Source organism: Leopardus geoffroyi (assembly GCF_018350155.1).
Source record: "Leopardus geoffroyi isolate Oge1 chromosome D3 unlocalized genomic scaffold, O.geoffroyi_Oge1_pat1.0 chrD3_random_Un_scaffold_48, whole genome shotgun sequence".
In the NCBI taxonomy this organism is placed as follows: Eukaryota; Metazoa; Chordata; class Mammalia; order Carnivora; family Felidae; genus Leopardus; species Leopardus geoffroyi.
In genome coordinates this window covers 1-58,198 of record NW_025543560.1, presented here as the reverse complement: position 1 = coordinate 58,198, position 58,198 = coordinate 1, and the positions used below count along the sequence as shown (strand labels likewise).

The following is a 58,198-nucleotide window of genomic DNA, read 5'->3' as shown; positions in this document are numbered from 1 at the left end:
GGCCTGCCCGTCTGTCGCGAGGCGGTGGACTTGGGCCTGGAGTGCGCATCCCCTGCCTGCTACCCGTGCCCCTCTGCCCGCCGTGCACCCTGCCGATCAGGGCCTTCTCTTGGATCTTCTTCAGTGCCGTTCAGACTCTCTCCCCGACGTGGCATGGAGGAGTAGAAACCGCCTGTGTAAAATACACCACACTATTTCACTGCATTGTTTCTGACAATGAGTGGAAGCTGGGCTTGCTGCCTCGGTTGGCTCTACTGTTCTGTAGCAGACAGTCATCCGAAAGACACGGCAATAGCAGCATCAAAGGTCTGTAGGGCAGGAACCACACAAGCTGCCTGAACCTCTTGGGCACAGACGGCACACTGGGCTGGAGTCAAAATGAGGCTCATAAGAGAGCCCCAGTCCAGGCCACATGGAGTAAGTGGCACAAGTATGTTTTAAAGTGCCCGTGGGAAAAGGGCTGTGATGGACATGCAGCTGAACCGATTGTTGCAATTCTTCTCCTATTGGAAAGAGCAGGCCTTCGTGGACCTATTGCCCATGTTGCTTGACGACGGAAACAGCTGGAATCGACCAGCCTTATGGGGTTCCTTCATGTATTCTCTTTTGCATGGGGGCGAGGACTTTGTCAGAACTGGTCGGTGAGGTTTTTAGAGGCTCCACATCCTCCCACCCTTTGGAGGGAGGGAGAGTATCTGTTGTCTGCAAAGTCACCAAAGGCACAGGCTGACTGTCAAAAAGCTCAGGTCTTTCCTCTATTTGGGGTAATTTGACATCTGTATAGACATCCTCTGAACTCAAGGGGAGAGGGTCAGTGTCAACAGTGGACCTAGCGAGGATGACCTCAAGGGGAACGTGACCCCCTCAGAACGCTCAGCTTTAAATGTTTTCCCTGCTTGTTCCCGATTGTTAAGACCACAATTTCCTTGTGTGGGGAACCAAAGGCAGTAGTGCTGGGGAATCATTCATGATTTCAGGATTGCTTTCTGATTGGGGATAGCGTTGGCCACATTTTCCAATGTCTGTAAACTACGAATGAGTGGTTTCTGTCGTGGGGAGAGACAGTTTCCATAATGAATTTCTCAAAAGTCCGTGGCAGCGAATCCTAAGAGAGTTTCGCTTTATCCCTTACCTTTTCCCTGTGCTTCTTTGTTTCTTCAATTCCACATATGAGTGAAAGTATCGCATGGGATTTTCTTTTTCTCACAGACTTATTTCGCTTAGCAGAATACTAACTACTTCAAACATGTCCCTGCAAATGGCAAGTATTCATTCCTTGTTTTTGCTGATATATATACACACATATATATATCACTGATATCTATGTATACATATACATGGATATGGATATATGGACATATATATATGGATATATATGATTGATATATATATTCATATATATGTCTGTATATATCCATATACATGTACTTATGTATATATATCAAAATATATATCCATATGTGTATTCATTTATATCCAAACATATGTGTATACATATATTTATATATCCACATATACCCATATGTGTCTATACATATTTATATACATAAATACATACCTATACATATATATCCATGAATATATCCATGAATGTATCTACATCTCTATATGTTTATATGAATCTATAGATATATAGATATATGTAAACATATATATTTATTCATATATCAATATATATCTATTATATAGATATAAATATAGATATAGGTATAGATATAGATATAGATATAGGTATACATCCATCTATAGGACACAGATGGAGGTAGAGAATATGATGGTATGTGAAATAAGTCAATCAGAAAAAGGCAAGTACCATCCAGTAATTTTACTCATATGTTTAATTGAAGTAACAGACAAGCAAATGGAAACACTGAGAGACAGAGTGAGACAGAGAGAGAGAGAACAGACAATCAAGAAACAGACTCTTCAGATTAGAGAACAATCTGATAGTTCCATAGGGGTGGTGGGATGCACTGGGGGGTGGTGAAATCGGTGATGGTGTTTGAACGGTGTCCTTGTCATGATGAACACAGAGTGATCTATGGAATAGTAGACCCGAAAGTCATGTAACTCTTCACATTAACTACCTGGCATTAAAGGAACAAAAACAGAAAAGACACTGTGAAAAAGCAAGACAATTAAATGAGGACCTATCCACTCATTGACTCGGTGAATTACATGAGAACTCAGTTATGGCACTCTTGCCATGCCTGCCGTGGGCTAAGACTAACTTGGAGGAAGTGACAATATCTTCTAAGGCACATAGGGCTTTGACACTGCTATTGTGGTGTCTTTGGAATGACCGTCGGCTACAGGGCAGTATTCCCAACCAAGGCAGCAAGGCCAGCTTCCAGTCATTGTCAATAAATCCATGCACTGAAATTGGACGGGTGTATTTTCCACAGGCCATCCACAATATAGGCACTCTGACTCTCTCTCTCTCACTGTTTCTCCCTATACACTCTGCTTACTCTACCTGTATGTGTGGGCTTCTCTCTCATTCATTCCCTGGATTAAGAACTAGGATGATGAGAGCAAACGGTCTCTGGCTAGTCTACCTCCGGATGAAGATTTGAAGGAAACTTCCCGAGCAGCTGCCGAAACCCCTTTTGTTTCAGGGATCTTCCCTGTCTTCTCTTGCCTGACATGGACTGCCTGATTTCCCTTTTGGAAAACCAAACCAAGCCAAACAAAAAAACAAAACATGGTGTCTGCTCATCTAACTGAGCTGACACGCTTTAGAACCACGTGAAGCCTTTTCTCTGCCCTCTGTGCCTCTGTTGGCCTTCAGGCAGACACCTCACCTTTTCTGCCTTCTCTTTCCCCCTCCTCCTGTTTCTGCACCACCTGGGGGGCAGCCTGTCCTGCAAACCAGCCTGCAAACCAGCCCTGGCCACTGCCCAGTGTCCTTGGGAATGGTGACGGGGGTAGAACCGGCTCCAACACCTGGAACGGCCACAGGGTGCCCACAACTGTCCCAGGGGTTCTCCCAACATCCAGCATGTTTCAAAGCCACGGGAACAGAAACGACGATGAGAGCGATGGTGACTTCACCGGCTCGGGAGTCGGCTCCCAGGGCCTCGACATCCTCACGTGGCTTCTGTGGAAGGTGTGGGCTCAGCAAGTCACGGAGGAACCTACACTTGTGTCTAAAATACCCACACTACAGACTTCACCCTCTTTTGGGGATGATTTCCTGGCACTGCCTCAGCCGAGAACAGCTTCATTTCCCTGAAAGATATTGGGGCCGAGGAAGTCAAGCACCGCAGGTGACCCAAACAGGTCAGAGGGATAGTCCTTCACAGTAGGGACGGGAGGGTAAAAACGGGAGCTGGTGCGGCCTAAATAAAATTCTGAGCACACTTTCAGGGTTCCTTTTACCTACACTTCCTGACTAGGAAACACCACCGGGAGAGGTGGCAGCGTAAGGCCATGCCGAGTCAGGAGCAGGGCCCGCCCTCCCAGGGGACAATCCCTCGGCTCTCCTATTTGGGGCTTTTCATGAGAACACAGTACGTAGAACCCAGTTCTCCAGTATACCCCATGCTCAGTGACAAAGCAGGAAACTTAGAGTCGTGGAGGGGAGTTTCACTTTGAAGATATTCAGAGACATCGTGTGTGGCAGGAGCCCCCATTGCAGAGAGCGTAGGTGACCACGTCCCTCGGCGCAATCTCCACCATTAAAGGCAAGATGCTAGAATCATCAATACAGGAACTGTTTGTGATGGGAGATTCTAAGCCTGCACGTACCTATGCAAACACACGGATAGAAGCACGGAGTCGCGTGTTGTGGGAACATGAGCTCACAAGACAGACCAAGTCGTGCCTGTGTGGGTTCACAGGAAAGCTGTGTCCCCCCTGGTCTGTGTCTCCACCCTTCAAAAGACCAATTTCACACCAGCATTAAGATAGTCTCTTCCTTGATGTGCTCATGGTGCCCAGAAACTTTCACGGTCTTGGCCCCCATCTCTGCTCTTTTCCGCTGACATCATTCTGAAAAGTGTAGCCAATGAGGGATGAAGCCCACACAGGGGACTGTAAGAAACACAGACAACCCAAATGAAAACAAAAGGAAAATCATCTTTGGGAAAAGGGAGACAGAAGGACACTGCTGACTCATACCACAAAATCAGGTCGGTCTCCGAGAGGTCTCATCAGCATATCCATCATCCTGGGGTTTGGACACGGTTTGGCCTGCCAAAGCTTTCCACATCTAAAAGAGCAGGGCCCAGGGTCAGGGATGCCTGGGAGAACGGCTCTCAGAGGCCACCCAGCAAGCTCTCTGGCCACAGCTTGTCAGCTCTAAGCTCGGGGGGCTGGGCAGCCGGGCCAGCAAATGCCCACCCACAACCCCGTGCGGGAACGACTACATCAGACACAAAAGCAACATCATGTGGGATTTCTAATACTGCTCTCAAAGGGCATCTTAGACCATCAGAAACATTCCGGCTTCAATTCGAGTGGGAAAATGTTCTGGAAAACAAAGAGTCACCCATGCATTTAAGTCACCCATTAAGAATACGTCCCTCCGGAGGAACCTGTGAGGCTTCGTCTGTTAAGCGTCCAACTTGGGCTCAGGTCATTATCTCGCCATTCGTGAGTCCTAGGCCCCCATCGGGCTCTGTGCTATCAGTGCAGAACCCACTTCAGAGCCTCTGTCTCCCTCTCTCTCTGCCCCTCCACTGTGTGGTGCTCGCTCTCTCTCTCTCTTTCTCTGTCTCTCTTTCAAAAATAAATATTCAAAAAGAAAGGAAAGCAAGAAATCAGCAAGGAAGAAAGCAAGCAAGAAAGCAAGCAAGCAAGAAAGCAAGCTAGCAAGAAAGAATTCACGCCTTCGCTATGTCCTAACAACAGTGCTACCCAAACAGGAAGGAGCCCAACAACGTGAGGGAATGAATGTCAAATTACATGGCCTTTCTCACTTCAGAGAAACAACGGGACCCATTTTGATTTCAAGTACTTCCTGGAAGGGTAATAGTGACGTCCATAACTCGGGCTCTGACACCTCCATTGTTTCAAGTGATTTATTGGAGGGCTGCTTCAACAGCTCTCCGGGGAACTATCTGGCTCGCACAATGAATGCGGACTTTTCTCCTACTGGGTAGCTCAGAGGATGGTCTGTCCGCTCTTCCTCCAGCACATCAGAGCTGGAAGGGTCCATCTGGCACAGAGACGAGGGACAGCCGCCTCACACCCAAACAGGACAAGACTTTTCCCACGCGCAAATGCAATATCGAACTTCTAAGTGTTTCAAGAGAAGACTATGTATGAGAACCGACTCGTCTTCCACACCAGTGCTGGTAAAATTTCACCGGGGCCAGGAAGCAACTGAAAGTCTACGTGAAGTCGATCAAGCTGAAGCTCCACCCACGTGTCTGAACCGGGGACACCAGTAGGTGCTTTCTGGGGTGCCACACCTGTGCCCTTGTAGTTTGAATTCAGCCAGAACAATAGCCCGTCTGCACCCACCCCCTCCAGCTCCACTGGCTTTCAAGTCCAAATCTGGGATGGCAGCGAGGGGCAAATCAGGGCTCAGCTCTCAAGTGTCCAGGTGGGACCTCTGTCACTGTCCCCTGAACGGGCAACAGTTTGCCAGCAGGTAAGGCAGGATCCACACTGTCCCTTCTAAGCCACCACTTCAAAGCTCCACTCTGTCTAGGTGCCCCAAGACCAGCAAGAATTTCCCAGATGTAATCTGCTCTTGCCACCTTTTAGACAGCAAACAGACTCAACTCTCAGCCCTGGGAGGGGAACCCAGATAGTGTCGTCCCAGGGAGCCCGTTCACAAATGAAAGAACTTCTAACCGAAAGTTGTGTGATTTGCCCACAGTCTCTGCCTCTCCAGTCAAGTGGGTCCCACGGCCCTGAGCTGGACAGAGGCCACCCAACTGCAGGAATTCAGCCACCTGTAGTTCGGGCCAGAGGAAACGGTCACACGAATGGACAGGGGGAGCGCCTGTGCCTCCTTCCTCACATCCTGCCTGGCAGCCCTGCCCACCGTCCACAGGCTTCCTGCTCCTCAGCTCCAGAGTTCTCTTTGGAAACTACAGGCATCACTGGAAACCGGGCTGGATTTTTTCAATGTTATTTAATTAATCAATTACGTGTTTTATTTATTTATTTATTTATTTATTTATTTATTTATTTAATGTATACGTAATCTCTACACCTAACGTGGGGCGCAAACTCACGACCGTATGACCCCGAGGTCAAGAGTCAAGGCTATTCCAGCAGAGCCAGCCAGGCGCCCTCTTGATTATACCTTTCAAACAACAAAATATCCTCCCAGAGAATTTCTGTCCTGATCTGATCTTCGCACACCCAAAGGGAGAATCCCCTCCCTTTCCTTGCTCAGGGACTCACTCCTGTGTTCTCAGTGGAGGGAACACAATGGTGACAAGGGACATACCTTTCTTTTTTCTTTTTTGTTACAATTTTATTATTTTTTTTATTTTTGAAAATTTACCTCCAAATTGGTTAGCATATACTGCAACAATGATTTCAGGAGTACATTCCTTAGTGCCCTTTACCCATTTAGCCCATCCCGCCCCCTCACAACCCCTCCAGTATCCCTCAGTTTGTTCTCCATATTTATGAGTCTCTTCTGTTTTGTCCCCCTCCCTGTTTTTATATGATTTTTGTTTCCCTTCCCTTATGTTCATCCCTTTTGTCTCTTGAAGTCCTCATATGAGTGAAATCATATGATTTTTGTCTTTCTCTGACTAATTTCACTTAGCATAATATCCTCCAGTTCCATGCACCTAGCTGCAAATGGCAAGATTTCATTCATTTTAATAAGGCACAGACCTTTCTTCCTGGCGGAAGGTGAGAGGCTGCTCACAGGTCTCTCTCTGAAACCCAGCGATCCGCTGAGGAAATCCCAGGCATCTGGAGGGATCCGTGGGTAACACGATGAAGAGTAAAAACGTCAGGAGGACGTCTGCCGCCAGGGCAAGTCGTCAGGCGTGCAGACCTTTTCAGGACTCCAGGACATCCTCCCACACGTCACACGGCTTTGTGAAGAAATCCGAAGGAGGGAAGGCGGAAGTGTATTTGACTAACCAAATAGCTCAGCCGGTTTTCAGACACATTGAGAAAATAACACGTTTCCAAAGATTTGTAGCTGCATAAAGTTTTCTCTTCCTGCAAACAGAAGTCATTGCTGCAACCTGCCAGCATACATCTCCTCATGGCCTCCAGTCTTTGTTCCTTGTAAATGAGGACTTTGCTACAAGTGATAAAATTATATTACTGTGAGTTAAACACATACTCACACACGCACACACACACACACACACACACACACACGCACACACACACACAAAAGGGCCACCAGGGTGGCGCAGTAGGTTAAGCGTCTGACTTCGACTCAGGTCATGATCTCGAGGTGTGTGGATTCGAGCCCTTCGTCCAGCTCTGTGCTGTAAGCTAGGAGCCTGGAGCCTGCTTCTGATTCTGTGTCTCCCTGTCTCTCTGCTCCTCCCCTGCTCACCCTGTCTTCCTCTCTCAAAAAGGAACAAACATTAATCAATCAATCAATCAATCAATAATTACATAACCCAAGGAAACCTCTCTGAAGGGACCGTGTTGCAGCTGGGAGACAAACACAGCACAGGGAATGCTGTCTGCATGAAAAGCAGGGAGCTTCTGGGAGCAAAGGGAGAAGGCGGCTGCAATTCTAATGAACAGTAATGGTTACTGCCCAGAGATCAAGACACCAATCCGTCAAGCCACCGACTCCCCGCCAACTCCCAGAAATGATACAGCAGCCTCGACAGGCACCCCACGGTTAGACGTTACAGAGCAGAGAAACAAAGTGCCCTCTTTCCCTAGAAACAAGCCAGTCTCAAGCATATGCCACTTATATCCATGAGCCACTCTGTCACACACAAGAACCACAGGGTCCCCGGCATCCCATCTACACATCCATTTCGACAAACACATCACTGACGCTGACCCAGGCTCAAGGGGAGGCCTTAGACTCCACCTCTCAAAGGGAGTAGTAGCGAAGCACCTACCTCCCATCGCGATGAGGATGTCATCCTAGGCCACCTTTCAGCAAGTCTACGATGTCACCGCTTGTAGGACGCATCCTGATGTCACAGGAATCAAAAGGTGAAAGCAGGGTCAAGATGCAATCGGCACTTGCACGCTGGTTTGTGATGGGAGAAGGGTCTCCGCTGCCGGTGCAGCTCAAAGTTTGAACCCGGGCTACTTTACGTTCCAAAGGGAGGGCCAGGGAGCAGTCGTTCCAGGCTGAGACCATCTATCGCACGGAGGGGATCCCTAAACAACCACTAACGTTTTCTATTCTAGAAACTTCTGCACAAATGCCAAAGGAAGATGTACAGTAAACCCTCATGAATGCATCACCCACCTTCCACCAGTATCAAACCCCATGGTCACTTAATCATTGATGCATGCCCTGACCTAACCCAGGGCGTCGAATTCCCAGAGGGTGGGTGAGTGCACGTGTAAATACCGGGACATACGGTAGCACCGTGAGCCCTTTGTGTTGTCCTCCTTGCAATCCACGTGGCTGAGCAATACATATCACTTTCTTACCTGGATGCCACTGGGTAAATCTGAAATGGATTTGCCAGGGCTCACACTGGCCACAAATGACTTTCTAGGGAAGCAAGGGGAGGAAATGGTTAGAATAGTATCACATGGGGTAGGGAGGGGAGTAAAAACCAAGGTGGGGGCAACCACAGTTTCTCTTGAAATAATGAGTGTGGTGGCACTTTGGGCAAAACGTTAAAAACAGGGGCCCCTGGGTGGCTCAGCTAGTTGAGTGTCCAACTTCCGTTCAGGTCATAATCTTACCATTGGTGAGTTCAAGCCCTGCGTCAGGCTCTGTACTGAAAGCCAAGAGCATGGAGCCTTTTTTTGGATTCTGTATCTCCCTCTATCTCTGCCCCTCACCCAGTCACATTCTGTGTGTGTGTGTCTCTCTCTCCCTCTCAAAAATAAACAAACATTAAAACATTTGAAAAAGTAAAAAAAACAGGGTCACTCAGCTGCCACTCAGGGGAGTATAGAACTCTTGTAGGAGGGTCATGGATCTGTGCAGACGTTGCTTAAAATCTTAAAAAATAAATCGAAATTAGGGGCACCGGGGTGGCTCAGTCTGTGTAGCTTCTGACTCTTGATTTCAGCTCACATCATGACCTTTCTGTTGGTGAGAGTTGTGTCCCATGTCGGGTTTGTGCTGACAGTGAGGAACCTGCTTGGGATTCTCTCTCCCTCTGTCTCTGCCCCTCCTCCTCTCTCTCTCTCTGTCCCTGTCAAAATGAACACAACTGTTACAAAATTTAAAAGGTAACATAAAAAAGAAAATAAGGTGTTGGAGATGAGGACATCCTCAACCCTCTATTTGTGCAATGTGACAATCCCTTAGTCACTGCTTTAATTACAAGTTGAATTTTTTTATTTTTTATTTTCTTTTACGTTCATTTTGAGAGCAGGCACTTGCGTGAGCGGGGGAGGGAGAGAGAGAATGCCAAGCAGGGTCCGTGCTGTCAGCGCAGAGACCGATGCCATGCTCAAACCGCACAAACCGTGAGATTATGACCTGAGCCGAGGTCAAGAGGCAGACGCTCAACCAACTGAGCCACACCGGCACCCCTAGTTAATGATTTTTAAAGCAATTTCCATTATTTTGTTCTCATTATAAGTTTAAAAATAGCTTTCACTTAATTTTCCGAGAGCATCCTGGCCTGGAAACCAGAGCCATGGCGCTGAGGCCTGGAGGCTAGGCTGCGGGCCGCCCCTCAGCGCCAGGGGAGAAAGGTTCTGTTCGCCTCCTCTGAGGATGGCTGGCCGGACACACCAAAGACACTCCAAGCCAGTGGGACGGTGGCCACCGGTTGCACAGGAGAGGCCAACGTACCCTCTAACCGCTGGATGTGCCCCGGTGCGTGTCCCCGAAACCCTGTGTGCAGCCTCTCCGTGGCGGGGAGGGAAGGGACCGTCCCAGAGTCGCCTGAGCGACAGGGATCTTGTGCCAGAGCCTCACGAGTTGGCCTGGTGGTGGCTGCCAGCCCCCGGTGCGGGCAGACCCTCCCGCCTGCCACACTGGCTGGTGTAAGACTCAGCACTGGGTCTGAGCTTCGGGAGAAGCAGCCTAGTGGGTCCCAGGGGCTGAGACGATGGGGAAGGATGCAGCCCTGGGCACTTCTTGGGACCTTGAGAGGACAGCAGCAGGACAGGAAAGCCCACACAGAGGATGGAAGCGGAGCGGAGACTGGGTGGAAAGCACGCGCCTGCACACACATGCGCACACGCACACACTCCAGTCTCCTGGGGTCCTGGAGGAAGAGCAGCCCCAGCCGGCCCTGACCGTGGAAGAGTCGCCCTGCCCTGTTGGCCTATCGCCTGGGCCCCCGGCTGCACTGATTCCGGGGCCGCTACCCTAGGGTCTGGGCACTTGGCCCTCCTGTGGAGGACACCCCTGTCCTGAACTTCCACTTCCAGCTGTGGTATTCTATCAGCTGGTTTCCACACTACTACTTCCACGGGGCAGAAGTGCCTTCATGGCCCCGAGCACCAGAGAAAACCACGGCAGCCACTTCTCAAGTCAATGGCAGCTTATGCTCACGAGTCTTTATTGGCAGTGGGAAACGCTCCACTACTGCCTTGAAAGCCAGCAATAAATAATACCGTGATAAAAATAGTTCAAAGTAGACGGTGCCTACTCTGTCATACAATCAGGAAGTTCACAAAAGATTAATAGAAAAACACAGGGAAACTGTCAAACGTCCAATGAGAAGCAGAAACGACATGTAAAGAGACATGTCGTTTCTATCTCTGTCCCAGCTGCATAAGAAATAAGGCACCATGATCTGAGCACATTCCTTGGTGGCTTTTCTATATGCCACCTCAAAATGATAAGTTACGTTGGCTACTGGTATAACCTGAAATGGCTGTCTCCTCAAAATCTACACGTGGAGATGGGGCGCCTGGGTGGCTCAGTCACTGAAGCGTCCGACTTCAGCTCAGGTCATGATCTCACAGTTCGTGAGTTCGAGCCCCACGTCGGGCCCCGTGCTGACAGACAGCTCAGAGCCTGGAGCCTGCTTCGGATTCTGTGTCTTCTCCTGTCTCTGCAGCATCCATGCTCATGCTCTGTCTCTCTCTCTGTCTTTCAATAATAAAGAAACGTAAAAAAATTAAATAAAATCTACAAATGGAGAATGAGGTCCACTCCTTAAACTTGTTTACAAACAAATCTGAACAGCTGGTTTCCGTAAGAACAATAAGGCCTTTATTAGAGTTGCACTACATTGTTTCCAGGACCTTGCATCTTGCTCTGTGCCGAGCACCCAGCGCCCTGGCCCGAGGTGGGAGACCAGCGCACCCTGATCGGTCCTCTGAGAGTTCTGCTGCCAGGGGTCTGAGTTTCGGGTTGGGGGTGAGAAGGGGGCGGGCAGGGTTTCGGGGAAGAGGTGGCCAGGTTGCCCCACCCCGGCTCTCTGGGGCCTCAGCTCCCAGGTTGTGCGGGTCACTCCAGGCAAACTGCCCAGGCGCCCAGGGACCAGGCTCAGAAACAGCATACCGGCCCTGGGAGATTTTCACAGTGTTTCAATCAGCTTTCCACTCCAAGTTTCTTTAGCTGATGGCTAACACCAGATATTTTTAATGTGTCCACACTGCAAAGAAAGCATTTCTTGCTAGAAAAAGTGTAGTTAAGGTCAGTCATTAAAATACAACGACAATTGCTGCAAATTAAGTCTGATTATATCAAAACCATGGTTGTAGAGCTAAGGGACATTCGTAAAGGATAATGCAGGCTGTGTCGCGGTGATTTTACAAACGTGGTAAAATCCTTTTCTCTGTCAGGGTTTCTTAACAAACAATTACACAATGATAATTACAATACACGCACAGGTTATAAAAGCCCTGTATTTGTCGTAGGATTTATACCTACAACCGTGATAGTACATACACTTGAAAGACTAAACTGAGATATAAGAACATCAATTGATTCCAAAGGGTATTTATAGCCCGGATATACATGAAAGTAAGGAACTCTCTATAGGGAGTGACAAATTTACAGAAATGTACGAAACATTAAATGCTAAATGAGTTTCTCTATCTCATTCACGAATTTTGCAGTAATTAAATACTGTAATACAATATCTCAGGGTCCATATAACAAGGATTAACAGATGAAAGATCTGGTTGAATTTTCAAATGTAGTCACCGCTGGGCTCTGCGTGCTGCAAGACCATCGGTAGAAGCAGTGTGGGTAAACTGCAAGATAAAGGAAAGAATCAGTCTTAAGACATCAGCCCGAGAAGCACCTTCCAGGGCCCCAGGTGGGGCCTAGCGCGTGCCCCCCCTCCCCAAAGACCTTCCTGGCTGAAGAGATTTGAGAATCTAGAGAAAATATGAAGCATTCTGCATTACCAATGAGAATTATTCGACTGAGTTCATACTGGCTTAAGACTGAAAGTTACCAAATTAAAAAAAAAAACAAGATGAAGGAATCAATCAACTATTCTTTTTTTTTTTTCAGGATTTTAAGTAATCTCCACTCCAAAATGGGGCTCAAACTCACTACCCTAAGTTCAAGGGTCATAGGCTCCACCTGGCCTCCAGCCAGGAGCTCCCAACAATCAAACACTGTGGCTGAGACAGGAAAACAGGATGAGAGCAGAACAAAGCCCACCCCTCGAGGCCCTCAGAGCAGGGAGAAGAGGGCTGGGCTCCGGGGCCCACACCCGAAATCTCCATGTTCAAACTCAGCCCCTCAGAGGGCAATGTGCTTCCGCTTTTAAAAGCTAATCTCTCAACTGAGAGGCCACCAGCGTCACTCACGTGAGGACTAGAATCCTCTTGGGCCTGGTTCATTCAAGAAGGTGTGCGTAAAACAAGCCAGCCAGGGCCTGCTGACCTAGGAGCTCCACCAGACCAGGCAGAGGCCAGTGCCACTTGCTCCCGAACGACCGGGAAGGTCAGCTCAGACCTGGAAAATCTCCTACTGCTCCGACAGCAATCCTGCCTGCCTCCCACAAAAGACATTAGCAGACACTGAAGCCAAATTTCTTTTTTTACGAAAAGAGTGGAAATACAGTTTTCTCCGGAAAAACTGAGAACACACCAACACACAAACACCAGAATCGTCTTAGCAGGTGTAGAGAAGCTCGTGTGTGTGTGTGTGTGTGTGTGTGTGTGTGTGTATGTGTATGTGTGTGTGAGTCTGTCTATGTGCATCTGCGTGTCTGTGTATTTCTGAAAGTCCCTAAGTGAGCCTGGTGCGGCCGTCCTGGCTCACGTGGACATTGCGCAGACAGGACACAGGGTGTCCGACTGTGGCCTGCATGGACGGTGCCCTCTACTCACCAACAGGAGGCGTCGGCAGGATTAAGACATGACTGGCTGAATCCAGCCTCTGTGGTGCAGATACCATGCCTGCTCCAAGCAACACAAGGGGCAGCGTGCAAATGCAGCATGCGGTTAGTCTTCAAATAGCACATGAGGGCACAAATACAGCCACACACATTCTAAACCACAGCAGCAACCACTGAGGGCTCCCGGGGCACTTCTGAGTGGGGTTCTCTCCACCCGCAAGCAGCCGGGGGAGTCCCCGGGAGTTCACTCTCAAATAGCAACGGGGCAGTAGAGGCCATGAAAACACTTTCGCCGTGTCCATCTGCCATCTTGTGAAAGAGGGGCCAGGGCTGCCCATCACATACGTAGCTCTGCAAGTGTCTCTCTGAGGCTGGTCCAACGCTCTGAGGACACCCACGATGCCTAGTTGTAGTAGTTGAGAGAATACGCTCATATTCCATCAGATAGAAAAGTTAAAAAAAATCTCTTTCACTGTGACACTTTGATAAGCAGAAGTGAGGAGTAACCTTAGATCATTTGAGCCTGAGCATGCCACAGCACCTGAACGCCTAGTTACATATTCAGTCGGCCATTCTCCATCAGTGTTCACATTCCAACCCAAGAGCCTCCCATACCTCCGCCAAGAGGCTGGGGCAGAGCAGCACGTCACATACAGACCGGCAGCATCTTCTTTGGCTGCATAGAGGACAGAGAGGAAGTGACCCAGAAGTCTGCAGGGAGAGTCTCTGCTGACCCAGCCGGTAAGTCAAGAGCGTCTGGATCTACACTGCTATCTCCAAGAAGGTGCCCTCCTAAAGCTTCTATCATCATCCTGGGAAATTACAGGACACATTGTGAAATAAAAACCAAAAATATATACCAAGGTTACCAGCCCTTTAAAATGACCTCACTCTGCAAGTGTGTTTACAGCTGTTTACCCCCATTCCGGACAGCCATTGGGGGCCCCCTGCCCAGACGGCTGCCCCAGGCGGCAAAGGGCGGCAGGGCCATATTTGTGCCAGGACCCTGACCGGGCACAAGTCAGGACAGTCCTGGGCTGACTGGACCTGCCGCACTGTCTTTGTGCAATCACCTTCCTGCTATAGAAGATACTACCTTTGGGTTTTCCAAACAGTCTTTAAGCTGCGGACAGTGCTACACGCTAGGACAGTCCCACCGCACCCTTTCACGTGTCCTATTCTCGTCACACTCGAGTGTTCTTATGGCAATGAAGACAGTCTTAAGTAGTGGTGTGGGACTAAATCAGTCCTGGTGTTGTAGAAGGAGAAATCAACACTTTGTGTCTTTTTAAATAAACGACTGTAACCTTCCCCCAGAGCACAGGGCCCTGGACTGCAGAGAGACCTCCGGCCGCCCCCAGACACAACTTACAGGCTCTATTGCCAGGCTGCCGTCAACGTGTTATGATGTGAAAAATATTTCTCAAGACTATCAAAAGTCAAATACCAAAAGGAAAGAAACCAAACTCCTCACCTCTGTTAAAATATTGGTTTCTCAATAGCTCATTGGTTTGGTTTTTTTTTTAAGTTTTTGCAGGTACATTTATTTATTTTTGAGAGAGACAGAAACAGTATGAGTTGTGGAAGGGCAGAGAGCTAGGGAGAGAGAGAATCCCAAGCAGAATCCCCATTGTCACCGCTGAGCCCAATGGGAGGCTCAAACTCACGAAGTGTGAGATCATGACCTGAGCTGAAAGCAAGACTCAGACACTGAAATGATTGAGCTACCAGGCGCCCCTGTTTGTTAGATTTTCAGAGAGAGAGGGAGAGAGAGAGAGAGAGAGAGAGAGAGAGAACGATTGTGTGTGAGTGAGAGAGGGGCAGATAGAAAGGGTGACAGAGGACCCAAAGCAGGCTCCACGCAGACAGCAGCCAGCCCAATGCTGGCCTCAGACTCACAAGCAGTGTGATCATGACCTGAGCCAAAGTCAGACACTTAACCAACTGAGCCACACAGGCGCCCCAAAGCTCATTTGTTAATAAATTAAGAGCTAAGCTTAACTTGTAAGGTAAAATTATCTCCACATTTGGGAGAGTAGTCTGGTACATGATTCCTACAAACATAATAATCTACGTTCCTTTTTTTTTTTTTTTTTTTTAAGATTTTACTTTTAAGAAATCTCTACCCCCAACACAGGGCTCAAAGTCACAACCCAGAGATTATGAGTCACGCTGTCCTCCGACTCAGCCAGCTAGGCACCCCCAAATATAATACTTAACAGTTAACGCAAATTTAGATATCATTAGGCTGAAAACTTATTTCACCGACCCTTTGGTCAGTCCCCATGACCAAAAGGTGCTTCAACTACCATTGCAAGATAGCACGAGCGTGAAATCACGAGCCAACACCCCAAAAGTTATGTCAATCTAAAGGATGACAACATATTGCAATTGCGTCGAAACCAAGACTTCAAACTCAAAACAATACCCATTGAATCCTAACTGTCTATTTTCTTTTTTTTTTAATTTTTTTTAACATTTATTTATTTTTGAGACAGAGAGAGACCGAGCATGAATGGGGGAGGGTCAGAGAGAGAGGGAGACACAGAATCCGAAACAGGCTCCAGGCTCTGAGCTGTCAGCACAGAGCCCGATGTGGGGCTTGAACTCACGGACCACGAGATCATGACCTGAGCTGAAGTCGGACTCTTAACCGACTGAACCACCCAGGCGCCCCCTAACAGTGTATTTTCAAGAAGAGATGTTAATGTGGAGTCCATTAATGGGCTTGATTTACTTATCTTTGAGAGGGAGAGAGACAGCATGAGCAGGGGAGGGGCAGAGAGAGATGGAGAGAGAGAATCCCAAGCAGACTCCACGTCGTCGGCACGGAGCCCGACTTGGGGCTCGACGCCACCAACTATGACATCATGACCTGAGCCCAAAGCAAGGGTCGAGCGCCGAATCATCTGAGCCCCCCAGGAAGCCCACAGGAACGGGCCTTTGGGGAGAGGGGTCCAGGCTCTCCGGGAAATTAGACAAGGGTGCCGTGGAGGGGGATTTGCAGTGGGGACACTGAGGGCATTCCCAAAGGCGTTCAGTGTTCTGTAGAAGGATCAAAAGATTCCTGATTCTCCACTGAGCCCATGAGTCAAACAGAATTCCACAGGGAAATCAGAAACAGAAGCCATGAAACTTCCACGTGGCACACGAAGGAAGAGTGTTTCTCTCTCCACATAAGAGCTAAATGCACGCCAGTCTCACGAGCCTGTGAGGGGAAGGGACAGGCAGAGCTCAGGCAGGAGGAGGCAGCACCAAGGACTCCGTGCCGCACAGCACAGACGGGGCTTGGGGACAGAGGACTAGCTGTGCGGTGAAGCTACGCGCTGCCTTGCTCCAATACGGGTTGCAGGGTCTCCAGCAGGAGAGCAGTGGGTTCTGGGTCGGGATCTGCACCAGAAGCGCCAGGGCGGTGACATCGAAGGTCCCATCTGAGGCCGTCAACGTGCCGTGAACTCCACTGTCTACGCGATTGTTGGCATCCTCTTTAAGGCCAATCGATAGGACCCAGCGAATCACTGGGTCCTTCCTCCAAACCAGCACCTCTGCCGACAGTAAACACCCATGGCCACGGTGGCTGCCGAAAGCTCTCTCCATCACATCCACACCCTGTAATGCTGGACAAGGATCTCCGCTGTGTGCCCCAAGCCTATGCTTCAGCTGCACACTCCGGGTGTTCCGGAAAACCTTCCTCCCGTCAGACAACACTGTTGGCCCCGTGCCTGCGCACCTTGTCACTTCAACACAAACGTCTCAGTTCTAATCGCAAAGCCCGCTTTGTGGACTCAGTTGAAAGTCAGAGAGACCTGAAAAGACTCCCCAGCATATTAAGAGACTGTGACGGGACACCTCACGTTCATGCAAAGTAACAAAGGATGCATTTGCTTTAGGAGACATCGAAAAATCACCAGATGATTCACTAGTTACTTCTGGTGAAAGACTGCTTCTGTCAACTGTGAAGAGATTGAAAAGGAAGTACACACTACAGGAAACACATTCACCCAGTTCATTTCCAAGGTCTTTCACTAGGTAAAATAACAGTTGTTCAAACACATGGACACGCTTCAAACACTTACAGATCGTTACCACGTTTCTCTGTTACATACCTTATAATTAAATTATGTATATACACAACGTGTATCACAAAGGTTGGCTTCTGGCTTTTCTTGTGATTCACAATAACTCAATCACAGCTAGGCTATCCTTCAACTGGGCCATCCCCGCTGCCCCTTTTTTTCAAGTTTTTTTTTATTTTTGAGAGAGACACAGACAGAGACAGAGACAGAGACAGAGACACAGCAAGAAAGTGGGGGAGTGGCAGACGAAGGGAGGGAGGGACAGAATCCCACCTAGGCTCCACACTGTCAGCGCAGAAGACGACAAAGGGCTCGAACCCACGGACCGTGACATCATGACCTGAGCTGAAGTCGGAGCCTTAACCGGACGAGCCCTCCAGACGCCCCTCGCTTCTGGATTTTCAATCGGCCCCCAGCACCGAACTCTGCGCTGAGGAACCAGAGTTACAAGCCCACATCCTGGAGGCATGGAAGACTCGTCTGCCTTTTGTGGTCAGTTACTTCCTTCCTCAGCTTTCAGACGCCCAATTCCTTGCTGTGGCTGCGCCCCTCCCGGTTCCAGAACTCTGCCTCCTCCGTGTGGAAAGATGGACGAGCACTGTGACCGCCAGGGACCAGGCCTACTGAGCAGGGTCCTGATTTCCCTCAAGGATTCAATTCTCGACACCACACAAGATTTTCCAATCACCTGCTCCAATGGAAACCTCAGGTGAGTGCTTCCCAGCCTTACAGTTAGAGCCCACTCAAAGGCATTGAGAAATCTGCTGAATTCTGCAGGGAGTAGGCACACGTATGAGGTCTCCTAACCTGTGCCTGACAACACGCATCTCACAGTTAGGACGTAAACAAAGCAGTAACAAGAATCGTGCCATCAAATACGACGTGACCACGGACGTGACTGAGACTCATTCTCCTGAGGCGGACATTGTCAACACTAGGCACCTTCCGTGGAGCCTTCTGGGGCTCTACCTCACCGCCACCTCCCTGAGAACTTCACTCCTCATAGCCCACTGTACCCAGAAGCCTTACCAGAAAGTGTCGGTTAACACATATTTTACAAGTGACGTGTATATGCTGTATTCCTTCATAAAACAAGGTAAATGTGATTAAGAAAACCATAAAGAAGAGAAAATACATTTACAATACTCTACTGGATGGCAACACATAACTTGCATATAAGTGGACCTGATCTTCAAACCCTGGCTGTTCAAGGGTCAACCGTATGTTTCTGGGACTGGCCATGCATGTCCACAGAGACCACAGTATGATCCACTCTCAGACACTGCGTTATACTTACGGTAACACAGAACCCAAGTCAGCGATTTGAACATCTCAGCCCCGGAGAAAGGCACCTACACACACTCTGTGAAACTGCATCAAATGCTGGGGCAAACAACTCACTAAACGCTGTCCTCATATGACCAAGTACTTAAACCATACCTCCTGAAGATGACAAAATAAACGTAGGAAACACAGTGAAATGTTTTGGCCAATTTTGTGACCTCTGGACTTACAAGACATACACATGTCTGAGAGCAGTGGGTGTGAGAGTCAGAGGGCACTACCACGAATCTTAACGTTTTCATTACAGAAAGTATAAGGATGTGGAAGAAAACACACTGGCGACATCTAAGGGACCGAATTTTCCCAGCATGGTTCCAGGAGCAAAAGGCCCTGGAGGCCTTTTTATGTCCGTGGAGGCCATAATACTGCTCTGCCGCTATAGAGTCTATTGAACAAACGAACAGCTACTGCTTTCAAAACAGGTACAGCTGAAAAGTGCTCAGCAAGGTGACAAGAAACACAACGCTTATTTTTTAAAGTTTTTGGTGTTTTTCAGCTTGTCCGCCCAATTTGCTGAGTCCCAGGGCACGCTGGGAAGGGTTTTCAATTCAGTGGCTGCAATTCAGTGGCTGTGGGGAAGCAGAGTGATGAAATGGGAGGTGGGGGGTGTCCACAGCCACGTGAGGTCTCCCGACACGGGGAGGGGTCTGCAGGCAGAGAGACCACGGATCTAGAGGAATGAGGCCAGTAAGACCACCCACACGCTGGAAACACGCAGGGGACACCAACCTGGTCATGCAGGCTCGTCGCTAGTGTGGCTGGGGTGGACCTTTTGTCTTCTGGCGAGCAACCAGCGGATGGATTTGGTGATGCCCTTCTTCTTGGGGGCGTTGTTCAGTGAGTCCTGGCAATTTTTAGTGTTGCTGTCGTTGCTCGAGGGGCCATCCTGAGAGCCCGAGGATCTGGGGGACGCACAGGAGAGCATCTTCCACGCGTGCTCGTCACACGACACACCGCCCCGCGTGATTAGAAGCACAATCCCCCAGCTTCTAGGGAGGGCTGCGCCCTGGGAGCTGACACTCTCTCCCTCCCAAGTATATCTGGAGTCCAAGCGCCCTGGGTTGAGAACGCTCAGCACCCCTCCCTGGCCGTGACCCGGGAGCACGGAGGACATGCACACCTGAGCCACCCCAGGACGTGGTGTGAGTAACAGAGAGGCTGCTGGAGCTGCCTGGTGGGGGTGGGGGGAAGAGAGCATGGCTCCTGACAGCCCCACAGGGCACAGTGCGGCCCAGGGGAGGAGCCCTAGGGAGCATGTCACCCAGGACCCACCGGGAGGAAAAGGGAGGTCTCAGGACGGCTGGTGCGTAGGATCTGAGCAAACGAGGCTGCCCTACAGCCACCAGCATCACAAGACTCTGGTCTTTCCCACCTGCCTTTTGCTCTGCCGGCCACACCCAGGGCACCCAGGCAGGTATCCCAAGAACGCCGTGCACGTAAACTCAGTTCATTGGCCTTTCCTTGGAATCGCTGTTCCGACCCTTTCTCCCCCATGTAGAGATCAAAGGTTTCTCAGAGCTGAAAACCAGCGCACAGGCATGTCTCCTACGATGCCTGTGCCCCTTACTTTGTGGCGTCCCTGATGTCCTCGTGGCTGGCCTTGTGCAGTGCCCCTTGCTGCAGCCTGTCCAAGCTCAGGGACCTCTGGGAAGAAGGAGCTGATGGTACACATCGTGTCCTTGCCACCCTGTCTTGTGACTCCTCCTCCAAAGGCAGCAACTGTGGGGTGCAGAGGAGAGTGACATGAGTTCACCGTGCACCCAGACAGAGGAGCACACAGCCCTGAAATCACAGCCAGCAACTCATTTGAAAAGCTATGAGCTGTGCTTTGTGCAGCGTCCAAAACGCCTTCCTAGGATCGGCCTAACGCCAGGCGAAAGGGTGGATTCGCGTCCGGGCAGTGGGCCCACTGAGACCCCCAGCCCATCTGCACCGAGGGGTGTACCCTCCCCAGGACCTCGCCCCACCAGGAGCCCGGCCACCGAAGGTAGAGGCGGAGACCCAAACCATGTCACCGTACACCACGGCCAGCTGAGAAGGAAGGTGTTTGTTTCCTGACGCCATTCAGGGCAAACCCTGGCGAGCACGGAGCCCTCCCACGCACGATGGTCCAAAGCTCTTTGTTTGGGGGAAGTGGAGGGAGCTTGTGGCCTAATCCACTGTCACTTCTGGTAGCGATGCAAGGCTGGAATCTACGGGGACGTGTGTAAAGTGACAAGGCACCCAACCCCCTGACCCCACACTCGGGTCTGACTTCTGCTTCTCGGGGACATTTCGGTTGATGTTACAAACTGACGGACTCATCTGCAGCTTACAGACAGTCTGCTCGACACGGTGGAGACACAGTGTCCCTTGGCTGCCGTCACGACAAATGAACCCCTTCAGACTCCATTTTTCCTTCTGTGACAGGCTGTGGGTCTGCGGCTATGTGGCTGTGGGCCCTGGAAAGGACCGTGGGGCCACGGACCCACCAGCGTCATGACCCTTGACAGGTCCTGGTGGTGAGGCAGGGCCGGATCTCATGAGACACACGTGTAGGACTGGCGAGACAGGCACAGCCAACTGGGTTCGTACCAGGACCTCCGAAGCTGCGTGGGGCTCGGGACACCCATGGCGGTCAGCACCAAGCCGAGCTGAGCTCAGGGAAGACACAAGCTTAACCAACAGCTCCAGAACACCTGCCTCCTCTCCTGATTTCCTGACAATCATCAGACAACAAAAGGCTACCTTAACAGGCTACAAATTATCCACATAAAACCAAACAGGGTCAGACTCAGTCAACACAAGTAGATTTCATACCCAGGTGGAAGCAAAGATATGGAGAAGACAAACACCAAAAGGGAACAGGACAGGGAGCCACACCAGCGACCAGGCTATGAGGTGAGCAGAGACGGAGGGTTCTGGGAGCACACCCTCCCCTGTGTCACAGCGCAGTCCACGCACAGGCCCCCGCCCAGCACTGGGTCCTGCCAGACTTGTGCCTATGGGCCATTTCAGTCTCAACCAAAACGGGAGGCTCCCGCGAGGCTGGGAAGTGCAACGCCCGTGCTGGCCCTGTCCGCATGGACCTGACACCCACTGCCCGTACACCTAGACTTCATCCCCCAAAACCTCCAAAGAGCCCTCCAAGTAGCCATCAGTGAGCTGCGGGAGCAGGCCGTCCTGCCTGGGTGTTCATCACACGACCCTCTGTTCCTTGAGAAAGTCTTGCTACAGAGGAAAAGGCAGCACGAGCCAGCAGAATGCAGGGCGTGCTCTGTGCCCCGGCGCCGGTGTGAGCTCCTGTTCTCTGAGGACCGTGCACCGATGGGCAGTGTGTGGACACCCCAAGGGCCATGAACCTTTCGCTGTCCTCACTTACCAGGAGAGCAAAGCAGGAAAAAAAGACGGTGATGAAGACACCCCGGTCACAAAACAACCAGTGACCGAACTGGCACTTGAACGCAAGAATTCAACTGAACGGACACACCGTCTGTGCAGCGGAGGGGCTCCCCCAGCTGTCGCCCAGCTCTGTATCAGAGGCACGGCCCTGTCGGCGCATGGCTGGGAAGGTCTGGGATGGGGGTACGGTCCAGGGAGCAAGGCATCCCAGTTAGGAGGCGGACTCTCTGGTCGAGGGTTCCGTCCCGAGGCACGGAGCTTCCCCTGAGAATGGGCACACCCACATCATTGTCCTCTGGACACAGGAGGTGTCCTGTCCCGGCGAGGGGCACTGTAAATGGGAGAAGGGCGCCCCAGCAAAGGTGGGGTATGTGGCAGAGTGGTGTCGCGGCCAGTGTTTGCCCTGCAAAGTGTCCTCATGCACAGGACCCGGGCTCTCAGGCTCTGCTTGCACATCTGGAAATGGGCTAACCACACAAGCTGTGGCTCGCGGGGATGTCTGTGAGGGCCAGGTCACAGGATCCTAAACCACTGCACACACCAGGTGGCGAACCCTAAGAGCTCTCTGAATGCTGCTGGCTACGGCTGTCAAAAGTGGTGATCCCGAAATCGAAACTCTACGGCACTGCTTCCGTAATTTCTCTTCCTAGAAACTTCTAGGTCTCACGGAACAACGTTCGCAGCGAGCAAGAGACAAACGAGAGACAACGGTGAGCTCTGGTGGCCGTCGCAGGTACCGTGGAAACCGGCCGCCACGCTCGAGCCCCCAGTGGCTCCTGGACTTCCCCGCACACGCCAGCCGCTCGTCCTTACCCAGCTGTGGTGCTCACTGTGAAGAGACGGGCACTCTCCCCCACACCACAGACAAACACAGCTAGGTTGCACTCCTAAGCACTTTCGCTTTCTCCGATGCTTCCTGACATCACTAGGCTGACAGAGGCATGCAAAGGAAGGAAGAGAAATCACATTTACTGCACACTTGGAAGTTACCATTTCCAAGACCAAACGAGCAAACATATTTTAAAGAGAACAGCAGGATGGATATCATTGAGAGAAGATTTAGAAACAACCACGACTGGAAGCAGAACTTTGTTCCACCACACATCTGAACGTAATAGGTTATTCGACATTTACCAGAGACACTACCAATGATCACTCAGGGACGTAAAACTCCATCACAACATACACAACTTATTAAAACACGGCATCTTGTAGAACAAAGACATCTAACAGGTGCCTATTCTAAACTTTCCTGTAACTGTTCTCCTTGTTGACAACCAAGTTACACTTTTACAGTATCACCCTAGGGGATGCCGAAGTTCCCGCAACACCTTGTGTAACACCAAACAAACCCACTCTGTTAACGCCCTGCTGGACGTGAATGTGAAATCCTGACCTAGAATTTGATTGACAACCTCTCACGAATTGCCGTGCTGGTTACAGGAGGGTGCCCTGGGCAGGTACGTGATAAAAACGGGCTGAGGGGCAGGTGACAGCTTCACGTTGCAGGAGTCCTGAGTTTCAGTGTAGAAGGCAGTACTTGTGCTCAGTAAGCCCATGAGATCTGGAGTCCTGAACACGAGTGTCGGCACCACAGAGCGTGCTGTCTGTATCGAGCTTCCGTTCATCTACGGTCAGTGCCTTATCTCTTTTGAAGAAACGCTTCGTTTACAAATTATTATCTAGATCATACCCGTATCCACCTGTACTATACAGTGATACGCTAACGACAATTGATCACTATTGGGGCAAAACCCCACTGTCTACTGACAAATGAAGGTACAGGAGAAACAACACGAGCCAGCCACAACTGACCACAGACCCTCCAGGGCAAAACAACAAAATAACAGAACACAAACCGCAGAACTTTTACCCTGTGTCTCCTTCCAGCTAGCACTGCGTCTCTGCTCCCAACCAGAGTTCGAGTCCTCCAGAAAGCTGCCCCTACTGTGTCTACACAGACTCTGGAACTCGGGCGAGTGGGCTTTAGCGCAAGGGCTCCTGGACCAGACCACCGTGGTCCTCGGCCTCCACCTTGCCTGGCCCCACCCAGCATGACCAGGCCCCCGGTCTCCCTTTCCCCGAGCACCGGGCTCACTGAGCTCCTTCCCCCTTGTGACCGCTTGGTCTCTGCCAGTTCTGTCTCTCTCTCTCCACCACCACACTGGGCAGTGCCCAGAGAGCCCCCCTTGGACTCTGGGGCTATCCACAGGTGCCCATCTAGGGACTTGTCAATCATCTGTCAAACAGAAATAGAGAACTAACACACATATCACCTTTTACTTCCCGTTCGCTGCTGGTCTCCCCTCACTACACTGTGCACACAGAGGGGTGCAGGCCTCTCCTCTGACTTTTTAGCTATTTATTGTTTTCTTTGTTTTATTTCAAGTGGGGGAGGAGCAGAGAGAGGGAGAGAGAGAGAATCCCAAGCAGGCTCTAGGCGCGGTCAGCGCAGAGCCCCATGCGGGGCTGCTGGGCTCCGGGGCTCGATCTCACAAACCCAGAGATCGTGACATGAGCAGAAATCAGCAGTCGGGCGCTTGACCGACTGAGCCACCCGGCGCCCCTCATCTGGGTTTTTCAGTCATGCTGCACCCTAGCTCTGGGACGATGTCTGCACCAAACTTGTTCCATGACTACAGGTGCTCAAAACTTACCCAAATATATAAAAATATACGCGGCTGAAGAGCCAAAGGACGAAAGTCCTTAAACTCCAAAGGTGACTTCTTTGTTGTTTAAGGATGAATACACATGTTCCCTTCACCTTCATTAGCGTTTCAAACCCTTACTAATTTGCATTGTGCTGTGCTTAACACTAGGTCCTATCTTAATCCACATTGCTACTTTATACAAAGAGAGAACAAAAGCTCTCAAAAGTAAATTCTAAGGCAGCCAAAGAAGAATGGGGGAAGCTGAAAAGAGAAAGCAGCCTATCGGTTCTTTAGTTCCAGAAGAGCCTCACAGACAGAGGAAAAGGCAGGTGACATTGGAGCAGGCAGGTGGGTCCCATGAGAGCCCCCAGAGGATGGAGGTCCTTGCCTTGGAAGGCTCATGTCGCAGACGGGCCACACGGCCTTTCTGGCGGCGCCGCAACACCGCGCTGCTGCTGCTGCTGCTGGCATCCGTGGGGCTGTCCGCCAGACGGAACCTGGAAGCTGGGACGCTGCTGACGTGCGTCCGCCTGAAATACGGACGGAAACAATCAAACAAACACGCACACACACACCAAGGTTGTTATCTAAAGAAAAGTGGACTTTGTCAGCCAGGCCAGAACCCGTCAATTGGGAAAATGAGGTCACAGAAAAAGGTCTCCATGGAAGGCATCCTTGCCCCTGGCTCCAGTGCAAGCCCGCTAGCCGGGCCCTGTGGAGACAGGGTCTCCCGGGCCCAGCAGGTGCAACGCATCCCCGCGGCCCAGACGTCCCCGAGGTGGAGCAGCGCCTGCCCCCAGTCAAGCTGTCGTCCTGCGTGTCTGCACCACCTCCTGCCCAACTGACCGGAAAGCACTCCTGTACGTCCCTCTGGCCTTCACCTGCCATCGGACCACGTGTGCCAAGGCCTTCGCTGTGATGCCAGGTGACCCCAGGTTTCCCTCCTCCAACCAGTATCGGGCGCCCCAGGGGCATCCGCGGCAGGATCCTCGGGAACCACACCTCGCACCTCCCGTAGACAGGAGGTGGCAGTGTGCCCGGTGTTTCCGAGGCAAAAGCGTCTCTGGCCTCTGTGCAGGTAGACTAACAGACAAATGTCCCCCTTGGCCATAGAAGTCTCCAGAAAAGTTCCATGGAGCCCCGAGCCCCTAGGGGGGAGTCACTTAATTGGGCTGTCAGCTGCTCCCCTCAGCAAAGGCTCTGGGCACGAAGCGGTCAGCAGCTGTGAAGGAGCACCCGCCAGCCCACGTGCCCGGCCTCAGCCACGGGCTCACCCTCCACACTTGAACCCTGCACCGGAGTCCAGTGGCTCCTTGCTCTCTGGAAAAGAAGAGAGGCTGCCTTCCATTTCACAAATCCTTATGGTCTCGGGAGACAGAACACGCCCATCTGCTTCACATCAACTACAGAGGGGGCCCCCGGCGTCACCCCTTGTGGCCTGGAGACAGAGCCACCACGACAGGGCGTCTCCTCTGTGGTGCTTCAAGCTCTTCTCTGCGGCCTTTCAAGAAACGTCATTGACACGTGCTGCCTCAGGGTACTGATTGTTTCTAAGACAGCCAAGTCAGAACTGCCCACTGGCCACAACCATCTTCCCCTCCTCTGGTCCCCCCATTGCCAGAACAACTGCTCACCTGAGCTCAGGTGGTCTAGCTTCACCGCTGTGGGGCCCCGACACATCGCCAATCGGGGAGAGCCACACACGCCACCCCGCATGTGACCTGGCATGGTTCGTGGCTCCTCCGAGGTTCGCGTGTGTCCCCTGACTCTGACACCCTATCTCAGGCTCCCTGGCTCCCGACCCCACCACCCTGCATCCAGTCCTATCCCAGAGCTCTCTCCCATCTGCCCCGCCTGCGTGTGGAAGTTGGTCCGTCACCTTTCTTTTCCTCTGCAACCCAGACCGTGTCATCTTGCTAGAGGAGGACCCAAACAGAAGACGTGGCTGTGAGGTCGTGCCAGGAGGGCTCAGCTGTCCAGCCTGCCTGCCGCCTTCTCAGTCTCGTCCCCACGGCCCCCGGCCGCTCACGGTGACACAGCTCCCACCAGCCTCTCTTCTGCCACCACACGAGAGACCACATTGTGAGACGGCTTCAAACACACCCTGTTCCTCAGCCAGTCTCCTGCCCGGGGTCTTCTGACCACAAGGCCACCTGTGACCGCGGCCAATGCCTCCGCAACCACGGGAGCACTGCGATCCTCTCTATCCTTCTCCTTGGCCAGCTCACCTCAGGCGGGTGCCGGGCGTGGACGTCCCTCTTATGGCAACTGCCCCAGGGTGCCACCCTCCAGGGGCCTGCACAGCCCCTTCCCTTGAGAACTCCAACATGCACTCGAGGGGCCTGCACCGCATCCACTGTTTGCTCCCTTGGCCTCCTCACACATACCCGTCTTCAAGCCCTGGAACGGTGACACTCAGCACACGGGTGTCTTGCTGGCCAGGATCTCCGTCAGCCACCCAAGAGGCTGCTCTGTGCCCGGATCTTCCCGTGTGCTTCTCTCTCCGGACACACATTCGCTGTGCCACCAGTAGTTCCATGGACAGGGAGCGCCGCTTGTGACTCTACCTGCACTGACTTCTCTCTCCTACAAGCAGGCTCAACAAGGACAGCCGCAGCACACCCTCGACTCTCCCGACAGCCCCCGTCGACAGCCGCACAGACCCCAGTGAGGCCTGAGGGGGCCTGCCTTTGGAGCCGGAGCCTGCCCCCTGCACCTAAGGGGGCCCAGTCAGCTACTCGAGGCACCGTCACACCAGAATGACTCTCACATGGTACCCATTTCCTACAAAGAAGCAAGCAAACCTTTTAATACCTTGCTGACAATTACTGTCTGCGGGACGCAGCTCACAAGCCGGCTGACCCGCGCCCTCACAGGCGACTCACCAACGTCCCGACAGAGTTACGGCGATTACATGTCATTCTCCAGTCTTTTCAAAAATATAAGAAACTGCGAGCACTGCGCTAACCCCACCAATGTCAAGGTGACCTTCACAACCATGGCCACGTGTGCACTCCCATGGTGACCCCACTGGCCTTGCGGAAGGGACCATAGCTTCCAGGGATGCTGGGCCGAACCTGGCACGCTGGACCCCTCCTAGCCCCACACCATCACCGCCACACTCGGTGGAGGGAGGCCGCAAATAAACCCACCCAAACACGAACAGAACTTCCCCTAACTTCCACTCCTCCTCCCATGGCTGTGAGCTCTGTCATGCCTCCCGGTCTCCTGAGATTCCAAACCTAACGTCTGGAATGAGGTTTTACTTCTCCCTCTTGCCAACTACTAAGCTACCGGCTCCCTGAGCTACATCCAGTCACTCTGCCCATTCGGCCAAGGGATTCCTCTGGAAGATACACAGCAGGTGCTAACGTATGTGTTTGTGAGGTGGTTCATGTTAGGCATGGTGAAGGGCAGTGTCCCCCCCAGCCCCGCCCCATCATCAGTTAGCTGGTACCTGGAAAATGGATCGCGTCAGACTACAACACACTCAGGGTTATTGTGTGTAACTCTGATCCGGTTCGGGTCATACCATAGCACACCCACGGTTCTACTTTGGAACCATGAGCTGGTTCGGGTCATACTGGTGACAGAGGGAAGCCGCCCCCAGCCGCATCTCAAACAGATCTGTGAACCGGGAAATGTCATACCCGTGGTGAAGTGAAGAGCCTCTTGGTCTTGCCCGCTTTAATATACCACTCACTGCTTCCATCTTCCGTAGAAGGCGATCCTGCAAAGCAGCAAACGACAACGACACTCGTTGCAAGCAAGGTTAACGATTCTTTGCATCAAGAGTCCGTTCAACACAGAGCACAAACTGGTAGTGGCCAGAGGAGAGGAGAGTAGGGGCGATGGGCAAAAGAGATGATGGTGATTAGGAGGCATCAGCATCCAGATATCAAATAAGGCCGTCTCGGGGATGAAAAGCACAGTCCAGGGAATACGGTGCGTGATACCCTAAGGACCCTGTATGGTGACACACGGTGACCACAGCGATGGTGACGAGCACAGAGTTACGTGTGCAATTGTTGAAACGGTATGCTGTCTACTTGAAACTGATACAACAGTGTAGGTTCATTAGAATTCAAGAAAAAATGGAAAGCACTAGTTGCATCAAGTGTGCTGAAATGCTGACCATCATAACCACGATGGGTAAATTCAGCAGTTACAAACCCCAAGACCGTTCTCTCCGAGAGTCCTCCAGTAAACACCCGGATCACCAAGTGGACGTCCTAAACCCTACTGAACAGTTAGGTCTCAGGCATAGCAAGGTTACAGAGGAGAAACACCGAGCCACTAGGACTTCTTCCTAATTATGTAGAGAGGAGCAGGACTTTCTGGGCGGTGGGGGAATAGCCCTTCTGTGCAATAGGCACGTGCTCCGTCGTGGACCCTCTGCAGCCCAGCCTCACGTCTGCACACGCAGCCCCAGGGAGCAAAACCGACGAGGAGCTTCGGTCACACAACTACCCCAGAGGCAGTGCCGTCCCAGGCCGGAGACACCGCCGCACGTGGCTAACTGAGCGCCCAAAATGGGGCTGGTCCCGACCACAGGGGATGGAACCGTGAGACGCCCCGTGGGTTGCAAGGACTGAATGTGGAAAAACATTGTAGAGTAGCTCCTTCACGTCTACACTATTTACATGACACAATAACATGTTGCCTGCATCGGGCTACATGAAAACTAACATCACCCGTCTGTTTGACCATTTCAAATGCAGCCGCGAGAACCCTTGGGATGACGCCCGTGTCACCTGTTACCTTCCTGCTGGGCAACGCTGCACTCAACGAACGGTTTACGCGAACATTTTAGCTTTCGAGCGAACCCCCGAAGGGACTCAGAAATCTGAACCCCATAGGCTGCTCGGCTCCAAGTCCGCCACATGCGTGCTATTCAGACTTGCGAGCGTGGGGCCGCTCGAAAGCACATTGGTGGCTCGCCTTGGAGGAAGTGTGAGCCCCACAGGACACCTGCTCCTTTCCAGTCTCAACCGATCACTGAATGAGTGAGAGATGGAAATACCTTCTCACGTTGCGTTTCTTCTAACTGGTTTCAGATTGCCAACTTCTCCTAACAGAGACTTCTGAGAAAGGTACTGACAGTCCTTTAGTGTTGATTCTTTCAAACGTTCCACATGCTAGAGCATGCCTACGTTTCTCTTTACGATAACGCAGCGCCACAGACAAGGCATGGAGCGGATGGCCATACCAACGAACAGGGTCACATGACCACAGAGTGAAATGCTGTCTGTGAAACTGCAGTAACAGCCTTTACTCATACTTTGTCCATGTGCAATTTCTTCACGGATCACCGTCTGACTGTAAGTGTGACAGGTTCCTAAGTTTACTTGCAGCAGGTACACTGGTTTGTACTAGCTTTTAGGGTCTGTGATGCCTCAGTCACTTGGGAAACCTGACCTAAGTTTCGTACATATACTTCCAATCTCACATACAACTATTCTACCGAAAGGCTGGCCCCAGTGATCAAGGTAGAACCTCACGTGGGGTATAATAACGCACCTCATGATGGGTTTTACCCAAAACAAGTGTGCCGTGTAATTAGCATTGCTCACTGGTGTCTGCAAGTGCCAATCTGAGGGAAGATTCTGGGCTCATCTACAGGGACACAGGTGTAACCAGAACCGGTAGTATCAGGTCCGCGTCCAACTGTCACCACCAGAGCTTCTCTCACAGAGATCCTATGATACTGCTTCCCTCCCGTTACACCTCAAGTGTATCCGTTATGATGGTGTAAGAGTCCAGCCTTAGACTCTTTCCAACCCAGATGAAAAGAGGGAAGGCAGGAGATGGAACAGGAGAAACTCTGTTTTCAGCTGGTTAAGTGCTTGACACAACTGCGCACTCCTAGCGGTCCGTCTGGACAAAAGAGGTAGAAATTAGCTCCCCAGACAAGAACCAGGCCGAAGGTTCCAGCACAGGGGTGGCAAACGAGGGCCTGCCGACCACATCCAGCCACCGCCGGGTCCTAGCAACAAAGGGTTATCGGCACACGGCCCCTCCCCTTAGTTATATACTGCCTATGGCTGGTTCTGTGCCCATCTTTGATTAGCATGAAGCTAGCTTACTCCTTACGTCTCAGTTAGTAAAAGCCTAAAATACTTACTCTCGGGCTCTCCCCAGACCATACTCCTCTTCTAGACAGTGAGACGCACCTTCCCGCACACATACGTCGGGCAGGGACAGGACACTGGGAACTTAACGCAGACAGTGGCTAACAGCCTGCAGTTTTTCCGCGTGAAAGAATCATTTCTACTTTCTACAGTGGCTGTTAGCCTCTGCTCCACGCTGCTCCTCAGGATCACAACGTGAGCGTCTCCTCTGTGAGGACGGGGGCACTCAGCCGCTGTCTCTCATGTCCTACCTTATCTTCCACGGCAGCCATTCTCTCTTTCAGATGACGCTTCAGACGCTGGTCCGAGTCGTCAAGGAGTTGGTCGATAGTGTCTGAGAGACATTGATTAGTCTCGTCTTTCAGTTTTTCTCTCTGCCTTACCTGAAAGAGAAGACGCAGGCTTCAAGCCAAAGTGCGAACACCGGCTCAGGCGTGCGAATGACCAGCGGTGTGACCCACACGCACGCCGTCCTCGGCTGCCCCTTCCCACGGCACTCTTTGGCGTGCTTGTGCGTCACTGCCAGCACCGACCTAGCGGGGCACAGAAACGCAGGAACCTGCTTCCCAGGGGTCATCACTTAGCAGGTCCCTTTGTTTCTGGGAAACAAAACACGCATGGGCCCTCACGAATGTCCTCATTATTAGCTCTCAGATGGGCTCAGGAGGCAGATGCACATGCAGGAAAGAGCATATTCTTAAGGGGATCAGCTCATCTACACACGGGAGGAGGAATATTCCGGGGCGGAAACAGAAGCTCGGATCTGGCCTCAGGGGGAAAGAAATGAATCCATTGACAAAACCGAAAGATTAAAAAAAAAATCCACTTTGGGAAAGATTCAGTGGTGAGAAAGACTTTCACCTGTTTTTCGTGAAATTCACACATCTCCTGAACGTTTTGTAATGGAAACTTGTATTTACCTCAAGTAATTTCCGAACGTAACCGCAAGGTTCACGGGTCTGTGTTTTATAGAACTCTCATCGATCGTATGGTTTAAAAACTTGTTTCTACCGCATATCCTGAATTAACCCAAAACAGAAGCGGCGAGGACAGGCCGGCAGGATTCAGGGGCTCCTGCCGGGCGGAGGGCCGTGGGGTACGGAGTACACATGTGCCCTGCAGTCGGGGGGCCCAGGGAAGAGGAAGAGCCCACAGGACACACCCGCAGGCTAGGCAATGGACAGTCCCTCCAGGCTCGGGCTTCCTCATCTCTAAGCCACACCTGCTGGCACCTCTTTCCTTGGGAGCAGGCAACAGAAAAGCACGACCACCACACCTCACACGCAGCAACGGCCATCACTTGGAAAAGACCCTGGCCACCCCACAAGAAGGGATCAGCACCCAAGTATTTTTCCAGCAAAGCAGCTTAAAAGTGTCCTTGGAATTGTCTCAGTTATAATAGAATCCTTATCTCAACACCTGTCCCTCCAAACTACCATACAGTCCTAAAGGCAATGAAGTGCTTCTCTAAGTAGGTGAGGTCGAATTCTCGGCCCAAGAGGCTAGCGTCTGGTTGTGCTCGCTTGTGTGCATGTGTCATGGCAGGCTGGGGTCGGCCGACACGAGCCGTCACGCTGGCATCAGAAGCCTCACTCCGCGGAAACTCATGTTTGATTCTCTGACCCCGAGGGCCAAGCACACGAGTTTCTGGTGTAAGTTAAGGGTGAGTGTTTTGAGTTTTCTGGTGAAAACAAAACCTGATGGCCTTGGATGGACGTCCCAAGTTGGGGAGGCTGCTGCCTGGTCTGTCTCCTGGGTGTTTCATGTTGACGTCCGACCAGCTCCCGCAGGGAAAATTCTCAGGGGATTCAAGGGACACGGGCCTCCCTTTCGTCAAGGCTCGATCACGCTATTCCTCTTCTTAGGAACATCTACCCCGACCTGTGCCTTTACACCTCAAGTAGAAATTCAGGATGTGGGGACCAAGGTCAGGCCCGTGACCTGATTTCAGGACCTCAGTGTCATGTCCTAAGGAAGGAGACCCCTCCTCTAGGCTGCCCTACCCCAGGCCGGTACCTCCGCTTTGGCCAAGGGACACCCACGAGGTCCCGCGTCAACCGTGAGTAGCTGCTAATGAGCTGGTGGGCACGGTGGGCTGTGCGGGTGCCTCCACCCCTAGGCGGCACTGCCTACGGGGCCCCAGCGTCCAGAGAACATTGTCCACAGGCTAGGAGTGTTCACTAGCATCCAACTCGCACAAGAGTCCACGGTACCCCTGACGGGATCGAGAAGGGGCCTGGCGTCCACATGGGGAGAAGTGGGCAACAAGGGACCACTCCCTACCCCCACACCCCCAGCCTGCGCCTCATCCTCAACCACTGCCAGGTGCGCGGCTGCTCCGCTCGGACACGTACCCGCTGCAGTTCTTGGTTCTTTTCCTCCAGCTGGGCCTCCATCTGGCGCAGCCTTTCCTCGATGTTGCCACGCCTCTGCTCGGCCTGTGGGCGACAGCGGGGTCAGAAGAGCTGGCTGCCCCACACCACACGCTGTGCCTACGCACGACATGCTGTGAGCGGCCTTCTGCCTGCTCACAGTCCCTACAGGCCTCATGCCTGCCAGTGGGAAGCAGTGGGCTTCCATGCTGGTGACCGGGGGTAGGCAATGGTCTCGTCCCCACCCCGGGTCCCGGATCCTTGGACGGTGCCTCGTCCCCCGGGAGACACCCCTGTCCACTCAGCACGGACAGGAGGAAGCAGCAAGCGGAAAGAGCAAACAGGCGTGCTGCCTTCCTAAGCTGGGAAGTTACTTCCAACAATTTAGCTTCCTCAGCAGCAGAGTGTCCAAAGACAAAGGGTCGGGCTACACGGCTGACCAGGAACAGGAGACAGGACAGGCGAGAAAAGAAACGGAGACTTGACATGCAGATCACCAAGGAGGAGAGGCTCTGTTGGAGCCTGGGCCTGTGGGCGCCCAATGCCGCCTGCCCGACTTGATGGCAGCCTTGAGGGTCATTATCCCGTGACGACCCCACCCCCTTCCCACTGGGACCCTCACTGCACTCGAACCGGTGACACAGAAGCACCGACAGGCTCCCTGCTACAGGTTCCCTCAGCCCAGGTTCTGGAAGGATGGACTGGCTGCCCAGTCACGGGCTCCCTAGTCCTGTGTGCATCACTCGATCCCAGCACCGACCACATCATATCTGGAAACTCCCTCTTCAACTGCTGCCTTCCTCTGTGGGTGGTGAGGGCTGTGAGAACTGGGAGGGCAGGGACTGTGTCGGGCACGTTCCTCGACTCTATTTGTGGAACCTCCGAGGGAATTCCTTAAAGATTTATTTCTTACAGGGGTGTCTGGGTGGCGCAGTCAGTCGGGTTCTGACTCTTGGCTTCAGCTCAGGTCATGAACTCAAGGTTTGGGCGTTCGAGCCCTGTGTCAGGCTCGGTGCTGATAGCATGGAGCCTACATGGCATTCTATCTCCTTCTTTCTGCCCCTCCCCTGCTCATGTATGTGCCCATGCTCGCTCTCTCTGTCTGTCTCAAAATAAATGAACATTTAAGAATGTTTCACATAAAAACGATTCTGTTTAAAAGAGGATAGGATTTTCTCATTTCTCGGAAAAATTCTATGCTTTTTTTGTTTTTTTTTTTCCTTCGGTAAGCTCTACACCCAACGGGGAGCTCAGACTCATGACCCTGAGATCAAGAGTCCCAAGCTCCACTGACTGAGCCAGCCAGGCACCCCTGTCCTTCTCTTACCCAAGGCTACTATCTTGAGCTTTGAGTCGCTGACTTAACTCTGAAAAGCAGTGAGTCTTGGATGCAACCAACGGCAAACAGCACACGTCGGACAAAACCGGAGGGAACAAAACTGGGGATGATGCCTGCCGTTTGAAAAGCATTCCAATCTCAGACAAAGTAGCACCGAAACCAGATCTCAGCCGGTTCGTGGAATTTGGCACGCCGACGTTACCGGTGAGAGATGAGATACAAGAACGGACCGCCATGAAAATGACATTCCCACCATGGGACCCAGAAGGAAACGGGGGCCCCACCTTGCAGAGGGTGGCCACCCTCTGGGCCGGCTCGGCTTCCACCTCGGGCAGCGACTTGGCCTTCCTCGGGGTCTGCTGCAGCTTCCGCTCCGCCACCTCCAGGCGCTCTTGCAACTGGCGGTTTTGAGCCTCAGTCTAGGAAATGAAGGCAAAGCATCAAAGCGTAGCAAGTCTTCTCTCCGTTTCCATTTTCAATAAAGTGAAACAAAATCTAAATGCAGAGATCTACTGTTAGTTCTGACTGAAGCCAACAGGTTGGTAGGTGCTTCAGAGTAACCCTTTCCTTTCTGCAAGGAGTCACCCACTGCCTTGGTCCTCGTTTCACTACGCAAAACATGTCTTGCCCAACTCTTTGCTCTTCTTCAGTATCTTCAACAAAGTTCCCACACATTAAAGAAAACCCATCTTCTGGAGGAGCTTGCTCGTTCTTCCTGACCAGTTAAGGAGAGAAGGGTTCGGTCCTAACCCTTCGTAAACATATTTATACTGTGGTCCGAGGGCTCGCTACATAGGACATTCTGAGGTGGGCACATCAGCCAGCACAGAGCTTCTGAGAGCATGCCTGATGCCAGTTGAGTTCTTTTTGGAAGTGTACCATTATTCAACAAAAACACTCTCCCTCTTGACCAAAAACGCGGAAAACTTCAACGTGGAAAACATAGACACGAGATTTTTTGTTAAAGGACTTTTAGGAAAGCCGAGGTGGCTCAGTCGGTTAAGCGTCCACCTTCGGCTCAGGTCATGATCTCATAGCTCATGGGGTCAACCCCGCCTCGTGCTCTGTGCTGACAGCTCAGAGCCTGGAGCCTGCTTTGGATTCTGTGTCTCCCTCTCTCCCTCTCTGGCCCTCCACTGCTCATGCTTGCTCGCTCTCTCTCTCTCACTCTGGCTCCCTCTCTCAAAAATACATAAGCATTAAAAATATATAAAGTCATTTTAAAAATCATGTACAAGGTGAGGTTTTTGCAAGGTTAACGTTTGTTCCCACAGACGCCTTCCATCTTCTGTGTGCATATAGCTCTGTGTGTATATACAGACCGCGTATCATGCTTTAAAACCCTCAGAAAATAAATCACATGCTGTACACGTAGTCTCTCATGATCTGCCTTTTACACTCATGATTTGGAACATCTTATGTGCTCTCAAACAGCATTCCAGGTGTCATTTTAATGGCCTCCTAGTATTTCACTTTGATCATCATTTTGGGTCGACTGACACATTTGACAAACACACCAGGCAAACTCAGTCTGTTTCCAAGAAGCTGGATGTGGTTTTCCTGTTCAATGCCGGATGACCTGAGACAACCAAGGAAGAGACGTGCTGCTTCCCAAAACACAGGGTCTCACATCCTCACGCCAGACTGTGCTTCTGCACCTGCCATTCCCCCCGATCTCAGGTACTAACCAAAATGGCCAGCTGCCTACACATTCCCGGCCACTCCCTACTCCTTTGGAAACAGTGCTAACAGGCAACAGAGTAACGTGCATGTAAGACAAGACAAAGAAGGAATCAAGGAGGATAGCCCCATCACTGCTTCCATAAAAGTCGAAAGAATTAAACCCTGGACGTTGAGGTAACCCCGCTGGTCAACACAAGATTCTAAGATCCTAAAACCTTGACATTGACACTTGGTCCTTAACTTGACTTGTAATTAATAAAAGTGGAATGAAGTTCAACGAAAACCAACGACCTGTCGATGCAGAGAGTCCTTCTTTGCGATCTCGTTTTCAAGTTTATCCTTGAGGTCGTGCAGAGAGGTGGCTTCCTGCTGTGCCCTGAGGCAGCGCTTCTCAAGGGTAGTGATCCTCTCTTGCATGTCTTCCTTCTGGGCCGTGGCCTACAGCAGGTATTTCAGAGGGAAAACAGGGAAAGAATCAGCGTACGACACATTAACACACTCCAGACACAAAAACCGGGCGAAGTCCTCATTTTCCAAACAAACAGAAAAGTAGCATCCTCGGGGCACCTGGGTGGCTCAGCCGGTGTCGCTTTGTGAGTTGGCGCCCCGCGTCAGGCTCTGTGCCGACAGTGCGGAGGCTGCTCGGGATTCTGACCAGTTACCCAGGCTTATTCTTTCCCATGTGTTCAACGACAAACGGATAATAGAGTCTCCCGGAAGTCACAACCTCGGTTGCCTCCGGACACCGTTGAGCTTTGCACACAACAGCGACTTGCCTCTGGAGGCACACACCATGAGACAACCATCCTTTTTCCGGGGAAAAGGTGGATGAAATCTCATCCAATGACCACAAAGTTGAGGCAGCAGTGTTAACAAATGGAAGCCAAACTCCACCTTTCATATAAGTGGAAGTCATCTTCTATAGCTTAACCCTGTAACAACATTGTATCCCATGCTATCTGACACTGCAAATGGAACCAGGACGTCCTGCCCTGCGTTTCTTGTCCACCACCCGAAGGATTCCTCCTCCAGCCCTCCGTGTTTACTAAGCAATTTATGTCAGCAGGCTCAAGAGTGAAAGTGATGAGTCCTAAGAAATGATTTTCTGAATTCTCTGCATATTGAACTCTGCTGAGGGGTCTCTCCCCACCTTTGCCAAACAACAACTTCACTGAACGGGTTATATAATTTCTGCAAATACTTTTGTTTTAAATTCTGACACGACCTCACCCACACTAAGGTACTAAACAGACTGCTCGTGCACGTACACCCTCGAGGGTCTGACAGGGTCTTCCCGAGGTGGCACTGCCGGGCTGGGGGTGGGGTGTGCGGGGACTGTCTGCAAAGGGCAGCTCGCAGTGACAGGAGGAGGCACAGAGAAACCATCCTACCCTTACTAGTTTCTGTGACAATGATCAGATTCCCATCGACGACCACACGTGCAGAAGCGGCCGCACTCCTCCATGACCTTACACCAGGACCAGCGGGCTGCCCCTCGCTCACTCTGACCGCCACGACCAGGAGCACGGAACCCCCGGGAGGAGGGCAGGGCGGCAGAGGCGGCCGTGACGGCCCCTCGGCAGAGCCGCCCTCGCACGGTCGTGCCCCCGGAAGCGACCTGGCAGCACCACGCTGGTTCCTACGTGCCGAGTGTGTTCCCAAAACGGACCGAGAGCACGGCATGGGCCGAGCTCAGGTGGCCCACACTCCACACCCGAGGCCACTCCGCCGCCTGCCCGCCAGGCCTCTGCAGGGGAGAGCCCAGGGAGGACAGATGCCACCACGCAGACGGGGAGGCAGCCCGCCCAGGCCCCGGAGTCACGTCCCGTTCTGCTGCTACTTCTACCAAACTCCAAACGTTCAAAACCCGTGGGAGACGAAGGACACGCTGGGCAAGGCCGAACCAAACACCCCACGTTTGGCTCGACGACGGCGTGGCCACTTCAACTGACACTCACTTCACGGACATCTCTTTGTAATATGGTGTTCATTGCTTCCGAAAGGATGAGGTCTTTCCTGGAGACGTCCAGGTCCTCTTCCAGCTTGGCCACGAGAGTGCACAGGGTAGCCAGGAGCTCTTTCATCTGGCTCTGCACCTTTGAAACTCAGAAAGGGAAGCAACGTGTGAGGGCCCCCACTGCTAGTCTTCATATGTTGTTTTAAAAACAATGGATAAAAAGGAAACCCCCTCCAACCAAATCCTGGGATGAGGTCTGGAGCTGAACTCTGCGTGTGGCCCCTAATTCTTCTTCTACGAAACTACACCCCTCCAGTGCCACACGTAACTGCTCTCTTACCTGGAAAAACAAAGGGATTGAGTTTGTACACAGAGGTGTTTCGTTAGTCCTTACTATACAGTTACCCTAAGATCCCCTTCGCCTCAAATAACATGACAGAATGCTGGGAAGGGTTTTCACGGATGCTCCTGTTCACAAACTTGCCTGTTAACCGCTTTCAATTTTACATGGGAGACAAATCTTCCCCGAAAGAAATTACATTATGCAATTTGTACTAGCCAATCGATACACACAACATTGCCACCAACTACTGCTTTTTGACCATACAGACCTGTCTTCTTACAAGAATTCGAGAAGATGAAAAGGAAACTCCAGTCACACAAACACACAAAGTGTGCCCACAACACACAGCATGTGCACAAATTGAGGACCGCCGTGGCTAGGCACACCGTTTCAGCCTCGGTCTTGTCCTTCTCCAATATGGAGTTGAGCACCTTGAGCACCTCCGCCTCACTGGACACGCCGGCCGGAGGCTTCGCCTGTCGCCGTATGACTGTTTTTTGAAGAGCTCTCTCGTGCCTGGAGACGAGCAACTCCAAATGTTCCAGCAGCAGCTGGCGGGAGAGGCAAAAGGAAAACCGTGTTTCAAGAACACCTTCAATTCCGGGCCTCAAGGTCACCAAATGCAAAACCAAGTCTGAATCCCTTCAATTCAGTTCCCAGGTAGGGAGCCACCCCCTCGAATGTGTTAAAATAGCCTTACTCCTCCTCACGGATCAAACAAGGTTTGAGAACAATAGGTCCCGGCCAACTCCACGGGGACACGTGGACAAGGGGAGCGAATGGTGTCCTGTGTTTAAAGACACTGGCAGTGCGCCTACTGACCCTGGTGTTGTTTCTCTCCGCCTTCAGGTTGGCGATCTCCTCCTCTCTCTGCACGAGCTGCTCCCTGCAGGTGTGGAGCTCTGCAGCGAGAGCTGCACACTCCTGGGGTCGGCGAGGGGACAAAAGTGGAGAGACACAGGGGGTCTTTACCAGAGCACACCAGGCCTCCGTGGCCCTCCAGAGTCCCAGCACCCACCACCCTCAAGTAGCATCACACACACCAGTCCCCTCCTCACCACCCACAGGAGTCCCGGGGATTTTCGGAGGGACCGACACTCAAGGGGACAGACATTTTCAGGTGCCTGGCAGGTCTAGGACTCAGGAACTCGGCTGACTCGGGAGCAACAGGCCGAGAAGCCTCCTGCCCGTCCCCGGCCTCTGGCCTCGTCTGGCAAGCAGGCTTGTGGAGCGGCAGTGGGGAAAGGCTGACGGTACTCAAAAGCTGCTGTCTTAGCCTGAACACCTGGCTCAATCAGACTCAACCATACCCAATGGACTTTTCACAAAGGATGGTAGGACTCTTGGCGAAAGGGCGAGTTTACGACTTCTTTCCTTAGTCAAGCAGGAAATCTTAGGGAGGAAGGGTTTCTGAGGAGAGTGATGCCAGGGCCCACCACCCCGCGTGGGGCTTCTCTCTCGCCAATACTGGGCGCCCGACCAGGACATGGCGTACAGGTGGGCTCCAAGGAGGTGGACGCACACTCTGCAGTCAGTCGAGCGCAGAGCCCGGTACAGGGCTCAATCCGTGAACCATGACATCATGACCTGAGCTGAAACCAAGAGTCAGACGCTTAACGCCCTGAGACACCCAGGCGCCCCAGAGCTTTTGTCTCTGTAGGACAAATGAGGGGATAAGGTTTACTTATCAACTGACATTCCAAAGAGAGAGTGGTTGATTTCAGCAATTCTAGAAAATCCAAGTACAAACTGGTGACATACTTCAAGTTCCTTCATAAATCAGCCCTTTCCAAATCAACGGGAATGTTACCACAGAACTGACCACGTTCCTTGCAATCTGACTTGACAAGGTGAACCCACAGAAGCCTATCTGATCCTTGATGTAGGACTGTGCAGGCCCATTTCTATGTGGGGATTTTTGTTCCAATAAATACATTGGAAACTTTTCTGGAGATGTGTGACGTTTGGCAAGACTGGCAGATGAGCTGAGCAGCTACGAAGTATCAAAACTAGTAAGTAAAAGGGAGGCCAGGAGTGCATGAAATATACGCAGATAGTAGGCTATGAGAGCATTTCCTATCGGGAAAACATACACAAACCTACTCTCACAAGACAAAACGTATCATCTTGCACACAGAAACTGACCGTACCTACATGGTGCCATTTGCAGTCAAGAGAAAGGCAAACAAACGTGGAGACGCAGGATTAAGTCCTAACCGCATCACACGAGCTGTAGCAGACGCTGTCCTCTGGGGGAAGTGTGCACCACCTCCTGTTGCTATTGAGGTCCCCTCAAGTGTTGCACGAATCCACAAATCTGCTACTCGGCTCTTGGTAAGCACTTCCTTTCTCCAGTAAATCAAGCACCACAGGAAAAGTGATTTCTCAGGGTTCCTGCGTCATTTTCGCCGTGTTAAGGGCAATACCATGAACCTGAATTACAGCCTGGGACCCGTTTGAAGTGTCCCCAGGGATGCTGGACGTGCTCCCGCGATGCAGAGAAGACTCGTGGTATGACAAGAAAAGGCTGAATGGCCTGACATGTACCGAGGTCCACAGCTGCAGCTGCCAGCCGGCCAGCGTGAGGACCACGGAGGCACAAAGAAAGGGAAATTCTCGAAGCTCTCGTTGCAGCTACCCCAGCCCATGCAAAAACCTGGTGCTATTTGTGAGACAGCTTTGTGTCTCGCGTGGAAGATGTGGCATCTCTGTGGATGTAGGACTGCTGTGAGACGGGCACACCTGCAGACTCAACTCAAACTGCAAGACAAGTGAAGACCTGACATCACGACGTAAGGCAGAAGGAAGGGAAGGATCGAAAACTGGCACATTTCACTGCAGGCACAGGATAGCTTGGTGCTTTTAGAAAGGGGTTTGGCTTTTAAAATGGTCCAGACGATAGGAGAAGCAGCTTCTACCACGAAGAGGAAGCACACGGTTTCCCAGACGCCCCAGAGAAGATTGCAGAGAAGAAGGAACTACCATCCACCGCATGTCGACCTCTCCAACACAAAAAGTGAAAGCCCAAGAAAATCAGTTGAGGAGACCATGGCTGCCTGCACAGGTTTTTCGTGCAGAAGGAGGTGCCCCGTCGGGGGGAAAATGCCACAAACGACATTTATTCACGAGAAAGACAAGTGAGCACCAAGATGTTGGGTGGGAAGGGGTGAAGCAGCTACCGACTGAGCGGATACAGGCGGGGGTGTGATCAGGGCGGCTGGCCCTGTGCAGGAAGCTCACCCCAGGGTCCTGAAGGCAACAAGTCCCAGTGGCCAGTGGTCTGGCTGCACAGCCAGAGCCCTTGCCCCGGACCAGTTCCATCCCGGCTCTGTCCCTCAACTCAGGAAGCACGCTGAAAGCAAGGGACTGTCCTCCAAAGTTCTTCTGACATCGGACAAAGTCCTGGCCACCCAGAACCCCACGGGTCACCACCAATCGTGTCTTGGCGGCTCACTCGCTCCGGAGCGCAGCGGGTCTCAGTCAGCCTGCGGACCAGGGGCCACGAGGATCTGTGAGGCTCATGACACAGGCACTTTACAAGAAGGACAGTCAATGCTACCAAAGAGAACCGCCACAGAGGGAACATTATGAAAGTCAGGAAGATGCCAAGGGACGTTACAAAACACTCTGGGAAAACCATCAAGCCCAACACAATCAAGAAATCCCTGCTAGAGATGACTGTCCATACGACGTGCGTGATTTCCAGGACCTATGACACAGCCAATCAGGAAACTCATGAATGAGACTGTGCATATGGCAAAAAGAAAAAGAAAAAGAGTTGGGGGATGCAGGGATTCAAAAGGCGTATCCTACAGAAGGTCACGCGCACAGAGAAAAGCCCAGAGGAGGTCACAGAAGAAGACAGCACAGAGAGGAGATCTGGCGAAGCAGACGGAGGGCGAGGAAGGCGGCATGGAAGTGTCATCGCTGGAAAGCACGCTGCCACCAGGAGTGATCCGGCAGAGTCTCGGCTCCTTTCCCACATGGACCCTTCCACGACAAGGGCGCTGGGACTAAAGCCAGCCAGCCGTCTACGGAAACATTGGCCAGGAACAGAAAGGCCCTTCTGGAAAGCTGCACAGACAGTGCCCGCCTCCACCCCCATACCGCCGGGCCCCAAGGCCCAAGCCTGCCCCAGCTAGCGGGTCCCCCCCACCCCATGCAGGTCTGCATATCAGCACATTTGTGAGGACCCACCCCCACTTTCCAGACAGCAAATCCTCACCAAGGTGCTCAGTGAACCACTTCGCCTGCCATGCACACGTCTGTGCGTGAAAATCGAGGGAGCATGCAGCCAGGCCGCCCGGGGCGCATGTGTGTCACCACCACCTAAGCGTTCATCAGGAGGAACATCGTGTGCGAGAACTGTGTGCACTCGGACAGCCTATCCTCACACGGGCATAAGGGCAGTAAGATCTGACAGAAAACGAATAACGTGTTGTTCCATAACCTGGCTTTCCAAACATGACATTTCCTTCTGGCAGGCCTCTCTCTGTCCCCGCCCAGAGAAGATGCCTCTCAGCCTACTATCACAGGCTGTCTTTGTAATGTAACAATGTGTCCAGGCTGTATTAGGAATAGGGCTGTAAAACTGCAGGCTAGCAAAGCTTTGTAACCATTCATTCCCCCGTGTATCTCCTAGGCCATGACGAAGCAATCGTACTGATTACACCAGGCCATCATGAAGCATTCACCCTTCACTGGTAACGCATGAATTGTGACATCCGTGAATACACAGGAATCTTTCCAATTCCTCCCATTCCGGACGCATAGTGCTAATGATACACGTAACAACAGCGTAGTGTGTCACCTGAGCCAGCACTGATGTGGGTTCTGATAGACAATTCATTCTAGAAACAAACGGAGAATACACTTAGGGATCAATACAGCGCAGAGCTGTGCACCTATTTCCCTGTGACGTAAAACTGTTTCTCTCGATTACTTGACTCGAAGAATAGAGTATATAACACATACAAGACACAGGTGCTAATGCACTGTTTTTGTTTCTACTCAGGTTACTGGACAACAGGAGAGTTTGAACAGTTAAGTGTTCTGGGGACCAAACGTTATACACGGATTTTCAATCGTGGGCAGGGTGGAACCCCGAACACCAAGTTGTTCCACGGTCAGCTCTACTCATCCTTGGGGAAGAACGAAGCAAGCACGACCTTTGTGAACAACAGAAAAGAGTAAACTAGAAATAGATTTTCTGTTTTAATTTTTTAATGTCATTCTTTATTTCTTAGAGACGGAGAGCAGCAGGGGACGGGCAGAGTGAGAGGGAGACAAGGAATTGAAAGCAGACTCCAGGCTCTGGGCTGTCAGCTCAGAGCCCGTCTCGGGGGTTACCTCGCCAAGAAAAAGTTCATGACGGGGCCAAAGTCAGCCGCTTAACTGACTGAGCAACCTAGGAGCAGAAAAGGAGAAGTTTAGACGGTCCTCGTACACAAGGCATACGTGTTTCCCCAAAGGAGTCAGTGACCAAGTTGCTCGGCAACACCCGGCACTAAGGGCCAGCAGGCAGGACACAGATTCAGAAAGAAAGGCCGTCTTCTCAGAGAGCGAGGCGTATTGTACACGGATGGGGCAGGACGCCAGCATCTCTGCACAGCAGGAAGCGCCCCCCGCCCCACAGCCAAGCTGCTGCGAGGTGAGTGGGGCCGGCGCAGGGAAGACCGCAGGACTCGGGCCCTCCCCGAGTCCACCCAAGTGATGACAGGGTACAGATCTCCAGAGACCTCACAGATGGCTTCTGAGACAGGCAAGCTCCACGCCACAGGACCCACGGACCAGCAGGGAGAGGGAAGAGCAGGAAAGAGGCAAAGCCATCTCCCTGGCTTCTGACCACCGGACCAGGGAGCAAGCTGCTCTGTTCCCAGGAGGAGGCACAGGTGTGGGGAGGAGGGTGGTGGCCCGTGTGGAGCTCAAGAGCCCACAGTCCGCCCAGATGGAGCTTCACTACGAGGTGCTTGGAGAGGCGTCCGGGAGACAGAGTGGGGTGCATGAACACAGGGCAGCCGAACCTCCCAAGGAAAACCGCCTCCCCGAGTCTGACCCACGCCGACCCATGGGACAAAACGGCCATCCTGCGGCCGCACTGTGCACACGTTCCTCCTATTCCACCGAACCACACACTCCCATGCCCTTCTATTGCTCTCCGTAAAACCACATACGTCTCTGGGCGAGGTAACTGCAGCACATAGCGTTCAGCACCTAGTACAGTGCCTGCCACGCTCTCCAGAACAGGTGAATGCTTTAGTGTACGCCTTGTACCCACACACGTAAATATTACACACGCTGCTTTTACACATTACGTAGTTCTGTAAAGGGTATAAAGACGCACACTGTCCTGTGCTTTATGTGATGGGTGATGTGAGGGGCTTGTACCTGTTGCCTAAAGCACGAATCTTAGAGCTCAACCCACACGTTAGAAGGAGCCACTCTACCCAATGACGTCCACACAGCATCCATTCTTGTCTCCTCCCCCAACCCACTATCCACACAGAACCAGCACCAGCTTTCAAAAAATTCAACAACATCATGCTGGTCCTTCCCCCTGAGGACACAACGACCCCAGGCCCTTATCTGAAAACCCAACTCCTTACGGGGTAGGTTCTGTCCCAACACCAGCTGCCAGTGCCTCACCTGGCTCCGCTTCCGCTTCCATCGCTCACAACAAAGCCAAGCTCCTCCTTGACCCCGGCCTTTGGCCTCGGAGTCAGACTGCTGGGAGAGTGCTCGGTCAGCCTCAGCTCCCGAGCGACCTCTCCGGAAAAGGCCTTTCCGGAAGCACAGTGCGCAAGTAAGCGACATTTCCTCCCAACCCCTTCACTCGTCCAGATACACTCTTCTCAGATGTGCCTCCACCACCGTCTCCGAGGAGCACAGCAGCCAGAGCCTGGCGACCACAATGGTGCAGAGTCACAAAAGGGCTCAACAAGGGTGGGTGGTTGTGTCTCTGCAGATGATTCGGGTGCACCAACACAGAAGCCCTTTTTGGGGGGGCTACACTGTACACATACAGACATCATAAGGACTCTAAACCCGTATCTTTCTATAATAACACTGAATGTAAATGGACCAAATGCACCAACCAAAAGACACAGGGTATCAGAATGGATAAAAAACCAAGACCCATCTATGTGCTGTCTACAAGAGACTCATTTTAGCCCTGAGGACACCTTTAGATTGAGAGTGAGGGGATGGAGAACTATTTATCATGCTACTGGAAGCCAAAAGAAAGCTGGAGTAGCCATACTTATATCAGACAAACTAGACTTTCAATCAAAGGCTGTAACAAGAGATGAAGAAGGGCATTTTATAATAATTACAGGGCCTATCCATCAGGAAGAGCTAACAATTATAAATGTCTATGCGCCGAATACAGGAGCCCCCAAATATAGAAAACAATTCCTCATAAACATGAGCAACCTTATTGATAAGAATGTGGTCATTGCAGGGGACTTTAACACTCCACTTACAGAAATGGATAGATCATCTAGACACACGGTCAATAAAGAAACAAGGGCCCTGAACGATACATTGGATCAGATGGACTTGACACATCTATTTAGAACTCTGCATCCCAAAGCAACAGAATATACTTTCTTCTCGAGTGCACATGGAACTTTCTCCAAGATACGTCATATACTGGGTCACAAAACAGCCCTTCATAAGTATACAAGAATTGAAATTGTACCATGCATGCTGTCAGACCACAAGGCTATGAAGCTTGAAATGAACCACAGGAAAAAGTCTGGAAAACCTCCCAAAGCATGGAGGTTAAAGAACACCCTACTAAAGAATGAGTGGGTCGACCAGGCAATTGGAGAAGAAATTGACAAATATACGGAAACAAACGAAAAAGAAAATACAACAATCCAAACGCTTTGGGATGCAGCGAAGGCAGTCCTGAGAGGAAAATACGTTGCGATCCAGGCCTATCTCCAGAAACAAGAGAAATCCCAAATACAAAATCTAACAGCACACCTAAAGGAAATAGAAGCAGAACAGCAAAGGCAGCCTAAACCCAGCAGAAGAGGAGAAATAAGAAAGATCAGAGCAGAAATAAACAATACAGAATCTAAAAAAAACTGTAGAGCAGATCAACGAAACCAAGAGTTGGTTTTTTGAAAAGATAAACAAAATTGACAAACCTCTAGCCAGGCTTCTCACAAAGAAAAGGGAGATGACCCAAATAGATAAAATCATGAATGAAAATGGAATTATTACAACCAATCCCTCAGAGATACAAACAATTCTCAGGGAATACTATGAAAACTTATATGCCAACACATTGGACAACCTAGAACAAATGGACAAATTCCTAAACACGCACACTCTTCCAAAACTCAATCAGGAGGAAAGAGAAAGCTTGAGCAGACCCATCACCAGCGAAGAAATTGAATCGGTTATCAAAAATCTCCCAACAAATAAGAGTCCAGGACCAGATGGCTTCCCAGGGGAGTTCTACCAGACGTTTAAAGCAGAGATAATACCTATCCTTCTCAAGCTATGCCAAGAAATAGAAAGGGAAGGAAAACTTCCAGACTCATTCTATGAAGCCAGTATTACTTTGATTCCTAAACCAGACAGAGACCCAGTAAAAAAAGAGAGCTACAGGCCAATATCCCTGATGAAGATGGATGCAAGAATTCTCAATAAGATACTAGCAAATCGAATTCAACAGCATATAAAAAGAATTACCCACCATGATTAAGTGGGATTCATTCCTGGGATGCAGGGCTGGTTCAACATTCGCAAATCAATCAACGTGATACATCACAGTAAGGAAAGAAAAGATAAGAACCATATGAGCCTGTCAATCGATGCAGAAAAGGCCTTTGACAAAATTCAGCACCCTTTCCTAATAAAAACCCTGGAGAAAGTCGGGATAGAAGGAACATACTTAAAGATCATAAAAGCCATTTATGAAAAGCCCACAGCTAACATCATCCTCAATGGGGAAAAACTGAGAGCTTTTTCCCTGAGATCGGGAACGCGACGGGGATGCCCACTCTCAACGCTGTTGTTTAACATAGTGTTGGAAGTTCTAGCATCAGCAATCAGACAACAAAAGGAAATCAAAGGCATCCAAATTGGCAAAGATGAAGTCAAGCTTTCCCTTTTTGCAGATGACATGATACTATACATGGAAAATCTGATAGACTCCCCCAAAAGTCTGCTAGGACTGATACCTGAATTCGGCAAAGTTGCAGGATGCAAAATCAATGTACAGAAATCAGTTGCATTCTTATACACTAACAATGAAGCAACGGAAAGACAAATAAAGAAGCTGATCCCATTCACAATTGCACCAAGAAGCATAAAATACCTAGGAATAACTCTAACCAAAGATGTAAAAGATCTGTATGCTGAAAACTATAGAAAGCTTATGAAGGTAATTGAAGAAGATATGAAGAAATGGAAAGACATTCCGTGCTCATGGATTGGAAGAATAAATATTGTCAAAGTGTCAATACTACCCAAAGCTATCTACACATTCAATGCAATCCCAATGAAAATTGCAGCAGCATTCTTCTCGAAACTAGAACAAGCAATCCTAAAATTCATATGGAACCACAAAAGGCCCCGAATGGCCAAAGTAATTTTGAAGAAGAAGACCAGAGCAGGAGGCATCACAATCCCAGACTTTAGCCTCAACTACAAAGCTGTCATCATGAAGACAGCATGGTACTGGCACAAAAACAGACACATAGACCAATGGGATAGAAAAGAAACCCCAGAACTAGACCCACAGATGTATGGCCAACTCATCTTTGACAAAGCAGGGAAGAACATCCAATGGAAAAAAGACAGTCTCTTTAACAAATGGTGCTGGGAGAACTGGACAGCAACATGCAGAAGGTTGAAACTAGACCACTTTCTCACACCATTCACAAAAATAAACTCAAAATGGATAAAGGACCTGAATGTGAGACAGGAAACCATCAAAACCCTAGAGGAGAAAGCAGGAAAAGACCTCTCTGACCTCAGCCGTAGCTATCTCTTACTCGACACATCCCCAAAGGTGAGGGAATGAAAAGCAAAAATGAATTACTGGGGCCTTATGAAGATAAAAAGCTTCTGCACAGCAAAGGAAACAACCAACAAAACTAAAAGGCAAACAACGGAATGGGAAAAGATATTTGCAAATGACATATCGGACAAAGGGCTAGTATCCAAAATCTATAAAGCGCTCACCAAACTCCACACCCAAAAAACAAATAACCCAGTGAACAAATGGGCAGAAAACATGAACAGACACTTCTCTAAAGAAGACATCCGGATGGCCAACAGGCACATGTAAAGATGCTCAACGTCGCTCCTCATCAGGGAAATACAAATCAAAACCACACTCAGATATCACCTCACGCCAGTCAGAGTGGCCAAAATGAACAAATCAAGAGACTATAGATGCTGGAGAGGATGTGGAGAAACGGGAACTCTCTTGCACTGTTGGTGGGAATGCAAATTGGTGCAGCCACTCTGGAAAACAGTGTGGAGGTTCCTCAAAAAATTAAAAATACACCTACCCTAGGACCCAGCAATAGCACTGCTAGGAATTTACCCAAGGGATACAGGAGTACTGATGCATAGGGGCACTTGTACCCCAATGTTTATAGCAGCACTCTCAACAATAGCCAAATGATGGAAAGAGCCTAAATGTCCATCAACTGATGAATGGATAAAGAAATTGTGGTTTATATACACAATGGAGTACTACGTGGCAATGAGAAAGAATGAAATATGGCCCTTTGTAGCAACATGGATGGAACTGGAGAGTGTGATGCTAAGTGAAATAAGCCATACAGAGAAAGACAGATACCATATGGTTTCACTCTTAGGTGGATCCTGAGAAACTTAAGAGAAACCCATGGGGGACAGGAAGAAAAAAAAAAAAAAAAAAAAAAAGGAGGTTAGAGTGGGAGAGAGCCAAAGCATAAGAGCCTCTTAAAAACTGAGAACAAACGGGGTTGATGGGGGGTGGGAGGGAGGGGAGGGTGGGTGATGGGTAATGAGGAGGGCACCTTTTGGGATGAGCACTGGGTGTTGTATGGAAAGCAATTTGACAATAAATTTCATATGTTGAAAAAAATAAATAAACATAAAAAATTCCACAACATCATGCCGGTCCTTCCCCCTGAGGACACAACGACCCCAGGCCCTTATCTGAAAACCCAACTCCTTACGGGGTAGGTTCTGTCCCAACACCAGCTGCCCGGTGCCTCACCTGGCTCCGCTTCCGCTTCCATCGCTCACAACAAAGCCAAGCTCCTCCTTGACCCCAGCCTTTGGCCTCGGAGTCAGACTGCTGGGAGAGTGCTCGGTCAGCCTCAGCTCCCCAGCGACCTCTCCGGAAAAGGCCCTTCCGGAAGCACAGTGCACAAGTAAGCGACATTTCCTCCTAACCCCTTCGCTCGTCCAGATACACTCTTCTCAGATGTGCCTCCACCACCGTCTCCGAGGAGCACAGCAGCCAGAGCCTGGCGACCACAATGGGGCAGAGTCACAAAAGGGCTCAACAAGGGTGGGTGGTTGTGTCTCTGCAGATGATTCGGGTGCACCAACACAGAAGCCCTTTTTGGGGGGGCTACCCTGTACGCTTGAGGGGCATCCCGCCCCCAGCCTGCTTCAGATTCTGGCTCTCCCTCTGTCTGCCCCTCCCCTGGCCACACTCTCTGTCTCTCTAAATAGTAAATAAACATTACGAAAATTAGAAAACAAACCACACCGATCAAACACTCCCAGAATAACTGTCACTTAAGCGATCCACTTCATCTCGTTGCCCTGCCATAGCCAGCCCGTCATCACAAAGCCTGCCCTGGGCAGGCACCTGACAGGGGAGGAGGGCGGCCATGGCAGTGGGGGATAGGGAGCTGGGAGGCTGACACCATCACCACCCCATGGACGCTGGCTGAGCGTGGGCAAACTGGATGGTCATTTTAGAAGAACGACGGGTACTAGGCAAGGACTACTGGGTTTCGTTTTCTCCTGTAACAAATGCTGATGACCAAAATGTTTACTACGACTTCTCAGTCTTCCCTGGCTTGCTCTTATACATGTGAGTAGCCTGTTAATCAACACATCATGAACTAGGAAAGATGAGTTCAATTTGAAGCATGTTTGAAGGCATCAAGGAGACCCCGAGGCAGTCACCACTGGAAGGACTGAGACCCCAACAAAAGGGAAGCCCGCTGAGCCAACTCTAATGTTCAGAGTCCTCTCTCTCCCTCAAGACATGTGAGGATTCTGAATTTCCTCAGGGATTGGAGGCAATATACCAACGAGCTGCAAAGGAAACCTAACAGAAAGGCCAGCAGAAAGTCGCAGCTAACCGAGCTCTGGACAGCACAGGGAGGCACAGAAAATGAGCCCGGCACTCGGCAAGCACTGCCTGAGAAGCTGACCCTTCCATCATGTCATTGTGCTGTGGACAAAATAACTGGGCTTTGGGACCTACCATCAAGAACGGGTCCTCGGAAACACTCCAGGCCTCCAAATGGAGAGCCTGGAGGTCTACACGGGAGTGGGGGACAGCGTGAGCCCAGCTCACACTGCACCTTACAAAGACTGAGCCCCAGTCTCAACTCACTCACGCCTGAGTGGGCCCAATAACCGCCGCACTCGGGGTGTGTGGGATGAAATGCTGAAGGAATACAACCACACGAAGAGCCTCTATGCTTCTCCATACAGTCCAGCAGAAAAATAAAAACAAAGAAGAAATGAAAAGACAAGATAAGACAAGACAAAAAAAAGACAGAAAAGAAAAGAAAAAAGAAGAAAAAAGGAAAGAAAAGAAAAGAAAAGAAAAAAATGAAAAGGAAACGAAATGAAGGGAAAGGAAAGGCAAGGAAATGAAAGGAAACGAAAGGAAAGGAAAGGAAGGGAAAAGGCAAGGCAAGGCAAGGCAAGGCAAGGCAAGGCAAAGCAAGGCCAGGAAATGAAAGGAATGCCTGGGTGGCTCAGTCGGGGAAGCATCCCACTTTGGTTCATGTCATGATCTGACGCTTTATAGTTTGAGTCCCGCATCGGGCTCTGTGGTGACAGTGAAGAGCCTGGAGCCTGCTTTGGATTCTGTGTCTCCCACTTTGTCTCCCCCTCCCCTGCTCAAGTTTTGTCTCTCTCTCTCTCTCTCTCTCTCTCAAAAGTAAATAATATTAACAAAAAAATTCTTTTAATAAGAAAAGGAAAGAAACAAACAAGCAAACAAAAAAAGAGAGGCACCTGGATAGCTCAGTCTACTCGTTTAAGTGACCAACACTTGGTTTCGGCTCACGTTTGTGAGTTTGAGCCCTGTGTTGGGCTCTCTACTGACAGAAAAGAGCCTCTCCTCAACAGTGTCTCTCTCTCCCCCGTCCTCTACCCCCACCCCTGCTCTCACTTTCTTTCTCCCTCAAAATAAATAGATAAACATAAAAAAAAACAACAGGTTTTACATCATAACGACCCAAAGAAGAAAGAAGAGAAACAGACCAAGAGGAGACACATAGACTGGAGTTATTGGATGCAAAAGTCAACTGTCCAAAAACCATTCTTGACAAATGGGAAATTTTCAGAGACTCAAAACAGATTCTCAAACTGCAAATTATCAGAGCTAAACTTAAGATCTCCAGGTGCCTGGGTGGCTCAGTTGGTTAAGCATCTGACTTCAGCTCAGGTCATGATCTCGTGATTCGGGAGTTTGAGCCCCGCGTTGGGCTCTGTGCTGACAGTGCAGAGCCTAGAGCCTGCTTCGGCATCTGTGTCTCCCTCTCTCTCTGTTCTTCCCTTGCTCCCAGTCTGTCTAGCTCTCTAACATAATTAAAAGACTAAAAAATCTTGTCAATGGCATTAAGAACTCAGTCTGTGGGTTTCACATCAGACTAGACACAGGTGAATAGACTCAGTGAACTGAAAGATAGGTAGGTAAAAATATATCTAGACCATACACAGAGAAAACGTCCAGAAAATACAGAAGCCCAAAAGACACAGAAGATATGGTACAAAGGTCCAATAGGAACCCACAAAGTAGAGGAAACACAGAATGGGTAGTACCACTTCGCTACAAAGATAAGAATCAAAACTGATAAAAGAACCATGAGAGTGACTCCACAAAGAACACCCGAGGCAAAAAGATGTTAACAGTCACGAGAGGACAAAGATACCGCCTTCCATGGGACAACAACAACAACACTACCAGCTGACTCTTCAAGAAAAGCAAATGAAGCCAGATGATGGATTGGCATGTATGAAAGGTGAACTAAAATAGCCACCAACCTGGAAGTCTTTACCTAACAGAAACATTCTTCACAGTGAAGGCAAAGTAAAGATGTTTTTCAGGCAAAACAGAAGCAAAAACAAAAATAAAAACAGAAACAACAAACAAAAACAACACACACACACACACACACACACACACACAAACCATGACGACACATCAACTACAGACACAAACTAAAATCAATATTAAAGCAGCTTGTTGCAGAAAAGAAATGTAGTCTCTGAAAGAAATATGAAAAAACAAGGCTTGCAGAACAACGTCACAACAGAAAGGGTAACTATGAGAACAAACCTTCACAAGCATTAAGTGCACGAAACAATGACAACAACGCCAAAATCCATCTAAGACTTAAAAATATGAGCCAACAAAAGGTGAAGAGGAGTTCAGTGTGGTTCAAGTGTCAAAGAAAAGAGCAGGGGCGCCTGGGTAGCTCAGTCAGTTGAGTGTCCGACTTTGGCTCAGGTCGCGATCTCACGGTTTGTGAGTTGGAGACCCGCGTCAGACTCTGTGCTGATGACTCAGAGCCTGGAGCCTGCTTCAGCTTCTGTGTCTCCCTTTCTGCTCTGCCCCTCACCCGATTGTATTATGTCTCTCTCAAAATACAAATAAATCTTAAAGCAAAGAAAAGACAAAAGGAGAGAGCAGTGTCTGGGAAGCAGTACAAGTCCTGAATCAGGCAGGGGTCAGTTTAAAATGCACCTGCCTCTAGAAATAGATATATTCCAACTACCTAACAGATCAGTGTACAATTAAAAACTCCCTCCTACTTCTAAAGGAAGGCTAGAGACCAAAAGAACACAGAACAGCTGGGACAAAGAAGAAACTAATAACACGGTACGTGTAAACGAACCTATCAGTCATCACATGTGCACAAATGCTGCAAGGAAAAGGTTGACTCTCAAATTCATTAGAAGGAAACTAAGCATACGCTGGTCACAAAGGTACACCTTGAAACGTAAGATCACAGACAGGTGGAAGTAAAAGATCCCCAGGCAAACCCTACCCAACAGAAAACTGATGTGGCCACTGGGACCCTCCAAGAAAGTAACCTCTATAGCAAAAAGCTCTACTAGAGACAAAGAGGCACATTTCGCGATGGAAGTTCCATCTACCAAGAGAACAAGACTTCCAACCTTGCATATACCTAATTAAGCAATCTCAAAACACAGAAAAAGTGACAAACATAGAAAAGGAAAAAGAGCCACATCCATAAGCACGATGGGAGACTTGACGATACATCTCTCAGTATCTGACAGAACTGACGACAACAGAAACCTCAAGGCAGTGGGACGGGGCTGTCCAATATGCGGTCACGTGCTCTATTGCAAGTACTTGAAACGCGGCTCCTCAGTGTGCGACGTGTGGAAAGTATAAAATGCACACCACATTTTAAAGACAACGTGATCAAAGAGAATTCAAAATCATTCATAATTTTTTCTCACGCCGGCTATACGCTGAAATGATATTTTGGATATGCCTGTTAGTTATATTATTAAACTCATTCTCGCCTATTCCTTACTTGGTTTCAAGTGGTTACTAAAATCTGAATTCTGTCATTAACAAACTTCATCTAACCTATAAATAGAGACTACTGCATTCCCCCAACACACATTATTTTCACGTGCCCGAGGAACAGTTCATGAAAACGAATATATGCCAGGCCATTAGGAAAGTCAGCTCATCTCAAAGGACTGAAATACTGCAGGGCATATTTAGGGATTGCATTAGATTCACAGTTCAATTCCCCCAACAATTCATCAAGCCCACAGTGATGGGATGAAGACAGGGAGACTTCCGGTGATGACCAGTCCTGGGCGGCTGAGAGAGCACCGTCACCCCTGCCACCACAGGAGGACGGGGAGAAGCAGGCTGTTGATGAACCAGGAAGCTGACTCTCACCTGACCCTGAATCTGCAGATGCCTTCATCTTGAGAACTTCCCAGTCTCCTCAACTGTAGGAAAGAAGTTTCTGTTTCTTATTAGGCAGCCAGTCTATGGTATTTTGTTACAACCACCCCAAAACACGGAGACAGATACCTTCATGGAATTAAGCTAGAAATCCGCACAAAGAGAACGAGAAAATCCCCCGAAACATCAAGATGTGTTATGCTCCTAAACATTGTGATGAATTAAGAAAAAGATGCCACAATGAAAGTTAGGAAATAGTTTCACATAAAAGATAATAAACATTTGGCTTATCAAAACTTGTGAGATCAGTAAAGGTGTGCTTAAAGGGAGGCTCATAGCTTTAGAATACATATATCATAGGATAGCTCAGTTGCTTGGTGACCAACTCTTGATTTTGGCTCAGGGTATGATCCCACGGCCACAAGATCAATCCCCAGCCTGGCTCCACACTGAGTGAGGAGCCTGCTTGAGATTCTCTCTCTCTCTCTCTCTCTCTCTCTCTCTCTCTCTCTCTCCCTCCCTCTCCGTCTGACCCACTGCCCTGCTCATGCTCTCATTCTAAAATGAATCAACACACTAATAAGCAAATAAATACAATACACATACTGGAAAGGAACAAAGGCTAAAAATCAAATGAAGGATTTAGTTCAAGAACTACAAGATGGGACAGCAAACAATCACCAAGTAGATGGAAAACAAAAGGGCAGAAATCAGTGCTGCAGGAAACAAATAGTAAATGACAGAAATCAAAAAAGCCCAAGTTGGTTCTATGAAAAAGAAACAAAGCACAAAGTACCAATATCAAGAAGTTCTAAAGCAAATATCACACCAGATGCTGCAGATAGGAGGGATATTAGAAACCAGTTGACACTTACTCCTTGGAAAGTTTGGGAGGTCAGAGCAAATTCCTAGAAAACAAAATGCCTCATCTAAATAGACACAAGAAGATATGGGAAATCAGAAACATCCTATTTCCACTTAAGAAAGGAATCTGCGATGAGAACCCTTCTCACAAGGAAAACCCTACACCAGCTGTTGGCCTAGCACTTCTTCCCAAAAGAAAAGAACACACACACAAACTCTCCTGGGAAAGCACAAGGAGTGCTTCTCCCTACGTTGTTTTAGGAGGCCAGCACGACCTGGAACCCAAACCCAGCAAGGACAGCACAAGAGGGTGCAAGGGAACACCCACCTCTCTCTTGAATACACACGCAAGGATCCAAAGCACACGATTTACAAATGGAATCCAGTGAAGAGAGAATGCATAGACCTCAGGTTTGATTTATTCTAGAAGGGCAAAAGTTGTTTCAAGTTAAACCACAACATTGAAACAAATCACTTGTCCCCAAAGATGCACAAAACACATTTCAGAAAACTTAGTATTATGATTTCTTTGACGATTGTTAAAAAATCAGAGCAAACTAGAAATAGAGGAGAATTTTCATGTTTTGATCCAACTATCTACCAGTAATGCCACGGAAAGTGTCATATGTAGTGTTAAAATACTGAACTCTTTGGGGCACCTGAGTGGCTTCTAGTCGGCGAAGCGTCTGACTCTTGATGTCAGCTCAGGCCGTGATCTCACGGTTCCTGAGTTCAAGCCTCGCATCAGACTCTGTGCTGGCAGTGCGGAGTCTGCTTGGGATCCACTCGCTTTCCCCCCTCTCACTCCCCTTCCCATGCATGCTCTCTAAATCAATAAAGAAAGAAAGAAACTTTAAAAAATATTAAGTATACAAAACATTAGGAAAACCTTCTCTCTCGTATCTGGAAGGAGACAAGGACACCTACTCTCACCACTTCCATTCAACACAGTACTGGAGGCCCTAGCCAATCCAAGGCAAGAAACATACCAATGGTTATACGATTGGATAGAAACAAAAGACACTTACCACAAGGCAACACAGGGAATGTAAGGCAGACATACACAAGAATGTGAAAACCTCTGCCATTCACAGATGTATTCCACACACACAGAAAGAACTCATGCGAATCAACAAAAACCAAAACACACAACCTAATCACAAAGTGGCTTCCAAAAGGCAATTCTTTCACAAAAGAAACACGTGAGTGGCCAAGACACACACAGGGGCGGGTCCCACGAATACACCATACCTCCCAGCGCCTGAGCCCCAGCAACCAGCTAACACACGAGAAGAAGCAATACCAGGCATCAGCCAGCCCTGAGCTCCCGCACGCCGTTGCTCGTGGGGAACAGACACGTGCCACCACTCACGCCCTGCTCCTCCAAGGCAACCCAATACGATGCATGTGGATCTGCAGGCAGCCTCTGCACAAACCGGAGCACCCACAGGAGAAAGAATAAAGCGTGCTGTGCTCACACACTGGGCCTTCGGCAGCAGGGGAGGACCAGCACAGCCACGCAAGGAAAGCAGGTGCATTGCGCACACACAGCGCTCAAGGGTTGGCTCAACATGAAGCGAAGAACAAGCCAAAGCAATCGCTGGTGAAAGTCAAGACCGTGGTTACCTTTGGGGGACGTTCGGTGGGAGTCAGTAGGAGGTAGGAAGCACGGGAACGTTCCATTTCTTCATCCAGGTGGTGGTTCCAAGAACGTGTTCGCTGAGGGAAAGATATGGAAGATCAGCTGAAAGTAGTGGCCTAGGATGTTCCAAACGTCCACCGCGTGCCACACAAAAATGCAGCTCTGTGCGGGCAGCTAACCCCCAAGAGAAGCAAGGAAGCCCCACCCATCTGAGTGCGGAATCAGGAAAGGGCATCCGGACACCCGAGGAGCTACCGCCACACCCTACTCGCCTCCAGCTGTTCATCTGGGGGAGTCCACGTCGCCTTCCTCAACATAATTGGCCACAAGACACTGAATGCAGAAGCGGCTGGAAGAATAAAGATCTTGCCCTAAGCCAATGCCAATGCCAACGCCAATGCCACGCTTCTACACGGTGTTGTTCTGAAAATGTACGTATTTTTTGCATGAAAGGTATGAGTACGTTAATCTGTACTACTTTATTGTCTTTAAGTGAATTCATCACATCTGAGATGCTCGGATTTGGCTTGGTTTCCTTAATGTTTGTTTTTGAGAGAGAGACACAGGGCACGTGAGGGGAGGGGAAGAGGGAGATGGACACAGAGAATCTGACACAAGTCCAGGCTGGCAGCTGGCAGCACAGAGCCCCACATGGGGCTCTAAACCATCAACTGTGAGATCGCCACCTGAGCCAGAGTCGGACCCTTAACACAGAGAGCCACCCAGGCGCCCGCTTCAATTCTCGGTTCAACCTCACCACAGTAGAGATCAAGAGACACAACCCCCACACTCGAAGGCTCTCTGGGGCCCTCAATAATCCCCTGATGTCCAAGTGTCCCGACACCACCGAGTCTGAGAAACACTGACCCAGGGAACAAAGGACACTCTC

At 50.3% G+C, this 58,198-nt stretch overlaps 1 protein-coding gene and 2 long non-coding RNA genes across 4 annotated transcripts; 1 reads left to right on the top strand and 2 right to left on the bottom strand.

Annotated features, from left to right (window-relative positions):
• Window positions 1–11,097: 11,097 nt before the first annotated feature.
• On the top strand, window positions 11,098–18,228 carry LOC123595690. Its single transcript, XR_006711303.1, has 3 exons — window positions 11,098–11,367; window positions 16,511–16,515; window positions 18,216–18,228. It is a non-coding gene; the product is annotated as an uncharacterized LOC123595690 (long non-coding RNA).
• On the bottom strand, window positions 11,885–20,494 carry LOC123595689. The gene is made up of 3 exons (XR_006711302.1): window positions 20,343–20,494; window positions 19,505–19,677; window positions 11,885–12,255 (listed from the first exon to the last, which is right to left on the bottom strand). It is a non-coding gene; the product is annotated as an uncharacterized LOC123595689 (long non-coding RNA).
• A 12,037-nt stretch (window positions 20,495–32,531) lies between these two features.
• LOC123595688 (liprin-alpha-1-like) lies at window positions 32,532–45,466 on the bottom strand. 2 transcript variants are annotated; one of them, XM_045473359.1, is made up of 8 exons: window positions 45,278–45,466; window positions 39,455–39,556; window positions 39,019–39,183; window positions 38,291–38,428; window positions 36,624–36,770; window positions 34,934–35,068; window positions 33,293–33,376; window positions 32,532–32,833 (listed from the first exon to the last, which is right to left on the bottom strand). In XM_045473359.1, the coding sequence occupies exons 1-8, from the start codon at window positions 45,443–45,445 to the stop codon at window positions 32,828–32,830; spliced, it is 945 nt and encodes a 314-aa protein (XP_045329315.1). In that variant the 5' UTR covers window positions 45,446–45,466; the 3' UTR covers window positions 32,532–32,827. The 2 variants fall into 2 exon arrangements, with proteins under 2 accessions (XP_045329315.1, XP_045329316.1); XM_045473360.1 differs by lacking the exons at window positions 32,532–32,833; window positions 33,293–33,376; window positions 34,934–35,068 and adding exons at window positions 36,102–36,228; window positions 36,338–36,394.
• Window positions 45,467–58,198: the final 12,732 nt, after the last annotated feature.

Excerpts from the sequence above, each read along its gene's own strand:
- LOC123595688 (XM_045473359.1), bottom strand. The coding sequence starts at position 45,445 with ATGTCGCTTACTTGCGCACTGTGCTTCCGGAAAGGCCTTTTCCGGAGA. Across the intron at positions 39,557-45,277 it reads GGAAGCGGAAGCGGAGCCAG|GAGTGTGCAGCTCTCGCTGC; the intron begins GTGAGGCACTGG and ends CGCCGACCCCAG. Across the intron at positions 35,069-36,623 it reads AGGACTCTCTGCATCGACAG|ACTGAGGCTCAAAACCGCCA; the intron begins GTCGTTGGTTTT and ends TTCATTTCCTAG.